General features: G+C 36.8%; 4 protein-coding genes and 2 long non-coding RNA genes across 9 annotated transcripts; all 6 read left to right on the plus strand.

Moving 5' to 3' along the window:
* Positions 1-6974: 6974 nt before the first annotated feature.
* Positions 6975-9404, plus strand: LOC112567612 (deleted in malignant brain tumors 1 protein-like). The gene is made up of 4 exons (XM_025244306.1): positions 6975-7144; positions 8034-8184; positions 8692-8861; positions 9259-9404. Exons 1-4 carry the CDS (start codon positions 7087-7089, stop codon positions 9402-9404), a joined length of 525 nt encoding a protein of 174 aa, XP_025100091.1. The 5' UTR covers positions 6975-7086.
* Positions 9405-19617: 10213 nt separating this feature from the next.
* LOC112567613 (deleted in malignant brain tumors 1 protein-like) lies at positions 19618-25951 on the plus strand. The gene is made up of 7 exons (XM_025244307.1): positions 19618-20033; positions 22738-22888; positions 23403-23572; positions 23928-24069; positions 24597-24745; positions 25439-25505; positions 25948-25951. Exons 1-7 carry the CDS (start codon positions 19838-19840, stop codon positions 25949-25951), a joined length of 879 nt encoding a protein of 292 aa, XP_025100092.1. The 5' UTR covers positions 19618-19837.
* Positions 25952-27975: 2024 nt separating this feature from the next.
* Positions 27976-29950, plus strand: LOC112569384. Of its 4 annotated transcripts, none has more exons than XR_003100382.1 (4): positions 27976-28177; positions 28379-28415; positions 28936-29250; positions 29830-29950. It is a non-coding gene; the product is annotated as an uncharacterized LOC112569384 (long non-coding RNA). The 4 variants fall into 4 exon arrangements; XR_003100384.1 differs by having other exon boundaries at positions 27986-28177; positions 29086-29250; XR_003100383.1 differs by lacking the exons at positions 27976-28177; positions 28379-28415 and adding an exon at positions 28510-28524.
* A 10342-nt stretch (positions 29951-40292) lies between these two features.
* Positions 40293-43573, plus strand: LOC112567614 (deleted in malignant brain tumors 1 protein-like). Its single transcript, XM_025244308.1, has 4 exons — positions 40293-40386; positions 40586-40736; positions 41284-41453; positions 43419-43573. The coding sequence occupies exons 1-4, from the start codon at positions 40326-40328 to the stop codon at positions 43571-43573; spliced, it is 537 nt and encodes a 178-aa protein (XP_025100093.1). The 5' UTR covers positions 40293-40325.
* Positions 43574-43981: 408 nt separating this feature from the next.
* Positions 43982-48350, plus strand: LOC112569332 (neurotrypsin-like). The gene is made up of 4 exons (XM_025247108.1): positions 43982-44034; positions 47089-47178; positions 47470-47620; positions 48094-48350. The coding sequence occupies exons 1-4, from the start codon at positions 43992-43994 to the stop codon at positions 48320-48322; spliced, it is 513 nt and encodes a 170-aa protein (XP_025102893.1). The 5' UTR covers positions 43982-43991; the 3' UTR covers positions 48323-48350.
* Positions 48351-58072: 9722 nt separating this feature from the next.
* Positions 58073-60091, plus strand: LOC112569402. Its single transcript, XR_003100403.1, has 3 exons — positions 58073-58148; positions 59231-59488; positions 59870-60091. It is a non-coding gene; the product is annotated as an uncharacterized LOC112569402 (long non-coding RNA).
* Positions 60092-72089: the final 11998 nt, after the last annotated feature.

Genomic DNA, 72089 nt, shown 5'->3' on the forward strand with positions numbered 1-72089 from the left:
CCATCTGCACCTTAAATCGTTTCAGATAGTTAGAAAGTAAACTTTCTATGTCCTGTGTAAATGTAACACGATAGTTATTTCTCATCTATCTCTTACAGTCTGCTTCTTTATTATTTAAACGTCCTTCGAGCTAGGACTCAAAGCGTCTTTATAATGTGTCTTGGCTACTCATAAGTGTTAGTATATTTCATGTCAACAGCTTTTTTGTTAATTGTTTTGCCAGCATTCAGGAAAGTTAATCTGTGTTTTCTCGAAGACCTTGCTTCAGAGTTTTGTTTGGGTTGTTTTCATTTTAAACGTTACAACAAGACCTAAATTAGAAAATTTTCAATCTTTGGAATCTTAATGAGGTTATATTTATGTTCAACCGACTAATATTTATCTTTTTGGATTTGTTTGTTACGCGTGTAGGTGAAGCGGGAGCGCTTGTTTAGGTCAGCGGATACTGCTGACAGTGCATAGTCCCTCCACCCCACATCCCCTTCCACCCCATGCGAGGTCGTGCGCGGCGCGAGACGGACAGCAACAGCGGGTGACGTAGTACACAAACTTAGCGGTACAAATAGCGGGCAAAGAGCAGCGCTCGCACCTTTTTCTCGGCACAGAAACTGGTCCTGCTGGGTATAGCAGTAAGTAAAGCTTTGAGACTGAGTTAGCGAGAAGTACCTTTGTACCGCGAGGCATCTGGTCCGCTGGAAATAGCGACTCGTGCCACTCAGTCTCTTGTCCCCACCCCAGGGAATTAGGTGCTAGAATTTGACAGGCTAGGTAGGTAGTACAGGATAGATAAGGTAGTTGTTTATGTAAATTATATAAATAAATCCATGTCTTTGAACCTGAAATACCTGTGTGAGCGTGTCAGTGACAAAGGATGCTACTGTGTCGTACGTACGTCTCCACCGTGTGAACGAGCATCAATAGCGCGAGTGAGGTTTGTGTTGTCCATGGTGTAGGTGTGACACAGCAGCAGAGAGAGAGAACGCAAGAGAAAATCCGTGGAATTGATGCACCGAAGAAAAGACACTTTAGTCAGAGAGAAAGTAAAGCAGGGTCTTTTGTGGACTCCAAGGTCGGGTGCGTGTAATGGATAAGTGAAAAAAAGAACACGTGAGGATTAGACAACGCACCCGACTAACGAAAGCTGGAATTTTTTGTGGAAAATTGTCATTGGGAACTTCCGTCCTCTCCCCTGGAACAACAAAGAGGAACTGACTGATTTGGCGCTAAGCTAAGGTATAAGGTGTTAGCGAGGGTCAGTCAGTCCGGCTACAGTAGGTATTCATTGTACAGGTAGTCCTCGAGTTACGTCGTTTCGTGGTTACGACGCTCATTCCGACTTACGAGGTTTAGCGAAAGGTAGACTCATCTGATAACAGTGCATCAAAGAAAAGGAAGGCCATCACCATGGAGGTGAAAGTGGATATCATAAGCCAATCTGAGAAGGGGAAACAGCAACAGAAATTAGCAGGTCATTAGGACTTAGTCGTTCGACTGTCGCTACGATTATCAAGGATAAAGATCGCATCCTTGAACACGTGACAGGATCTGCTCCTATGAAAGCGACAGTGATAACAAAGCGTACTGAACTGCACAATACTTTATTGTACTTATGTTTATTGATAATTATGTAGGGTACTGTGCTAGGATAGGTGTTTGGATAGACTAAGTGTTTGCAGCACTGTACTGTTATTATGGTACAGTACTGTACCCGACTTACGTCGAAATTCGGTTTACGACGCCGCGTAAGAACGGATCAACGTCGTAAGTCGAGGACTACCTGCATATGCTTATCTTCATTGTATGTCCTTTTCTATCTCAATTTAAAGTTTCTTTGTTGGACATTTGCTGCCATCGTTTATATCCTTGAGAATGATTTCAGTCTTTTTTTTTTTAATGGAAGTTTTTCTTTCCCTTTTCCTGAGTTTATTTTGCTAAGACTCTAGATGGTACGATGCCAGGATTCTGCGGAGAACAACAACAACAGCAACAAAAATAAAACTATACGCCAAGCATACACGGTAATTATTAGTATGTAAAATGAACCCCATATTGTGTTTGGAGACTTTTTCTTACACCAAAATTTGCCCATGCTAATTTTTGTGATATGTGATTTAGACTTCCCTGTATGCGATACAGAATTGCTAAACTTTTCAAGAGGCTAGGATGGATTTTCCCCCCAAAAGTGCCCCGTCTATCGTCACCTTCATCTGGAAACGGGGCTTCGTTAGCAGGAAGAAGCACGGGCACGTCGATATTACTTTCCTTCTCTCTAAGTGTGTAGACAAAGCGTCTCTCATTACTCTTTGTTCCTGTCAACGATCGGAGTCGACTTGACCTTTGCTGAAAGTCAGTCTATTGACTAGGACGGAACTGCTGAGGGAGACTTGCGCGCGCACACACACGGAACTATTACTTTTATCTAAGCACGTTCACTCAAATATACGAAGCCTGTTAATCGAGACCTTTCTCTTGTCAGTGATGGCTGTCGACATCATCAGTTCATTGTTGCTGCCTGTCACTAGGTAAATGTCGTCTAAAAAAATGCACACTGTATGAGAAGAAGTAATTTGCATTAGAAAACTTATGTTTATATTTGCATTATTGTTTATTTATATTATACTGTATTTTGTATATTTATATTTCAGAAAATTTACTCTTTCGTTCTTACCAGGTTGCCATCACTAACTTCATGGAAAAGGCAATAAAGCAAATTTTACGGTCCTAAATTGCAGAAAAGAAACCGAATGTGGAATTGATCTCACTGTCACTTAGGCCCAAGTATCTGCCACGTGAGTTTGGCCAGGTGTGTATCACTGTTGTGTATGCGCACCCGAAAGCGAACTTGTCACGCGCCGCCACGGAGATCGCCGAAGTTGTCCGATCGCTACAGTCACTTAGCCCAGATGCTCCTAACTTTGTACTTGGTGATTTTAATAACTGTGATTTACGATCTGCTCTGCCTGCTTTCAAACAATATGTAACTTGTAATGCCCGTCTTGATTGTAAACCCGATCGTTGCTACGGCAACATACCCAATGCATTCAAATCCATCCAGCTCCCTAAAATCGGTCAGTCCGATCACAACGCTGTACGTCTTATTCCTGCCTACAAACCGATAGCTCAAACTAACCCCATTGTTACGCGTACTGTTCAAATCTGGTCTCACGATTCTGTTGAGCAGTTGCAGGGTTGCTTTGAATGCACCGACTGGAATGTTTTTCTGGATTCTGCTGATGATGTCCATACTGCCACCGATGTTATTTCTGATTATATTGGTTTTTGTAAAGACATGATTATCCCAAGGAAAGAAGTGAAAATTTACCCAAACAACAAACCCTGGATTACTAGGCAACTGAAAAACACTATAAACGCTAAGAAGGTTGCATTTCAGACAGGCGATAGAATAGAAAGAAAGCGAGTACAGAAAAAGCTGAGGGAAGAAATTAGAAAAGCCAAGTTGGATTATAAAGGAAAGGTAGAGAAGCAGTTTAAGGGTGGGAACATGAGGGATGCATGGAAAGGCCTGAAAATATTGACGGGTCAAAACCAACCGCTGACCAGTGTCCTCTCCATGTCACTGGAAGAAAGAGTAGATTATGCAAACAAACTGAATGAATTTTATTTCGCTTTGAGAGGGATGATGTTGGGGAGGAGTTATTTAATGTGATTTCTGAACTGGAGGAGAGAGTAGGGGAGGAGCAGCATGGGAGCGAATTGGATGACTTTGTGATTCAGGAAAATGCTGTTTTATCCCTTTTTAGACGTGTGAATGTGAGGAAAGCATGTGGCCCTGATAATATTTGTGGAAGAGTGTTGAAATACTGTGCGACTCAGCTGTCTGGTGTTTTTGCTCAGTTGTTCTCTTGGTCTGTAAAAGTGAGTACTGTACCAAACATCTGGAAAAAATCCATCATTTGTCCTGTTCCTAAAACCAGAAACCCGATTGAACTAAATGATTACAGGCCCGTGGCATTGACCTCTATTGTTATGAAATGCTTCGAACGCATCATCCTCTCACACTTCTCTCACAGACACAACAACACCTCGATCCCTTTCAATTTGCATACAAACAGCACAGATCCACTGACGATGCCACACTCACTCTTCTGCACAATGCGTACTCTCACTTAGACAGGTCTGGCTCCTATGTACACATTCTTTTTCTTGATTTTTCTTCTGCATTTAATACTATACAGCCCCATCTGTTAGCTCTGAAACTTCTGAAACTTGATGTAAGCCCTAAACTCATCCTATGGATTGTTAACTTTCTGGTAAAACGTTCCCAGACAGTCTGTTTCCAGCATGCACTCTCCTCTTCCAGAAATACATCTGTTGGGAGCCCTCAGGGTACATGTCTCTCGCCTGTAATCTTCACCCTCTATACCAATGACTGTCGTGGCACTGATTCATCTCTCTTGATAAAATACTCTGATGATACTGCTCTCCTAGACCTCTCCAACTCACACTCTGCCTATGTTGATGCAGTAGATAAATTAAATAAATAGTGCAAAGAAAACTATCTTGATCTAAATGTAAAGAAAACAAAAGAGCTGGTGATTGATTTCAGACGCAAGAGCACTGTTATCCCTGACCTATACATTGATGGTGCCAAGGTTGAAGGTGTTGATCAGTACAAATATTTAGGAACTGTGATTGACGACAAACTCACTTTTAACACCAATACTGAGGTTATTCATAAGAAATGTCAATCTAGATTGTACTGTTTACAAAAACTCCGTTCCCTGAATGTCAACAAAAAGGTTTTAAGTTCTTTTTATAGATGTTTTCTTGAGTCTGTGTTGACATTTGGATTTTTATGTTGGTATGGAGGATTGAGAGCTAGTAATAGGAATGTGTTAGATAGAGTTGTGAGTGTGAGTGGGAAGGTGATTGGGGAGAAGCAGGAGTGTCTGAGTGAGTTGTATGAAAGACGAGTAGTACGGAAAGCGAGAGTGATTGCGAAAGATAGAACACATGTTTTAGCTCAATATTATAACCTTCTTCCGTCCAAGAGACGTTTTATTGTTCCCAGAGCTTCCACTGCCCGTTCTAGGAATAGTTTTATACACCAGTCTGTTGTCTTACTGAACAAGTGTTGTAAGGATTTGTGAGTGTGTGCATGTGGGTGTGTGGTTTTGGAATATAGTTTTAGTGATGTTTCTTATTTAGTTGGGTTATTTACATGGACTGTAGGTGTTTGTGTGAGATGATAGTTTGAGTGGAATTAAGTTGTTATTAAGTTTTTATTATAAGCCAGTTGTTTTACAACGTCTTGTAATTTCTCCTAGTGAGATAATAAAGTTAAATTGAATTGAATTGAATTGAATTGAATCCCAGTCTCAGCAACAGAAATATTAACAGTAACCACATGGAAACTGAAACCATAAAGACAATGCTGGCACTCAAGCTGGTGGACGGAGGCAAAGAATGAAAGATCGTCCCACTCGACCCTGAGAGAAAAGTTTGTCAAGTTTGCGTTTAAGCCCAAGGAAGCTTAACCCAGGCTGTTTGACCAAAGTGGGACACAACCGACTTCCCTTAACTGACCCAACTATGGAGTGGACACCTGCCAACTTGGAGACTTGTTGAAATTATGACAATAAACGAGAGGGGTCATGTTTGTGGCTCAGTTATATGTGATAAGTAAACGCACTTTCTCGAAGTATTTGACAGTTCTAAGGTTCACAGTTTCCGAATTTATATGTGGTTTTGTTACAAAAATGGTACAAAATGGTTTTTGTGGCGAAGATATGTTCTTAAAGGCCTTCTTGCTTATAGATAATGAAACAAATATGAAACGTACTTCATTAGGGTTTAGAAAGCTAAAAGGCTTGCTAGTGTTTGAACATTTTGCTTCTATGAGTACTCTCGATGGAGTCTCAAGGATTTGTTGTAAGTGATCCTCTGTAACCATCATCAGTGTGTCTGGGTGTTAATATGATTACACTATTGGGACGTTCTTAGGAAAAGTGCTTTTAGTCTTGAGACATAAGATTAGAAGATTAGCTTGGTCACAGGAAAAATAAGCCCTACAGAATTTAAATTAAGTCCTGGATCTTTGTGAAATGCCATAGATTATTTAATTATTAAAGATACCCCGAAACCCCCTGCAAATAAAATTATTTTTTTTAAAAATAAAGACATTAAAATTCTAATGTGTAATCTGGCTGTGATGATTTCCAATCAACAAAGGTCTTCTGAGTTTATTCGTACTGTGAATGGAAACATCATCATTTTCGTTGAAATGGTCACAGCTATTTCATCCTGAAAGATTGACATTGTCCTACGAATTTAATTAGAGCCCCATACATTTCAGCAGGAACGTTGTCAGTAGAAGGGGGATATGTATTCATTATGATGTAATCGATTTGATTTCTAGTCAATAGAAATGATCCATGGCTGCTGATGGTCTTATGTGAAAACAATATATGAGTAGTATATGACTCGTCGCTGATGTTAATTATGCATTCTATACAGTGTAACCTTACCTTCTGGGTTTGAGATTAATTTCTGAGTTTGATCTTCCACATCAGCTGGTCTTGTGGATTGTGGATTTTTTTACCTACAGGCAACATTGGGTGTATGTAAATAGTCATTATTCTGACATTGTTGTTACAGTCACTGGGGCCCACAAGATAAACGAAAGTGAATATCCTCATTCATATGTCCGGGAGATATTAGGGGGATGGAAAAGTACACCTGCACCTATAACCCTGGCAGGATACGAAACAAGTGCTTAGACTACAAATTGAGAACCGATCAGACAGCTGCTTTCATTAGTTACTTAGCCTTATCTTTAAACTGTGTAATTGACAGCAAATGACCAAATTTTACGACAAAGATTAAGTACATTTGTGTTGTTTTTAAGGAAATCCGCTAGTGTCTGTATGTGAGCCCACACATAGATGCGTAGGTAATGTTGACAATTTAACTATTACACAATTTGATAAGAAAAATATTTTCCCTTTATTAACATCCTTGTTGTCTGACTTAAAGCATCCACACTGCGGTCTGTGCTCAGTGTCAGCTTTCCAGCCAGACTCTCCTCACATCCTCGTCTTCCTGCAAGACATCGCAGCTAACATCATGATGCGCTCAGTCCTCAGTGTCTGTGTGATGTTTGCTCTTCTACTACAAGGTTTGAGTAAGTACTCAATTACACTTTGTCTTAATATCGTTATGCTATGATGCTACAAGAAGACCATGCCAGCCCCTGTAGTACTCGTGTGATGACAGACCTTTACAGCATCAGTAAAGTCAGCGACATGACTGTAGTATCACGTGACCCTGACTAGGCTCGTAACAAGCTCGAATGCAACATTCAGGCCAGTTTAATGTTTTAGATTACTTCTGTGCATCCAACGAGCTGTGTAAGGAAGAGATATTCCTGTCCTTCAAAGTCAAAAATAGTGTAGTCTGACCATCTGCCAGTCACACTGACAGTGAGCATGAAACGAACAGACCAGGAGAACCCACGTGGAAATGGAAAATAGACCGAAAAAGTAGTGTGGAATGGTGACAGGGTAAATAAAGCACTATAAACAAGGAAAATCCAGTGACGAACCTAAAGTGTGTCCTCCGAAAAAGAACAAAATGTCAATGAAGTGGTTGATCTGTTCGTGAACTGCCTACAGTAGCGGCGACATGTAGGATGAAACAGGTTTTTACAGGTAACCGCAGAAAGCAACCAGACTGGTTTGACCAAGAATGTACACAGGCATAAAAATCGGAAAAATCTTGTTTACGTAAATACAGATGTCAAAGGTCGGACCAGTCTTTATCAATCTGTAGAACCAAGGCAACAGTACTGGAGGCTAGAGAAGTAGAAAAAGAGAAGATATAAAAAGGTCAAAGCAGTGAATTTGACAAAGCCAATCAGTTACCCAGAACTGTTTTGTACAGTTGTTTTCATAAATTAGACATGATAGTGTTTTACGTAAATCAACAAAGGAACACAAATGTTTTGATTTTCCAGTCTGTAGGTAATAAGATTTACTGTAGCTCGTTACGAATTCACTTTCATGGTTGATTAGATGCACAGTATAAAGTCCGGCTTGTGAATGGAACTGCCCCGTGGAATGGCCGCCTTGAGGTGTTGTACAACGGAACATGGCGCAGAGTATGTAGCTATGGGATTAGGAAACAAGAGACACAGGTGGTCTGCAGGATGCTGGGCTTCAACACGTGTGTAATGTTTTGTGATCTTATGTGCAGTACAATTATATTTGTTTTATCATGTAATATTCACGATAAACAGATAATATACTACAGTTTCTTAAGTGTTCATTTTACTTTCGTCTTATTCTAACCACTGAACTGCATACCCATTCGAATAATCTTTGTATATAAGATAACAAACAAATGTTGATGCTGAGTGTAAGTGTGTGATTTGTATACAAACATTAAAAGGAACAATTAAGTAATATCAAAAGCAAGTACACATAAAATAATGAAACAATTTTATAAATATGTCATTTGTACTGATTAAAAAATATTGACTTAGTCTATATTTAACGACAGATAATAAAAGCAATGCCCATGCATGTTTATGCAAATTGTTTTCTGAAAAATAGTGTTTATTTTTATTTCGACTTGTGTGTATATATATATTAAAATATCTTTTTGCTAAGTCAGTGCATTTAATAGCAAATAAAACCAGACAAATGCTAATATATACCTTTTGTCAAACAGGTCGCAAGTTTATAACGTGTCCCTATATAAGTACAGTATGAGATACAATGGGTTTCTGTTTGACAACCTGAGGTGTACAGGCGAGGAGACCAGCTTAGAGAAGTGTAATCATACAAGGATTATTACGGGCCTCTGGTGTCGCTATGCCACTGCTATCACCTGCAACTCACGTAAGAATCTGTTGTTTCTATTCTGTTGTTTGCTGTGTCGCATTATGTATCCTCAAATGGAGAAAAAGAAACATTGACACATTTACCGTTTTTATGCAAGAATTCATTACAAAAGAGATATCAAGCATGCAAGAATATCTAGGTAAGAATATTAGGTAAAACACATGATGTATTTTCACAACAATTAAAATGTTAAGACTTAAAGTTTTTGCAACGCATCTTAATTGAATAAATAATTTTTGTCTTTTTTGTTGTTGTTGTCGTCGTTGTTGTTGTTGTTGTTGTTGTTGTTGTTGTTGTTGATTTAGAAACTCGTTTGTCTGACAGATACTGAAGTGGCAATGCACATATCGGCAAACTTATAAATATTTAGTAAATATCTGACGGCTTGTTACAGAAAACATACAGGTGAGATTGAACGTCATCTCACCTAACAGACGTCAGGTACAGACAGACATCGAAGTTGGTCATTGGCGGACTGTGTGCGTGGAGTCTGACGTCACTGCCAGGGTCGTCTGTAGACAGCTCGGCTTACCATGGTAAGTTCTTTTCTCCTGTTAGTGAACGAGTCTGTGAAAGAATAATGAATGCTGATTCACCTGAAATTACACAGTTTAAGGGAATGAACTATCAACCTTGATAATCATTAAATGCTGAATTTGAAACTTTACATTTTTCACACACAGCTAAACACATGTCTAAACATGTTCACCTGTTACTCCGTCCATCCATTCATTCTTTACTTACAATCTATCCCTATCTCTTTAAAACAAAAATCCTTTACATGAGTTACTTCAGATGTAACAAAATAGATCTTATATATATAAATAATAAATAAATGCCTGTAATATAGTTGTTATGTTCTCATTACGAGTATATCTATCTACATAAATACTGATCTGTAAATGCGAACTGTTGTCGTCTGAATTATACCATCATCTATTCATTTATCGAACTTTGCACGATACGAATGCATAGCATAAAAGTTCTTCTGAAATAATAACAGCTGAAGCATTTTAATTAAGCATTAATAATTATCAGAACAATTGTTTTAAGCAAAATGTATTCTGCAATGTTTAGGCTTGGAGCGAGGGCGTTTGTATACAGAGAGGGTTGGATCCGTGGTGATTTCTTATCTTGCCTTGGGAATGAGACTAGCATCGCTGAGTGTCAGTATGAGGCGTCTAGTTACGGACTCTGCCATGATTACAACATCACTTGCAGTAACTGTAAGAACTTCAATTTTATGAAAGTAAAACTCATCAACATGTGTATAATTTGTTTGTTATGTTTAACGAATGAAACTACCTGTTGTGCATATGGAAAATAAAATACTGTAGCTGTTTCCAGTCTCATATTCGGCTAAATGTGTAAATCTTTTCCACAAACGCAGCCAACTAAAGGGATGCACCGTTCTGTTTGAAAAAGACTGCTACTACTGACTCTTGAACAATACATGTTTTACTTTATTTAGTCTATTTTAATTTGAAATTATTTTCATAATCTAAATATTTTGCAAAAATGCTCTCGGTGATAGGTCTTATCTATATACTATCCTTCTACCTTTTTTATACATGTTTCTTACCCTTACTTGGTTTGTTTTCTGTAACTTCAATCAATAATGTTAAAGTTTATTTTCGGTGACACCTTATATCATTTTAGGAAGCTAACGAAAAGTAATAATTAATATAGTTTATGTTAAATAAAGAAAATATGATAACTGATTAGAAAAAAAAAACTAAAAACTTTAAGATTTTGATGCCGTGAGGAAGAAATGGGGGAATCGATGCAATATTTAGCTCTGAAATATTTGAGTTTTTTAGTTAAGATATATATATAATCACATATTTTGTTGAAGAAAATGTTGTAAGGAGCGGTAGACATGACGTGGTTAGCTACATCCTTCTGCGTGAACAAATTAATTTTTAGTTTAATGTCGCTAACAGTTTCAATTGTTTTTTGCTTTTTTTTACAGATCTTGTGTACATCCACACAACCAGTAGCAGATATCCTTTAATGCAGGAAACAAATGCTACTTTAACCTGTGCGAGCAATGAACGGTCTGGTGTAATAAATTACACGTGGCCAGAAAATGCAGGCGGGTTATCTGATGGCAGTAGCCTGATCATCACTAGAGTGACCAGGGGACATCATGGAAGGGGAGTGAGGTGTGAGGCGATGTACAGTAAAGGTGGAGTTGTCTCCAGTGACACACTGCAATTACAGGTTTACTGTGAGTATATTTATCCGACAACAAGGAATGTCATGAATAAAGATACTTAGTGATCGATTGCATTTAGTCTTCTTTAGTAAATGAGTTTTAAGTTTAAAAGCACTTTTACTTAAGGGAAGATTAAACACGTGACTAGACGACGGTAGAAAGGGTTTTAAGTACAAACTGTCATTAGTGGGTTTGACCTCACTTATTCTGTGCGTGTGCGTGTGTGTGTAAATTATTTATGTCAACGAAAATAGTTACTTCTGTACCAGACACCTGTCTGATTCGATAGATTAGATCTGCAACGAATGTTCTATCGGCTTGTGTACAGATCGCCCGGTTATCAGGATAACACGGAGTGATAATCAGGGTCAGCCACTGTCCACCTACTCTGAGGTCATCAAGGGTCACAGTGTGACGTTTGTGTGTGACGCTGACAGCAACCCGCCTCCTGCTTCCATCACGTGGTCAGGGAAAGTAAACAGCACTACTGGGGAGCTACACATCATAGCAGCACAGCAGACGACACACGACGGTAACTACACCTGTACCGTGGTCACTGAGACAGTTGATGATGATGATCGTCTACCACTGATGGCATCTTACCAGCTTGCTATTATCGTTAAAGGTATCCTTATCCTTACATCTATACTTTTCTTTCTTTTACTCTCTCTGTGTCACGAAAGAGTAGTGATATATATAGTGATATATAACGTGCTATAGTTATGCCTATGATGTCTGATTGGTTGTAACGGTAGATCACGTGGTATGACTGACCAATCGAATGCATTTACGGCCACAAGTCTGCGTTTTAATATTGGGGTTTGACCCCTATACGACGCTTTTCGCTACGGATCCTTGTAGAGTAAGCATCGAAGAGGACTTCTCAACTCAAGTCTTCGCTACCCCGGGTGTCAGCTATCACCAGTCACACAGAAGACGTGGGGTTAGGGTCACGGACCAAGAAGGTCAAAGCCTACTTATCAAACTGACTGTAAAAGAAGAGTGATTTTTGTCCATGCGAACTCCCGACCAACTCTTGGTATCGTAGAACCATTGTGCGAAATCGCAAATGACAGTTGTGTGTGTCCATCAGAGACTAACATTCCACACAGCGAGGACACTCGGGTCAAGATGACTGAAATGTGTATGAGAATTGTACGGAATGAGTGAGCGTGTAGTGGTACGAGTCTAATAGGTAATAATAGATAAATTGACTCACTAGATAACTGGATTAGTATGACGGAGAATAATTAGTATTAACGAGACACCATAGATAACTATACAACATAGGGAACTACTTCATTTGCATATGTGCATTTTTTTTATACCTTGATCATTTTGTAATTTATAAAATACTCTTGATGATTAAAAACTTTCTTTAATACACTAAACTGCCCTGAATTATTTATTAGAGTTATGCGTGCTCGGGGGCCCGAGCTAATTATAATGTAGCGTGAGTTGGTAAATAGGGGGATCGAAAGTGTGATAAGCCGAGGTGATGGAAATCACGACCTCTGACCATGTCCACGTGCTCATTCCCCTGAGTCACTGACACTCTACTGTTTGCATTAATAACACATTTTATAAAATTAATTTTTATCTGTTCATACATTTTGACTTATCTTAAAGAACTTAAGTGTAGATGTCAAATATATGTAACAAGTATAGGTAGTATACATTTGTTTGCTTGGATCGTTTTAAATGCAGCAGTCAGACATAACTTGTTGGCTTTTAGTAGCTGCTCAGGCAAATTTCATTGAATATTGCTAACAATTTCACGTTTTTGTAACAGTTACTGTCAACATCCACACAAACAGTAGCAGATATCCTTTAATGGAGGAAACAAATGCTACTTTAAAGTGTGCGAGCAATGAGTGGTCTGATGTAATAAAGTACACGTGGCCAGAAAATGCAGGCGGGTTCCCTGATGGCAGTAGCCTGATCATCACTAGAGTGACCAGGGAACATAATGGAAGCCGAGTGAGGTGTGAGGTGATGTACAGTGATGGTGGAGTTGTCTCCAGTCACAGACTGCAATTACAGGTTTACTGTGAGTATATTTATCCGACAACAAGGAATGTCATGAATAAAGATACTTAGTGATCGATAACACTTAGTCCTCTTAAGTAAATGAGTTTCACGTTCAATAGCGCTATTACTTGAGTGAAGACTAAACACGTGACTATACTACGGTAGAAAGGGTTTTAAGTACAAACTGTCATTAGTGGGTTTTATCTTGCTTTTTTTTGTGTGTGTGTGTGTGTGTAAATTATCTATGTCAACAAAAATAACAACTCCTGGACCAGACACCTTCCTGATTTAATAGATGATATGTGCGACGATTGCTCTATCGGCTTGTTTACAGATCGCCCGGTTATCAGGATAACACGGAGTGATAATCAGGGTCAGCCACTGTCCACCTTCTCTGAGGTCATCAAGGGTCACAATGTGACGTTTGTGTGTGACGCTGATAGCAACCCGCCTCCTGCTTCCATCACGTGGTCAGGGAAAGTGAGCAGCACTACTGGGGAGCTACACATCATAGCAGCACAGCAGACGACACACGAAGATATCTACACCTGCACCGTGGTCACTGAGACAGATAATGATGATGATCGTCTACCACTGTCGAGAACTTATCAACTTGGTTTAATCATTAAAGGTATTTTTAAGTATGCCGCTCTCTCTCTTTCTCACTCACACACATATAAACACAGAATATTCTGTCTGCCAGGTTCGGAAAACACCTCCAGACATAGCACGAGCCACGGTCGTTTTTTCGCTTTTTGATTTGAAGCCTTATAATACAGGAACAATTTATTCCTTCTCTCAGTGGTTGTCGTGAAGGCTAGATGTGACATCATGACAAAATGCTGAGGTAAGTTAAAGATCAGCAGGTAAAGACTAGTGTTCACTTGGAAGTCACTCTAAGGTCACTTGGTGCAGGTATTGTACCATTTCTGTATCCATGTTTACTGATTTATATAGAACCAATAATTACTTATCTGCTGATGTCTTTGTCTTTGTTGACCTATAAACCGACCTAATATACAGTCATGAGTGTGTTTTTGGTAAATAACATCAGATGAATGTGAGTATGTCCTATCATGTGTTTAGTCTTGTATTGAAATTATAAAGCGTTTAGTGAGCAAGCATGTTAATAGCCACACGTTATATAAATTACACAGAAAGGCTAGTAAATAAGTTTTGTTCAATTGTTATCTTTCATAACAAGCAAATTTAAACCAATACTTTATTAACAACGTTGCCATTGTCTCCCTAGTCATTAAGATTTGTGTGAACGTCTAGTACTAGAGCAAGATATTGCATCCTGATCTGTGAAAAACATTTTGCAGGTTACAACGTGTTGTGGAGACCCGAAGAGATTTCATCAGAACAGCATTTATTTTTTTTATTTTTTTTTTATTTTTTATTTTTTGTTATTGTTGTTGTTGCTTTTCTACTTTTCTAAATTGCCTGCAAGAATTTAGACTTTTATTTTTAGGACACAGGGAGATAACTTTGGATAAATTACAAAAATCGAACCATTCACACAGTCAGTACTAACACCCCTTATAAATTAAATACTACACCTTCTTTATACTTTATATAAATTTAACAGCAAGATATTATTATACAGTAAATATTTGTCATAAGTGTTATTCAATGTACTCGTGCTTCTGTTGCTTAAAATAAAGACTAGCATTAGTAAAAAAAGTAAATAAAATAAAATCGATAGATGCAGAAGTGATAGAAATACTGTACATTGCATGTAATCGTGCATGTGATCAGACCATACTACTAAGCTTTATAAGTCAACCGCACTGGAGAAACATCAAGTTTCTTTTTTACTGTCTGTGTTTCATCTCTTGGTGGATGATGACTGTGACCGCTTCCTCAGTCTTCTTGGTCCGTGGTTGGAAACACCAGTTTCTTACTCAAGGTAACAATCTTTCTTATTTGAATGCCACTTATTACATAAAGGTAAGGTGAACAGAGACAAATAAAAATATTATAAAGATTCTAAAACTATTCTTTTCAAAACACAATTTAGCTGTTTATTAAGTCAAGGGAGGTAAACGGGAATGAGGGTTAAAAGGCTATTTTTTAAGCTTTCTGCAAAACATTTATACAGTAAATTTTTCTTTTTTCCTAGACTTACCAGATACTAGATCATAAGAGTTAAAGGGTTACATTAGGACTTGAAATAAATAAATGAATATTAATTGCTTTAGCATAATAACTTTCTTGTTTTTTGTGTAATCAAAACGTATTTTTCCCAAAACTAGGTGTTTTCTGTTTAAGATGCTGGGGCCACGCGAGGTTAAAGGAGAAGAGAAAGAATTTAATAAACTTTGAAGCTAATGTTTGTTTTGATTTGCTCATTTCACATGTTTAGTTCCCGAGAACCTTTTAATGAAATTTTAACAGCCAACACTTAGCTGGAGTAATGTGTACAATTTCAGACTACATAATAGTAACAAGACAATACAACTATCAATCACAACACGTTAACAATATTTCGGTTTTACTGTAAACACACTGAAATACAAGTGAATGAATAACACATATATGACACTTGACCCCTAGGGCATTCTAACGACTACCTAAAAGAGTAATTGTAGGATGGTGGTGTTTGCTGCTTTGGTCTGCCCACATCGCGACTTCGCTTGATATGTATGGAGACTACAATTTGATATATACGTTGACTTAATAAACAAAGTGTTGAGAAAAGCAAGACTACACCTTTCTGTTCTGTCATCTCGTTCATGAAAACTCTCTAAAAGTGATTACTCTAGCACGCTCCATTGAAGAACCTGTACTAAGCTATACGTATCAATAATATGAAACAAATAATTATTAAGATTTATATAGCTCTTTTTCCCATCGTTCAAGGTGGGCTCAAAACTTTTTATTAAAAAACAAACAAAAATACACAAACATAATAGGAACGTGTGTCGATACGCAGATCTCACATATAAGTAAAGACAATATGGCGCAGATGTGACAGTAGAAATAAAACGACAGAAGAAAAGATGAAAAGTGGCGAGACACATTCATCCATTTAGGAAAGTAGCAAATATTGTAACAGATGTACTGATAAACATTGTCAGAAAACTTCACGCAGATCAACTGACAAATACGAAAGTGAGGGAGAGTAGTCACCCTCAAGCGAGTGAGGCGACGGGAGATCACTCTTATCCAAATAAGCTTTAAGACAGTCTGTGTCCACCTACATGGAATAACAAAGATATGAGCACTAGCTATTGTCATAGTTCAAAAACAGTGGTGAAAAACAACAGACAATATTAACAACAGAGTGGTCGACAAAACTAGTTTTTCGCTGGTCTCATTCACAGCAGTGATTTAATACAGCTGACGCCCTCTATCTTTGACTACAGAAAGACAGGGACAAAATAAACAATGATGAATAATGATTACTACTATTTAATTATTGCTAATAAAATTAATATTATAGAGACAAAGGCATATATATGGTATTATATATAATATATTGAAAAAAGACACTGAGTAGCGATATTTGTAAGAATGAATACAAGAGGGAGTGTGTGTATGTGTGCGTGCGTGTGTATATGTGTGTGTGTGTATAATAATAATAATAATAATAATAATAATAATAATAATAATAATAATAATAATAATAATAATAATAATAATAATAATAATAATAATAATAATAATAAGTTATGTATGTGTGTCTATGCGTGCGCGTGTGTGTGTTTCGTGTATGTGTGTGTAAATGTTAATCGGTTAATGCGAGTGTACGTGCCTGCATGCATAAAAGGAATATTCCTGTCCTGTGTGTGTGTGTGTGTGTCCAAAGAGCAAAGGTCAGTATTATCGACGTGTTCGATCGTGAGTCTTCCTGTTAAAGAAGCCTCGCTTTCCGCAACGGCCGAGAAAAAAAGATGGAAGTGACGATACAAAGTTTATTCCGGAAATTTCGACTTTGGCAGTTGATTATTTTTCACTATCAACATCGAATCGCATAAAGTAAAAAAAAAAAAAAAAAAACTCAGAACATTAAAGCAAGGATAAACATTATTTTAACTAAAAGCTTACAATTAACAAAAAATATTTAATGTAACTTTCCAGTTTTCACCTTAAGTGCTACACTTGTATTCTATTTGTTGTTCTCATGAATGGACTCCACGGAAGCCTGGTCATAGCATCTAGTCTGTTGGAAATCAAAATTAATAAAAAAGAAAGGTACACTTCCATACAAGAACTCTTAAACACTGAAATAATTCCCAAGGGGACAATTGTTGGCGACAAACGCCCCCAAAAAACTCAGACATAAAAAGCGAGATAGAAAAAGGACATATGGATACGATAAACAGATACAATGAATACATAGATATATAGCAGGAATGATATCGATTTATTTATTTATTAATTAAAGAGCCCTTCCCTCTTTTTAAAGGGGAATCCAAACAGTACAAAGTACAATATAAAACAATGCAATAGAACATACCTCATAAGCTACACAAACAGTATCATGAATTGAAAAGTCAGCTATTAGTTAAATTTGTACTTCCCATATTACAGGAATATTCAAAAGAAATATAAGCCGGTTTGACATCAGTTCGACCACAACAGTCTCCCGAAGTTTATTAATTGAACAATTAAAGTCTTGCTGTCAAGTTAAGATTACAGTATAAGCAGATCACTAACCCATGCTTGTCGACTAAAACAAAATACATTTAATACGTAGTGCTATGTCTTGATGAAAGTTTTGACTAATTGTTAATATGTTGGCGTGTTCTACAACTTTTTAGAATTGTTTTTATTTCAATTATACAACTATTTTTTTCTTGAAATAGCTTAGAGCAAATGGGTTGAAATTCGGGTGAACCTGATCCGTCTCTTATCGTACTATACCAAAGTCTATGTTGAGTGTCATTTCCCTCACCTGCCTCCTGTTGTTTATGTTTTCTAACCGTGTAGGTATTTAGATATTACCTAGTGATCTGGGAAAGGTTGGCCTCGCTATACGAATATCAAACCTCAAAGTGTGACTACCATTGAACTCAGACCTCACTCATGTTCGTGGCTCAACCATGTGTGATGAGTGAGCGCCCCATCGTCGAAGTACTTGAGCATGAGATGGCAGTATCCGGCTCTTGTTGGGCCCAGTTCTACGACACGAAGACTAAAGATGGATTTTGTGATAAAAATTTGTCCAAATAATGAAGAGTCTTCTTGCTCGGAAGTTGAAAATCAGATTAAAATACTCAAGAAATTCACTCTTCAAGATGAAGCGTAGGTCTTAACGTTTAGAAGTGTGGGAACCTGTTAGTCGTTGCACATCTGTTTATCTGCTGGTACACTCGTTTGAGCCTCAAGGGTTTGTGGGAAGTGGACACTTGTGTTCTTCATCAGTGTGTCTGGGCGTGTTTAAGATCGCAGTATCCGGACCTTTTAGGTCCAGTGCCATTAGTGCTCTGACAATAAGATGACAAGATTATGTTGGGCGCAGGAACACACTCAGAAAAACAATTAAAGGTTCTGGGCAAAAGGAAGTTCATCTCAGATTAAGGAAGTACTCAAGATGGTTTTTAGTGTGTACTAATTAAATACTTATTGTCTAAAAAGAATAGCAATAACAAATTCTGGAAAAAAAACACTGACGAATTTGAATTCATTTTGCGTGTCGTTTTTTAAGATTGTAAAATGACATTACATGGATTATTATAGAAACTCCTCCTCTCAGAAAAAGATAAAATTTACTATATTTCCATAATAAAGAAAAGTGAAAAGTCTTTCGAAATGATTCATAATGTGAAAAGAAAAGGGGCACTGCTATTAAATCATGAAAGTGTCTCCCTCGCTCACTTCCTTTCAAACTCACTGGGCCAGCGTATGGCTGTTCTTTAACAAAACTAAGAAAATGTTGTGCCTGAACTTTTTTACTACTCTTCTGTCTACTAAAAATTACATATAAAAAAGTCCTAACTACGATCTATAACCTTTCTTGAAACAGATATTCCAGTATAGACAATCCTTTTGGTCCAACATTAGAGGATGACCAGGGACACTACCAGGAAGGGGGGAGGAAGGAACAAGGTGGCCTCTGAGTAAGAAAAGACTAACAACTTTCCCGAATGGCATGCTAGCGAGAGGAGATGTTAAGTCCAGACTGTGGTACATGGGAGAAAACCAAACCTTGTTGGAACATTACTAGTTTAGACTAAGCTGATGTGATCCCAGCGACTTGTGAAATATATATATATATGATAAATTTGAGACAAAAAGAAGCGAATTCTTTTCTTAGCTTTAAATTCTGCGGCATAAACAATGACGCGGCTTGTTTGGAGATTTATTCTGATTTTTTAAATTTTGATTGATATTGGGATGAGTTCCATGTTGAAATTTTATCCGGTGCTAACTGTTCACATCTCAAAATCCAAGCCACAGACAGCTGAAGCAAGGTCAGGAGATGGAACACACACTCTCATCATGACCAAAACTACACGAAATGTCTACGATGCAGCTTTCAAGTTTAAGGGGATCGACCTGGCCATTGACAAAGTTGTATATATTCGCGGCTTATAAACCTGCGTGGATTGATTGTTAATAAACTAGAGAGTTTACAAAATTATTGGTTGTGTATTACATACAGATGGTTGAATGTGAGCTAGAAAATTGATGCATAGCGGATGTACATAGACGGACTATCCACACAGATTTATGAGTTTTCATTCGATCACATAAACATTGGGAGACAATCATAATGAGAAGCTTTTCTCAGTTATTTACATCCTTGTTGTCTGACTTAAAGCATCCACACTGCGGTCTGTGCTCAGTGTCAGCTTTCCAGCCAGACTCTCCTCACATCCTCGTCTTCCTGCAAGACATCGCAGCTAACATCATGATGCGCTCGGTCCTCAGTGTCTGTGTGATGTTTACTCTTCTACTACAAGGTTTGAGTAAGTACTCAATAATGGTTTTTCTTAATATCGTTATGCTATGATGCTGCAAGAAGACCATGCCACCCGCTGTAGTACCCGTGTGATGACCGACCTTTACAGCATCAGTAAAGTCAGCGGCATGACTGTAGTATCACGTTACCCTGACTAGTCTCCCCACTAGCTCGCTTGCAACATCCTGCGACATACAGGCCAGACATGGTTCATCTATTTCGATACTTGCATAACGGTTGCTGGTCATCATTAAACCGTATATAGTGACACTTGTTCTATGTACTCGGAAACAGATGCACTGAATGTATGACAGCAAATAGCGGCCACATTTTTAGTGTCCTGCCAGACTGACAAAACACACTGACATTTCCTGACGTCAACACAAACAAAGAAAAGACAACCTCTTATTTCTGATAACATGTCTACCAACCAGCAAGTGTCAGTCAACAAACACAAGAAACTCAGTAAATAGGACGTCAGCCACTGTCATCTCACTGAAAATATCGACAAGAACAGTGACAGAAGCAACTCCATCAGCAAGGGGAATAATGCAACCTAGGACGATATTTGAATTCTTAACTGGAATGTTGATGGAGTTTTACCAAAACTAGGTATCACGGACTTAGTTGAATACCTATAGTATTTCGATGTGCTATGCATAACTGACAGTATATTGAGACCAGCCTCTAGTTACACCACTTTACCGACTACTGTTTGTATTTTGCTCCGGTTACGAAACTGTTATTTTGATGTAATCAGGACAAGGATGTCGTTCAATCTGTTTTATGCTTTAGATTACATCTGTGCATCCAACGAGCTGTGTAAGGAAGAGATATTCCAGTCTTTAAAAGTCGAAAATAGTAGTGAGACCATCTGCCAGCCACTGACAGTGCGCATGACACGAACAGACCGCGAGAACCCACGTGGAAATTGAAAATAGACCGAAAAAGTAGTTTGGCACGGTGACAGAGTAAATCCTTTTTAAGCAACACTGGACACGGGAAAAGCCAGAGACGAACTTGCAAATGCGTCCTGTGAAATAGGGCAAAATGTGAATAAATCTATTGGTCTGTTCGTGAGCTGCCTACAGGTAACCCAAGAAAGCAATCAGACTGGTTTGACCAAGAATGTACACAGGCATAAAAATCGGCTAAACCTTGTTTACATAAATACAGATGTCAAAGGTCGGACCAGTCTTTATCAATCTGTAGAGGCAAGGCAACAGTGCTGGAGGTTAGTGAAGGAAAAAAATAGAATATATAAAAAGGTAAAAGCAGAGAATTTGACAAAGCCAATCAGTTACCCAAAACTGTTTTGGGAAGTAATAAAATTATGTTTGGGTAACACAGGGTGACAGGCTCGTTCTTAGCCCCCGCGGGGCCCGAGGCAAAGGGCATGTGCGGGGCCCTAACGCCACGATCACACGGTTTTAGTTGGGATCTAAAGTCACTTTTTTCCTCAGGGATATCTCGTCTTTTATCATTGACAACACGCTGCATACAAATTACAACATAAGCCTACGATTAATTTATTTGTAACGTTCGTCAATAGGTTACATTAGCCTAGTTACCATATCAGTCAAAAGCGCGGGGCCCTAGGCAGATGCCTCGTCCGCCTGCCCCTAAGCACGGCCCTGCAGGGTGAAAGTATTACAAAAGATGAGTGGATGAATCACTTTAAAGAAGTTTTCAAAGATAATAACCTTCATATACCTGATGTTGATTGCACAGATTTTGATAATCTGCCTGGAATAGAGGAACTCAATGAGACCATTAGAGAGAGCGAGGTACATACCGCAATACGAAACCTCAAGTTGCAAAGTGTGTGGCACAGATAAAGTGTTAGTATTAGCCGATGAACTGGCAGTTGGCTTTTCAACTAAATATTTTTAGCCAATTTTTCCTATCTTGAAATGTATATGTACATAACAGGAATCTATAATTGTAACCATCTATAAGAAAGGCGATCACGAGTGCCTGTAACGACAGAGTTATCTCCCTTCTAAGCGTGGTCTCATGCGTCGGTGTCCTTTATTACTTTTATGTTTGACATAGTTACAATGTAATATAGAGAGGTTTATATAAAGCAAGGAAGGTGCTTTCTCTGTAATGTCTAATACAGTGATGCCCAACCTTTTTCGGCCTGCGGGCCATATCCATTTCGGACAGCCGTGTCGCGGGCCACTTCACCGCAAAAATACTAAAAGGAAAAAAAAATAGAGCAGATACCATTTTTTATTAGAAACAAGTTGTACTTACCATTAATTATGTAGTAATTAGTGGGATATTTGAAGTTGTTTTCCCGAAACGAACTTCTGAATGTCCGGCCTAATCGTAGAGACACCAAGTCGGAGAACTGAATCGAAATGTTCGTCCATCGAAAAAAAAGATTGAGAGACGCCCCTACGTGGGGATAAATACTTCTTCTTCCTTTTTTTTTTTTCGTTTTTTAAGGAATTCTTTTATTACTAACATGCCGATTTGCTGCACTGTGGGCAGAAGTTTCGCGGGCCGTAGGTTGTGCATCCCTGGTCTAATACATTTACTTATTCATTCTAGAATTTTTACTGTTAGGTACAGTAGTTTTTATAAATTGGACATGAGAGTGTCTTACTTTAATCAACAGAGGAACACAAATGTTTTGATGTTCAAGTCTGTAGGTAATAATATTTGCTGTAACTCTTTACAAATTCACTTTCATGGTTGATTAGATGCACAGAGTGAAGTCCGGCTTGTGAATGGAACTGCCCCATGGAATGGTGTCCTTGAGGTGTTGTTCGAAAGAACGGTGTGCACAGTGTGTGACCAGAGGTTTAGGAAACAAGATGCACAGGTGGTCTGCAGGATGCTGGGCTTCAACACGTGTGTAATGTTTTGTGATCTTATGTGTAGTGCAATTATATTTGTTTTTTCATGTTATATTCACGATAAACAGATAATATACTACAGTTTCTTAATAAGTCATTTTACTTTCGTCTTATTCTAATTAATGAGCTGCATACCCATTCCAGATAATCTTTTTATATAAGATATAATAAGATAAAAATTTTGATGCAGAGGCACTTGTGTGTGTGTGTACGTGTGTGATTTGTTTACAAACATTAAAAAGGGACAATTAAGTAATATCAAAAGCAAGTAGACATAAAATAATGAAACAAGTTCATAAATATGTCGTTTGTACTGATTAAAAATTATTGACTTACTTAGTCTATAATTAACGACAGATAATAAAAGCAATCCGTCTCCATGTATATGCAAATTGCTTTATAAAAAAAAGTGTTGATTTTGACTGCATCTAGTGTGTATCTATTAAAATAAGTCGGTACAGTCTATAGATAAAAACAGACAAATGCACAAACATACCTTTGTCAAACAGGTCGCAAGTTTATACAGCGTCGCTATTTGTAGACATTCGGAGCTACAACCATATCAGGTTTGACGAACTGAGTTGTACAGGCGAGGAGACCAGCTTAGAGATGTGTAGTGGTAGATGGATTAGCTTTCTCCCCCGGTGCTCCTATGTCATTGGTATCACATGCAACTCACGTAAGAATCTGCTGTTTATATTCTGTTTTTTGCTGTGTCTTATTATATATCCTGAATGAAGAACAAGAAACATTGACGCCTTTAGTATTTTTTATGCAAGAATTCCTTATAAAAGAGATATCACGCATGCAAGACTATCTAGAGATTAGGTAGATGCTTCTGAAATTAAGAAAGGATGTATTTTCACAACAAATAAAATGTTAGACTTACCAATATTGCAACGCTTCTTAATTCTATAAATGATTATTGTCTTTTTGTTGATATAGAAGTCTTTTGTCTGCTCAGATACTGAAGTGACAATGCACATGTAGGCAAACTTATAAAAATTTAGTAAATATCTGACGGCTTGTTACAGAAAACATACAAATAAGATTGATCGTCATGCCACCTAACAGACGACAGGTAGAGATAGACATCGGAGTTGGTCATTGGAGGCCAGTGTGTGTGTCGACTAACAACATTGCCAGGGTCGTCTGTAGACAGCTCGGCTTACCATGGTAAGTTCTTTTCTCCTGTTAGTGAACGAGTCTGTGGAAAGAGGATGAATACATTCTACTGAAATTACACAGTTTAAGGGAATGAACTATGAACCTTGCTAATCATTAAATGCTAATTTTGAAACTTTACATTTTACACACACAGCTAAACACATGTCTAAACATGTTCACATGTTACTCCATCCATCCATTCATTCTTTACTTCCAATCTATCCCTATCACTTTAAAAAGAAAATGCTTGACATTAGCTACTTCAGGTGTAAAAAAATAAATCTTATATATTTATATAGTGGAATAAATAAACGCCTGTAATATAGTTATGTTCTCATTAACAGTATATCTATCTACATAAATACTGGTCTATGAATGCTGACTGTCGTCTGAATTATACCATGATCTATTTATTTATTTAACCTTGCACAATACAGATACATAAGTTCTTCTGGATTAAGAACACCTGAAGCATTTTAATTAAGCATTAATAATTATTGGAACAATTGTTGCAAAAGGTATTCTGCAATGTTTAGGCTTGGTGCCAGGACGTTTTTATATGAAGACTTTTCGATGCCTGGTCATTTTTCATCTTGCCATGGGAATGAGACTAGCATCGCTGAGTGTCAGCATGAGATATCTAGTGACAGAAATTGCCAGGAATACACCATCATTTGCAGTAACTGTAAGAACTTCTATTTTATAAAAGTAAAACTCATCAACGTGTGTACAATTTGTATGTTAGGTTTAACACCTGAAACTACCTGTTTTGCATATGAAATAAAGAAATAAAATACTGTAATTATTTCCAGTCTCATATTAGGCTAAATGTTTAAATGGTTTCCACAAATGCAACCAACTAAAGGGATGCAACTTTGTATTAATAAAAACCGCTTCGATTGCCTCTTTAACAGTATATGTTTTACTCTATTATTCTAGTTTCATTTGAAATTCTTTTTATAATCTAAATTTTTTAAAATGCAACCGGTGATAAGTCTTATCTATATACTCTCCTACCTTTTCATTCATGTTATGATAAACCTATCTAACCCTTACTGTTTTTTCCCCCGTCACTTCATTCAATAATGTTAAGTTTCAGTCTAAGTCTGATATAATTTTAGGAACCTGACGATATGATAAAGATCGTTTATGTGAAATAAAGAAAAATAGATGATTGTTCAGAAAAAAAAAAACTAATAGCTTTAATTTTTTAATGCCATGAGGAAACAAAGGGGGCATCGTTGCAATATTTAACTGTGGTAAAGAGGCGTTTGTTCATTATTAAATATTTAGTTACCAAACAGTTACATCTTTCTGCGGAGGCGACTTAATTGTTAGTTTAATGTCGCTAACAGTTTCAAGTGTTTTTATTTTACAGATCTTCTGAACATCCATACAAACAGTAGCAGATATCCCTTAATGCAGGAAACAAATGCTACTTTAAAGTGTGAGAGCAATGAGCGGTCTGATGTAATAAAGTACACGTGGCCAGAAAATGCAGGCGGGTTCCCTGATGGCAGTAGCCTGATCATCACTAGAGTGACCAGGGAACATCATGGAAGCCGAGTGAGGTGTGAAGCGATGTACAGTGATGGTGAAGTTGTCTCCAGTGACAGACTGCAATTACAGGTTTACTGTGAGTATTGCGATCCAACGACAATAAATGTTATGAATAAGGCCACTTAGTCATCGACAGCATATAGTATCTTTACGCAAATGAGTTTCAAGTTTATCATCTCACAGAAATAAAGTGCTTCATTTACAAGCTGCATACCTTGATCTTCTCTCTATTTTTTTTCTAACCTACATGCAAGGTTAACTGTGTTTGTATGTTTATATGTGTAGCCGTGTACATGTTTCGACAGAAACTGCTACTTTTGGTTTCAGATAGATGTTATTAAGTAAAACCTAAGACATTGCCTGATGTATAGATGATACTGGAGTGGAATCACGTTCTATCGGCATGTTTACAGATCGCCCTGTTATCAGGATAACACGGAGTGATAATCAGAGTCAGCCACTGTCCACCTACTCTGAGGTCATCAAGGGTCACAATGTGACGTTTGTGTGTGACGCTGACAGCAACCCGCCTCCTGCTTCCATCACGTGGTCAGGGAAAGTAAACAGCACTACTGGGGAGCTACACATCATAGCAGCACAGCAGACGACACATGACGGTAACTACACCTGTACCGTGGTGACTGAGACAGTTGATGATGATCGTCTACCACTGATGACATCTTACCATTCTGCAATCATCGTTAAAGGTATTGTTATCTTTCCCTTTTGTTTTTCTCTCTCTTCTCTTTGCGTTATTTACACTTTAAACATTTTTTTGTGTATTTGTCTATACAGCTTAATAAATTTGGAAAACAAATTAAGTGTATGTGCGAAATATCCAGAAAAGTCTACCTTTTACGCTTTAAACATTTTGTAAAGAGCAAAAAGACATAAGTTAAACAGATACTTTTTCCTGATCAGGCTAGCTTGTTTTATTAAATGTCAGTAAGAATTGCATGTATTTTTACAGTTTTTGTCAACATCCATATAACCAGTAGCAGATATCCTTTAATGGAGGAAACAAATGCTACTTTAAAGTGTGCAAGCGATGAGCGGTCTGATGTAATAAAGTACACGTGGCCAGAAAATGCAGGCGGGTTCCCTGATGGCAGTAGCCTGATCATCACTAGAGTGACCAGGGAACATCATGGAAGGCGAGTGAGGTGTGAGGCGATGTCTAATGATGGTGAAGTTGTCTCCAGTGACACACTGCAATTACAGGTTTACTGTGAGTATTGGGATCCGACGACAATGAATGTTATGAATAAAGCCACTTAGTCATTGACAACATTTAGTCTTCAAGCAAATGAGTTTGCGGCCCTATGCTCGACTGGGGGTGACTAGGATCAAGAGAGATTACTTGAGTTAAGAAAAAAAAGACATCTGATTCACTGTCAAAAAACTTTATATTTGAGCTGCCACTATTAGTGAGTCTAACCTCTTTCTTTGTGTGTGCGTGTGTATTTGCGTGCAAGTGTCAACAGAAACACTTCAGGTTCATACACTTGTCGAATTCGATAAATGAGATGTGCGACCAATCACGTGCTATCGGCTTGTTTACAGATCACCCGGTTATCAGGATAACACGGAGTGACAATCAGGGTCAGCCACTGTCCACCTACTCTGAGGTCATCAAGGGTCACAATGTGACGTTTGTGTGTGACGCTGACAGCAACCCGCCTTCTGCTTCCATCACGTGGTCAGGGAAAGTAAGCAGCACTACTGGGGAGCTACACATCATAGCAGCACAGCAGACGACACACGACGGTATTTACATCTGTACCGTGGTCACTGGAACAAACGGTGATGATGAACGTCTGCCACTGAGGGCATCCTATCTAATTACACTGATCGTTAAAGGTATATTACACACACACACAACAACAACAACAACAACAACAACAACAACAACAACAACAACAACGACACATTGTTCGTCATGAACCAGCTTTTCACCAACAACAGTCCTCTTTCACTACAAGCCTTATTACCAGAAACATTTCAAGCCTTACCGCCGTATTTGCCCGTTTTGTATCGAAGACCGAAATCAACTTTATTAAGAGAGAGCTGAGGTAAGTAAAGTTGTATGTAATCACATTGTCGGCGGCCTTTATAGACACCTTAAAGTCACGTGGGATGTTGATTTGAGGTTATTGGTTCTATATACATGTAGACTGATTTTTATTGCATAGTATAATACAATTTAACTTTATTCATTTCCAGAGGCAATTATCTTTAGAGCTGTTAAGATTTAAGAGTATGGTCCTTGTTCACCTAGTAGTGGAGCAAATTAAACATCTTTTACCTGAAATTTTACAAAATCTTTACAGGTTATCACGTATGGTTCTTCGAGAAATATAAAAAGACCTGGAATATTTAACATATCAGTTTGTTGTATCTATAGTTGACATGGCTACAGGTGGCTACTTATTTCTAGAGCACACCAAATAAGCGACACGGACATTGAGTAAAAGATGTTTTCAGTGGAAATTGAACATCAGCAACATGTTTCCAGAATTGTTCCTAGCATTTCAAGAAATAGAAAATTAGTGAAAAGGTAAGTCTTTGCTCCATTTTGCGTTTGCCTTGCTACAATACTTTTCTTTCATTTAGTTTACGTGTTCCAAGCGCTACTCCATACACACACAAAGGAACATGTGAGAGTGTACAGCAACAGCAACATACATGTTTGTGGTAATGTGTGTTTATTTAAATTTTTCCTTCTATTCCCACTGTGACGATGGTTTCGGAAAAGAAGAGGCACGGATGACCTGCAAGATGTTGGTCTTCGACAGGTGAGAAATATTTGATGGTCAAACTACAGGTTGCAAGTCTTGATGTTGGAATCGTTCACGTACAGAGAAGGCTCGGGCCTCATCGTCCTTGACGACCTGAGGTACACAGGTGAGGAGTCCAGGTTAGAGGAGTGTGACTATGAAGGATTTTACAAACATGATTGCAGTCACATTGAGGACGTTGGTAACATCTGTAACACCCCTTAGAACGACCTATTCCTATCTGTTGGTTTCCTGTATGACATGTTTTTGTAACTTTGCTGAGAGAAACAAAAGGAGTAAAAGAGATATTAATTAAACTAAAATTAACGTATTTCAGATGTATAAAGACCCTTTATTTACCTACAAAAATGTATAAATGGAACAGGTATTTTCATAGCAAATAAATCTGTGAGTTTTCTTTAAAACATATTTAAGACTTCAGACAAGAGTGCACATGAGGATTAATATTTTTGCGATATATTATTATCTTGATATATTGATTTCTACGTTTTGTGACTAATGCTGTTTGTCTGTACAGGATAATACGGTCACAGGAGGTTATACAGGATAATACGGTCACAGGAGGTTACATAAAAAGGAAGAAAATAAGATACTATGAAGCAAGTTTCTGGTTTGATATGCTTATTTCACATGTTTATGTCCTGAGAGCCTATTAATTAATCAACAGGAAGATATAAGAGCCGTGTGACAAGAGAAACACATTCAGGGAGGAAACAGTCGGCAGGAGTGCGTCTGGAAGAAATACCAGCTGGAGGTGTGATGAACGTGTATCATGAAGAGAAAACTGACCATCGTGGAAAGAAGACCCGAAATGAAGACAAAGTTGATTCTTGTGAGGCTCTAAAAATAGTCACATGCTCTTTTAATAATAAAGTGCTTAGACGGGTAATTTGTACCTAGATATAAAATTGTATTTAAAAAGGCGTAAATACATCTTGAATTTGTATATATTGTTGAAATATTTCATATATTTGCATAGAACTTGACAAAAATGTCTTCATACATCCTACTTCAAAGTGTTGGTACACCCTGCATTTGAAATAATATTTGTATTACCAGTTTTGGAGTAAAAATAGAGTACACAACGTTTCATTTTTTTGGTAACCTGAGGAATAAAAAGGATTTGATTGTAGGTATTTGTTCACAACACTTTAATGGTAGGGATACTGGTAGAAAATAAATCCTTTATCCAATTTTTTAAAGATACAAATTGGTGATCTTACGTTAAAAAGATGTAAAACAAAGAAATGTTTATCTTTCCCTATTTTTCTGTGCGAAGTTCTATTTTGTTCATCCGGTCACCAAGTGCAAAGGTCACAATGTTTGATTTGTTATCGCTTAAGACCACCCGATAATTGAAAGATTGGTTGTAGATGCTTTATTTCGTTACATTGATATTTCTCTGCTACAGACCCAATCTATGTCAACACTACCGAGCTTGCCGAAGAAAAAGAACACATCTACAGCAATGTTTGAAGTGTCTGCAAGTGGAAAGGCAAAGGAGTAAATAACACCAGAACTGATTTGAAAATGGCAAAAAAAAAAAACCCCAAAAAACAAACACAACAAGACAAAGCATGTACTACAGAATAAAATGCATATTGCATTGTGCGAATGATGTGTCAAGACATTATAATTTATAGTTTAGAAGAGATATGGATATATCTAACTAGAAAAAAACAGTAACCTTAAGGAAAATGAAAATTTTCTTTTAATCTTGTTATTGCACACCGAAAGAAAACGAAGATCTGTTTAATGTTATAATTATGTAGTTATCAGTAGTTAAGATAGTAAATGTAAATTAAAACTGTTAGTTAATCTAAGTTTTAGAATATTTTAAACACTTTTTAACCCTCTATGTAAATAAATAATTATCCTTTAGTCAAACGTTTTGGCTTCTTGTTAATGCCTTCTGTATTTTGAACGTTTTTTTCATATTAACTCTTTCTTTACGCGAGGCTAAAGGCGGTCAAACCCCCTGTACACATGAATTTACCCTTTTTTAAAAATTATTAAAAACTAACTAAACAAGATAGAAGAACAATTTAAACTGATTATGACAGATCAAAATGTGTAGAAGTGGAACAGTTTACCTTAATGTTGCTTGAGAACTCACTTTTATGATAATCCAACCAAAATTAGGTATATGAAATGAAGTTTTGAAAAAGTTTATTCCACATTTTAAACATGGCGGCGCCCGAAATTCGGGAGCAAAAGAAAACCATTTTTACTCCATTCGTGGTCAAATTCTCTTTCATCTGAAGCAGGAATCTCTGGAATGTTCTTTCTGTTCTTATTTGACGTTTTAGATGGATGAAGTTCACGATCGTGTACAATCGTAAAGTACAGGTAGTGTAGAATATCGGCGAGACTTCCGTTCAAACGTACGTCCTTCGTCATGTAAGGGAGATAATTGTGTTCAGAAATGCTTAAACTATCTTATTTATCAAGTTTTTCTTTTAAACCACGAGCTATATAGGCCTTTAAAAATTACAACAATTCATCAGCGCAATGTGTATACTCCGTAGACAAGGAGCGTGGCAAGATCAGCCACCCGTGTTGAGTGAGTAAAGAAAGACTTAATAAACCTGTTTCAAATTATGTACAAGTATGCTATTTAATATATCATCTGTAAAACCTTTTTCGATCTCCTGTTTGCTGGCATATATGCATGGAAATGCTTGTTATTTTCATGCTTAAAAGTTATCAGTAGACGTCTAGAAACAGTCCGAAAGTGTTTGAAAGGGTTGAAAGATAAAAAGTAGAAACGGATGGACAATGCATGTCTCTGTGATATTAGTATCAGTATTTATACATGTACATTAAGTCATGTACTAGGATGTTTAAGAACTGCACATAATAAACAATTTTCTTCTTATCACCATTCTATGTGTTTTTAAACTGGAATACATGAACGACAAAAATTAGTGTGTTAAAATTATTTAAGGGAAGATAAGGCATTTTGCCTTGAGACTGATTTGCTTATCACTTTTGTCTAACTAGGGATTTTTACTTCCCTTTAAGTAAAACAGAAATCTTTCTCCTACTTTGCCCTTGTCTCCTGCTTCGTACGGTCACTGGTACAAAGACAAAATTTACTTCAGTCAAAGATGCCTCCTTTATACAAGTTGTGCTACCACCTGTTGGGTATTTTTTTCTGTTAAGCGATTTCAGTTATCTCAAAGATTTAAATGGGTAATACTAAAAGTGGTTCATATTTTGTAAAAGAAAAAAACGTGTGTTCATACATGAATAGAAAGGTTTTTAGGGTGTGTATAAGCGCCATTCTCATTTTGTTGGTGGTGCTGCAAGCGGCGGTGTGCTTTATATGTATCTGTGTGTCTGTGTATATAAAAGGTCTGGAAGAATTCTATTACTGCGCTATGTATTGCACGAAGAAGAGTTTAATATCAAGACAACAAAACTAACATGGTACACCATTAAACAGTATACAGTCAAATCTCCCTACTATGCCACCTACCGGGACCGAGAAAAAGTGGCATAGTAGAGAGGGTTCGTAAAAATGGCTTTATTTGTTCAAGTTACCCGTCAGTCCAAAGCAGGGGTGGGCAATTAATTTTCCCAAGGGGCCGCATGAGAAATTGGGATGGTTTTAGAGGGCCGGACTAATATAGTTAACTCAGTTTTACCTAATACTGTATCTATAGTATATATACTTGCGGGCGGTCCGGTCAGAGACAGGAGGCCTTTGCCCAGGTCTGGTCCAAAGCTCTCAAGAATCGTCGGCTTCGCTAGCTGTCTCCTCTCATTTTCCCCCTCACCTCTTCATCCTCCACCCCTTCCAACCACATCCTCGCACCTACATCCTGTCGCTAGTCGACCCCCTCACACCTTCCCTCTGTCACGTGGCTGTCACCCGGCCAGCGACCACCACCCCCCCACATTGCCAGCCTCCACCCTCCCTGTGTGCGTGCTATTTTCCATCCCACCCCACCTAACTGCGATGTCCCACACTACCGTACAGTATAATAATCGAGCACTGCGCGGAATTTCACAACTTGTGTCTTTTAACAGTCACAAAAAAGTGCATATGTAGCGAGAGTCTGGGTGGCATAAGTAATTTTTTTTTTACATTGAATTTATAGTCGGGACCGAGCAAAAGTGGCATAATACCGAGAGTGGCATAGTAGCGGGGTGGCATAGTAGGGAGATTTGACTGTATATGTATATTCGGAAACGGGAATGCCAGAACTAGCTTTCTATTGTTTTCAATGCTTTCTGATAAAAAAAAACAAAAAACAAACAAAAACAAAAACAAAGATTGAAGACAAAGGACACATTCTAACTGATGTAATCTTTTGTGCCATGCAAGGCAGTGTGCTTCGTTTAGCTTTGTTCATACTCTTTATTGAAACTCGGCTGAATAATTGCCATTTAACAAAGCAAGTTTCAGTTCGCGGAACTCTGTGCTCTTCTCTCAGGCAAACAATGATGAGCGGATGTGTCAGAAGTCTTCCTCACACTTTTCTAGTCACTCGTTCAAGTGGGTGGTACTGGTGAGCTGAGGAGATATAATAGTTTCATGGACTATACACTTTTGAAAAGCTTTTATCTCAGGCAAACAAGCTGACTAGCGGATGTATAAGAAGTCTTCCTCTTTCACGTGATGCTTTTTCTGCTGTCCACGTAGATGGTACTGTCGAGGAGAGACAAGAAGCTTGAAGGAATACACAAACTCACATGGCAGTATGGGTAGAGCTACGAGAGTGAACTGTGCAGTAGTAACTGTGTAAAGGTAAAATAGAGATGACTCATGAATACAAGTCAAAGAACTTACGAGAGCAGTCGCATTTAAACTACTAGTTTAACAGCTCCACAACTGGTTTGGCCAGCTCTCTGTTGACCTCATCTACAGTAGCGATGATAAGATGCCACTGAAGTCATCTGTCTTTGAGTAAAGAAAGACTGAAGGAGAACTTTCGGTAATTAGAGAGAGAGAAGGCAATCATTTAGTTGACTTAAATAGAAATTAAAAAATTGATCTAGAAAAATAACTTTGTATCTATATTGCTTCAAACACTAAGGGCAAAGGACTGTTTTCAACGCATCAGCACTCTTCCTTGTAAAGAATCTTCCTTTTCTGGAGTCGGCAACAGAAAAATATAAAAAAGATGATACAAAACTATATTTCTGAAATTTGTCCTAACCGCCAAAGACTCAGAAATACGAACTGTAATCAAATCGAAACTGAAATATTAAAGACAAAGCTAGTACTCAAGTTGGGGATGAGGGTGAAGAGTTGAAAGAAGGTCGCAAGGTAGTCCCACTCGACCCCGAGTGAAAAGTTTGTCAAACATATCAGAGGGGTTAACCGGTCATTCCTGGTTACCAGGAACACTTTCACTATCAGCACTGAATCCAGTAAAGTCAAAAACCAACCACCTCCAATCTGTTGAAAAACTAAATTAATAGAAAAGAAAGGAAAACTTCCTTACATATATTTTTTCTATGCATAAGATAATCATGTACAATGGCTACCTACACTTATAATAAGAACACCCAAAAGAGAAATATAAGCAGGTTCGATATAGTTTCGACCACAACAGCCTGCCAAAATTGAATAACAATTAAAGTCTTTCTTTCACATTAAGAATACAATGTAAGTAGATCACTGACCCAAACTATCGGACGAAATACAGATTATCTGTCCTCTATCCTAGAAAAAAGATTAACAAAGCTCTTGACATAAAATACAATAAATTATTTTACACAAACACATATGAGTCCTGATGAAAGACTATTAAGTCACATCGGTTCTTAGATTCACAGGCATTTAGAGAAATGAAAAGCAAACAAGTCAAATGGGAAAGCTTGGAATTTAGTGACACGAGAAATTACAGTTGTGTTGTATATCAGTGCTAACTGATAATTACTTCAAAGGTGCAGGATATAGATCTTAAAATGGCTTATTGTGATTTTCTGACGTTGAAAGAACCAGACGACTGAACACGTGACGTAAAACAAACTGATAAACATCACAAGACCGCCAAGATTTTGCCACCACGAATTCCGACTACAGGAATGTACACTACGTGTACCACACCTTAAGTTTTCTTTCTTGAGCAGAAAGTTGATTCAAATTTTAGTGACATGCTAAAACTTCACAAACTCCGCACTTCGATACGATTGAAGCGCTACAAGAACACAAAGCTGTCACCTGGATGACTTTTTCAAGAAAACTACACAAACAACACAAAAGGTAAGAATTTGACTGTACAGCATCTATCTTATCAGTTGCTAATTTTTAGAATTATTGTCGATTATTCGTAATTGTCACGAAACAGTAGGTAGGGCTGTAGTGTGGTTTGCACGTCTGCTTGTACTTTAGGAATGACGTCACTTCTCTCTAGGAATTGCGTCATTTACGCGGGAGCGGATTGGAGCTTAGACTTGTGGTGGCTGTGAGGTGTGATTGGCTGTAGTGTGTCATGTGGCTTGATTGACGAATGGAAGCTTGTTGACAGAAAGATCTAGATGCCAGCTCAGCGTTTTTGGCTAGAAACTTCTGGGGAGTGACGTCAGCGTCTCAGTCTTTCGCATGTGGCTCTTGTGGAGTAAAGTTGTCGGAGGTCGGCTGAAGGCTGTCGAAGTACCAGCAGCTGTTTGATGAAACCAGTCAGGGATGGGGAGTAGCTGTAGCTAGGCTACAGCTACTGTAGCTGGCTACAAATTTTGTAGCTTGTAGCTTAGCCGGCTACAAATTTAAAAAAAAGTAGCTTGTAGCCGTAGCTACATTTTAGAAAGTAGCTGTAGCTTGGCTACATGTTGGCTACTTTCACGACCATTCGTCGACAGCGTGTCAGCAAGACGACGACAGACGTACACTGCTCTCACTGCTCGGTGTCTTGACAGCCAGACACCCACGTTTCTCGAACGCTCAGTAACCGGAAGTACTGTGTCGTCCAAGTGGCGGGAGCGGTATTTTGTTTCATTTGAAAAACGAAGATGGACGTACCCATTAATTTCCAGCCTTATTTGAATTTTTTTACATTTTGCGAAGCCACAAAATGTGGGTATAGTTTCAAATGCAAGAATTGTTGAGAGATTGTTCAGTCTGGCAGGACTTATCATGACAAAGCTGCGCACTAGGGTGACAGACAGCAACTTCGAGGACAAAGTTCTGGTCAAATTCAATTCCATGAAGGACTAAAAGAATGTAGATTTGTTTTAAGGTTACCGGTACACTCCAAAAATTAAAATCCATATTTTAAATATCTTTAGGGGTTTTTAAATATAGAGTAACAAAATAACATAAATATAGCACTTTAAAACTGTTTTTGAGTACCTAAAGTGAAAATTGTGACTTTAATCAACGATTTTGTTTCAAAACGTACAAGCATTTAAAAAACAAATTTACACAATACCATAAGTCATATACCAAAGGTTTTGGGTTTTTTGTAAACTAGAGGCACTGATAAGAAAACTGATGCATACGGCGTTTTGATATCTCAAGATTTCTAGGAGATATAAAAAATCAGACATGGTACCCCCCCCCCGACTCAGTGTGAATGTGGCAATTAATATTTAGAAAATATTTAGAAAAATGTTAATTTTATCAAAAGTAATGTTTAATACCATATTCTCAAATGCATCACTTTGTAGCTTATGCATTTCTAAACAAAATTGCAAAATTGTACTGCTGTAGCACAAGCCAGTCTTGAGAAATATGTTTTTTATAGTTTAGGACTGGATGTCAAAAACGACAAACAGAGAAATTCAAGCTTAAAGATTTAAAATAAATATATCTTGTATCAGATCATTTTTGAAAAATATATTTCAGTGTTTATATGCTACATTTGACATCCTACTATATAATTAAAGCCTATTCTAGTATGCCAGGACTATACTTTTCACCCTATCAGCTTTTGGAAACAATTAGTTTGTGTTCCTTTCTTTGTTTTCAGTGTCAGTGTTAGAAAAAAATGCCTTATGATCTGCTTGCCTAAATTAGATTAAGCAGTGTTTTACTTATATTCCATGCAAACTCATTTATTTCAATGGTCTGTTGTTCATTGTCACAGTATTGATAAGAGGTTGACATTTTTCATCACCACATAACCTAACTTATTGAAAATTCCACCAGGTACCTGATACTTAAGCATCTGTTTAGTTTTCATTTCTAAGTAATAGGGAACAAATAGTTATAGAAAACAAATGTTTATCGGAAAACGTATATAATTTCTTTTGTCACTAAAACAGGATGAGGAAAAAGATCCAGAAATGTTTAATATAATCGTAAAATACGTGTACTTATTGTGTGAAAAAGGCCGGGGGAGGAAGGGTGCAAGGAATGAATGAAAGCATTTATGGATTCACTAAATAAAATTGTCGGTATATCGCAGTTCTCCGTTTCATTATTATAATAAAAACTTTGTAAAGCAAGTAATAGTGTTTTGTGTGTATGTTTGATGTTTGTGTATGTTGCTACAGCCAGCTGGCTACAGCTAACTTGTTATAACATCACGCTTTTAAAAGTAGCCAAAAGAAGCTGGCTACATTTTAAAAGTAGCCCAAAGTAGCTGGCTACTTTTTGCAAAATTGTAGCTGTAGTGTAGCCGGCTACATTTTGAACAAAAGTAGCTGTAGCCTAGCCGGCTACAAATTAAAAGTAGCTTGCCCATCCCTGAAACCAGTAAAATCTGAATCTGGTGAATGAGTGTCGGTCTCTGAGAATTGCTGCAGTCGAGTCGACGCCCAAGCAACAAAGACATTTGAACACAGCTAAGTGGTGTGTGCATGAGGAGTGTACGGGGAGAGTCTGTGTAGTATTGTGTGTACAGTGTTGTGTGTACAGTATTGTGTGTACAGTGTTGTGTGTACAGTCAGTTAAGGTTAGATCTGGCTCACGAGTTATCTGGATTAGTAGTAGGAGTGTAGGTAGGTAAACTGGAGGACCTTAGAGAACGAGCTAAGATACGGAAACAACTTATTTGCAAAGTAACTTATTCTTGTGTATTCCCTTTTATATTTTTGGGAAATTATAGTAATCTCTAAAACGTACTAAATTGCCTCAAGTTGTGTTTTCATTGGGGTGATGCATGCTGGGGGCTCGAAAAGCTAATCCTAGAGTGTAAAGCAGCAATTTAGTATAAGTGACATGTCGACGTAACTTGTTGGGGTGTCGACGGTGTGAACAGCCAGGGTGGCAGAAATCACACCTCTACCTGATCTACTTACTCCGCCCCAGAGTTTACGACAGTAATTTTTTATTATGCGGATGACGGGCGCAGCCATTAAAACGGATAAGTAAGGTTCTGCTGTGTGTGTCGCTTGGGACTGCATGAAGTAGTCTTAATTTTTGCACCAAAATCTATATTTTGAACCGAGATTTACCCAGCTTTTGATAATATCTCTTTCGTAAAACTTTAATGTAGTAAAGGGATTTTTTTCAGTATAAAGGAGTGGAAGTGTTTCCCGTGCAGAAAGAGACTTTCATACAGGCAGATTCCCTTATTTGGTCTTAAACACAGATTCATGACCTTTTGTGTCAACTGTACGATTATATTGTCCCGTATTTGGTCCATCCAAGAAAACCGAACAATACTATCTTTAGGAAAGACTCCAAAAGCCAGCTTCTTCCTCTCTGTTTCTTCTAATCTCTGTGACACTTTCGTAGACTTAGGAAAAAGCTTCAGTGCTCGGAACTCTGTGCTCTTATCTCAAGCAAATAATATCAAGTAGATGTCAGAAGTCTTCCCCTCTCTAGATGGTACTAACGAGCTGAGGACATACAAGAAGTTTGATGGAACACACACGCACACATGATAGTATGGGTAGGGTTACAAGAGTGAACTGTGGAGTGAGTGTGTAAAGGTTTCGCGCATGGATGTCTCATGAATACAAGTCAATGAGCTAACAAGTTCAGTCAAATTTTTAACAATTATAATGGAAAAAAGAGATAAGAGAAAAAAGTACTGACTGTGCATGGACAAACCTGAAAATACGTAGATCACAGACATCACGGAAGAGCTCAGGAGAAACAAAAATATGTCTTTCCTGGTTTCCAAAAGGAAACTGAAAGCGAGAAATCCGCCTAGCGTGTGTTATAGCATAAAAATATAGTGTAAATAGTACATTAAAGTAGAGTATAGTAAATGCTCCAAAATATAATATCTTCACAAATATTATTGGTCGATTCACTGTTGACCTCACCTACAGGAGCGATGATAAGATGCCACTGAAGTCATATTCGTTAGCTAAAGATAGATTGAAGGATAGATGATGTTAGATAATAAAGAGCTAGCAGATTTACTAAAAAATAAAAGTAAAATATAAGTATTACAATTGAGCACTTTGCTCGAAAGATAAAATTGTTTTAGTGTAGTGACTGACTACTCAGTCTGTCATAGCAGATTGCAGGTTCTATAATTCGCTTGTCTTACATACAGATGCTTTTTGTTATTATTATTACTAACAATTGAAAAAGACAACAGTAGAAAGTTGCCCCAGAAAAAAAGTATTTATATTTGCATTATTAAATCGTAATTCATATTCTAGAAAATGTATCCCGTCTTTCTAATAGACAACTTCACAGATATAAAATATCGAAGAATGAAAACTCGAATCGAAAAGGAACTTACAATCCCTGCACCCTAATATTCACAGAAATAGAAATAAATTTTATGAAAAAAAATATCCACCTCTTTTGCACGGAAACAAATTAGTTAAGGCTAAATAAACAAAATAAAATGTTTAATCACCAAATAAATATAACAGACAATTTACAACACGATGTAAATACTCTTCGGTTTGACTAAATGTATGCTACAAACACCTTATAGCTTAATTAATCAAACTAATAAAGTCTTACTGAAACGCTTGAAATGAAAATATATCACTGACTACTCCTACCCCCACCACCACCACCACCACCACCACCATTTTTCTTTTAAATACGTCTATCTATAACATTCGAACAATTCATCAACCCCTCCTCCAACCAAAAAAAAAAAAAAAAGAAGAAAAAGACTCCGTCCCTCTCTCACACGCTTGTGTTCCTTCTATTGACCACACAAAAACGGACAGACACACCCCAAAGATGCTTTTTGATCTGATTTCTCTCCCCTTTGCCTTTCTTGAAGCAGTCACAATACAGTTTCTGTCCATATACCCACCATCCTCTCCCATAGAAAAAATGAGCCCAGTACCGACCGAGGGACGAATGATCGCCTGACACTCGTGCCGTGCTAAACGCCGGCATTACAAGGAAAGGACCTCTTCCCTAAATTCGTTCTTTGGTGTTTACAGAGATTATTGCTGCTCATCCTTGTCCTCAGTCGTGTCAGGAGTGACTTCCGGCCAAGGGGTTATATATGCGCAGTACACTGGAATACAGGACAGCGAGTCGCATGGTGTATTCTTCTTTAAGGCGTGCTGTGAGTATATTAGTCTTTATGTATTAAGAACATTCTAATTACTAACGAAAACTGACAGTAAAAATAACAATAGTAATAGAAAAGTAATTAAAAATCTCGCGATTAATTATCATGCTCGTGAAAGAGGATGGTGTCAGCATTCGAGACCAAGAAAAAAAAAAAAAAAAAAAAAATCAAAATTAAAAAAAAAACACACGCGAAATGAGCGTTAACTTTCAGTATACTAAGTCATATGTCAATGTTCAAACATTTAAGCTGTAAAAGTAATATATTGCATCACCTAGGGAAAGCCTATACTTTGTTAGGTGAAATTACTTGTGGGCTTTGTGTTACACTGAGCCTGATGTTGAGCTTAGTTCAGTGTGCTGTGTAGTTTTAATACAAACAAAGGCGCATGTACACTACACGTACACAACAGGGCATCGTAGTCAAACAGAAACCGGTATTCACCATTATTCGTCTCTTTCTTTAGATTTTTTATGTACCATCGCATCTGGGACAACAAACAAACATGAAGATGTTCGTGGTAGCATCCGCTTTTGCAGCTTTTCTTCTCGTAATCCCATGTGTCGGTAAGGTGTCCTTTAAAATAATCATCACTTATGACAGTTTAATATAGAGAGTTTCATATAAAGCAATAAACACATTTTCTTTTTTTAGTGTAGACTGTCTCGAACAATCACTTATTTAATCTAAAATAACTAAAAAAATTTTTCATGATTAGATCCCTTTGCCGTAGGTCGTTACTAATTAACTTTCATGATTGATCAGATGCACAGGTTTATGGCCGGCTTATGAATGGAACTGCCCCGTGGAATGGCCGCCTGGAGATGTTCTACAAAAGTAGTTGGCGAAAAGTCTGTGGCTATGGGTTTAGGAAACAAGAGGCGCAGGTGGCCTGCAGGATGATGGGCTTCAACACGTGTGTAACTTGATGTAGTCTTATCTTGATGTGCAGTGTAATTATATTTGTTTTGCATGTCATATTCAAGAAGTGCGGATAATAAATATAAATCTTTCAAAGAATTTTCTTTAGTAATGATATGGGTTTTGCTTTATTCTAACGACTGAGCTCCATACTATTTTAAAATTACCTTGTTCATAACGTTAAAATACTTTATACGTGTGTATATATGTATATAAGCATGGCTCTCTGTGTGTATGTGTGTTTTAGTTATTTGTTTCGAACAGAAAAAGGAAACATTAAATGGCTTTAAAAGAATGAAATCTATTAAAACAATAAAATAAGTTACGTTCATAAATATCCGCTTGGCAGATTAAAAAATATATTGGGTGGCTAAATAATAAAATAATAATAATAAAATAGCATATAATAAAAGCAGTATGTATAACCTGATTCCGAAATAAAGTGTTAATTTCGACTTCAAATTGTGTGTATATTGAAATGTCTCTTTTGTATGTCGGTACATTGAATAGGTCAATAGACAAACATTTTGACTGACAAACAGGTCGCAAGTTTTCGCCGTGGATACAAAGAGTTTCGAGTTCAAGGAAATCTATTTATACCTTGATGGCCTGAGGTGCACAGGCGAGGAGACCAGCTTAGAAAATTGTTACCATTTATGGTTTTCCGTGGACACCTACTGCTCAGGTGTCGCTGGTATCACCTGCAACACAGGTAAGAACATGCTGTTTCTATTTTCTTGTCTCCATTCGAAAAAAAGAAGATAATTTAAAGAATAAATTCATCGCATTTGGCATTTTCTATGCAAAAGCCCTTAGAAAAGAGATATCAAGCTTGCAAGAATGTTTAGAGATGGAGGTGATACACTTGATGTACTTTTTACAATAAACAACATTTTAACACCTAACAATATTGCTTTTAAATGAGTTTAGGACTTAGTGCGAGAATACATGTGACGGATATATACATATCTTTTGCTTTGTATATTGATTATATATGGATATTTGGATTCTGTTTTTTTGTATGTATATAGGTATTCTTTTGTGTGCACAAATACAAACATGACCATGTACGACACCATTTAAAAGTAACCTTTATCTGGAGTACAGTCAACTGCATGTCTCAGTCTGTCTGTTTGCAGAGAGACCATTGGATGCTTGTGTTTTAAAATACTCTATTTTCTGTTTAATTTATGTTAAAAGTTCTTAAGCTGTTATTAAGCTATATTGCAGAGCAACGTTGATTGCTAAAAATGAGAAACAATTGACAATAATAAATGAAACCATTTCACAGACCCCGACTGACTTAGTATGTCAGTTATTTAATTTTAAAAACTGCAGTTGTAATCTCTACTGTATTCTGCATCATATGTACTATACAGTGGAACCTCGGATAGCGAACGCCTCGGATAGCGAATATTTCGGTTAACGAACAAAAATTTCGTTAAAAGTTTGTCTCAGATAGCGAACAAAATTTCGGATAACGAACAGCCACGTGAACCACACGTGACCGACCAGCATGTCATCATTCGCGCTCGAGACACAGTTACGATCAGTCGTTCCTTATCTGTGCGCATCCTTCTTATTTAGCGATTGTTGTGCTTTATTTTAATAAGATAATCCTCAATCATGGCTCCAAAGAAGATTAAAAGCAATATCAGTGAGGTAATGACATGGAAGCGGCCAACAAATGAAATGAAAAAGGAAATGATTTCAAAGTATGAAGGTGGCATGCGTCTGTCGGATATGTGATGTCGTATTACCGAAGACTTTTACAAAAAAGGCAGAAGGAACAGACACTGGACAAGTTTTTTCCTTTAACCTCAAAGCTACAGAAAAAGGAAGTCTCCCCCGATTTTATAATGTCACGTGTGCTCATGGAGGGGGAATCCAAGCAGTAATTCCATCCCTTCCTCCCCACACCTGCTTCCAACCACGCCGTCAAAACGGCAAGTTTTCCGATGTTTAAATGCTTTCGTTAATGTTTTTATGTTTATTTAACTCCATTTATATTGTATTATAACTGTTCTCATTTAACAAACACATATATAGCCTGTAACTTTCAAATATTAGCGAGTCAACAGGGGCTGGGAACCAATTAAATCTATTGCCTTTATTTCTTATGGAAAAAATTGTTTCGGATAACGAACAGCTTTCCAGAACGGATTAAGTTTGTTAACCGAGGTTCCACTGTATTTTCCACATATAATCAAATCTAACATAAAATGAGTTATTAAATTACTAGATTTGAGAAGATAATTATATTACTACAATATTAGAAATGTTATTTTTTTGTGTAATCTGCTGTCATGGCAATTATTTTAACATACCATATAAATATGTAGCATATTCTTCAGAACCAAAAGAACACACATGAATGTGAACAACTAGGAACTGTGGAAATAATTCAATGCTAATAATTGTAATTATTGTAATTATTGTAATTATTGTAATTATTGTAATTATTGTTATTATTGTTATTATTGTTATTATTGTTATTATTATTATTATTATTATTATTTTTATTTGAATGTATATGTGTTGTTATCTTGATAAAATACAGGTTAGTTTACGCCAGGTCTTATGCTATTACCTATTTGCTTTGAGAAGATTAATTACTATCATCTACTTTCACGAAAGCTAAATAAATCTCTGATGGATTACTTTAAAAAATATCCAGAACACACAGGACTTCGGTTTAAGGATATCCAAGACATGACACCTAACAGAGGTCTTGTACAGGTAGACATCGGAGATGGTCATTGGGAGACACTGTGTGTGTCATCTAACATCACTGCCAGTGTCGTCTGTAGACACCTCGGCTTACCATCGTGAGTTCTCTTCTCTCTGTTAGGGTTAGATTCTGTGTAAAGATGACTAATACACATTCTACTGAAATTACAAAACTCGAAGCACGAGTCGTTAAGTTTTCTATTTTTAACATAAAATATCGCTCAATAAAAGAAGAATGTTTTCCACTGAAGGACACGCTAATCTATTTATTTATCTAACCTCGCATGCTAAAGATGCTTAACACTAAAGTTCGTATGACTTAAGAACCCATGCAACATTTTAATAAAAATTTAATAATAATCGTGACAATATTTCAAGAAAAGGGCATTTTGCAATGTTTAGGCAAGCGGCGATTGTGAGACAACTACCTGATGAGAGATACTATGAAATGGTTGGAAGAGCAACCAATTTGATATTTTGCCTGGGGAATGAGACAAGCATTTTTGAGTGTCAGCTTGAGATGAGTTGTGACGTATGCCAGGATTACATCCTTTGCACTAACTGTAAGAACTTTTCTTTTACAAATACAAAACTCATCAATGTGTTTACCATTTATATGTTAGACTTAAAGACAGAAAACTACACGTTTGCATGTTAAATACAGAAAGAAAATATTTTCTTCCATGTTACATATCTGGGTTCATGTGAAAATTTTACAACACTTTTCTGAAAATGTAGCTAAGTAAATAGGAGCTCCTTTTTTTGAAAAAAAAATTAACCCCTTCTACTGCCTCTTACTTATTATATGCTTTGTTAACTTGATTCTTTTTTTCACTAAAATTTATTTTTATAATCGATTTATTTTTTTAAAGTTCTCTCGGCGATAAGTGTTGCATAATTACTTTCCTTTTACATTTTCATACATGCTTATGTTAAATCTGTCTTACCCTCACCTGTCTTACCCTCACCTGTACAGAGATCTGACTGCACTTATTTAACGGAAAGTTGTGTATACAGGAATACCAGTTTAAAGATAGGATATAGATCGTAGCTAGGATTTGTTTTTAATATACGTTATTTTGTTTTGTTTAGTAAAAAATAGCCAGACTTCTTCAGGCAAATCATTTTGTTTATTAGTGTGTAAGAACCGACGAACGGATGAATGATAGCCAAGATTGTGTATCGTCGGTACGGACCTTTATTCGGTGAATTATATCCAAACGAATCCCAAGTCGGTTATGTCTGAACGTGTCCAAACAGGCGAAACGTTAATGGTGGAAATTAAAAATGTTCGGCAGAGGATGGCGACTCAGAAATACCCTTCGGTAGGTGCAGCGTTAGCGACTGTTAAGTACAAGATGCCGGTACTAGCATCCATTATTAACGCGTTGCTAATACAGTGGAAGGTCCGTCCTCATAGACGGATTTCCACTGCATGACTCGCAGAAGTAAAGTCTACAGCGGATCGCAGTGAATGTCTGCCGCCTCCATGAAGTACTTACTGTTCACTTGGATGTCTCACCGCTGAATACACCGACCGTTACACCCAAGAGACCAGTGAGTCGGAGGTCTGTCACCTCAAGCAGCTCGGCTCTGGCTGTTCTGGGAGACGTTAATTTACCTAACTTAACTGTCCCCCTCTACTATTTCGGCCAATCAGGCCATTAGCGACCAGGTAGCCAAGATGATTGCTTAGAGACTACTTGTAGGGTCCACGCCGACCAATCATAATCTTTGTACCGTGTAGTCGGCATGGTTCCCACCTGGATTCATGTAGTCTCCATGGTTACCCCTCGCCACCTTTTCTTACGTAAAAAAAAAACCTCATTGAATGACGTCATAATATTCACGTGGAGATTGCGTCGTCAGACGCGTGACTGTTCTCCCATGGTACCCAGCTCAGACCTATGACCTGACACAACAAACAAGTAAAATAACCAGAAACAATATTGGCATTGAATCGCGACTCGTTACACGGTGTTATACATTCGTTTGTCATACAATGTTACAATAATACAATACTGTATATGAAACAGTAAGAGATTAAGTAATTGAGCAATGTTTCAAGTTAAGCAATAACAGGAAGTTTAATACAAAATGGCAGTTGTAAATCAAACAGTATTTAGCTAATGTAGGACGGTAGTAACCAAGTAATTGTCAAATAAATAAATGTTCATAATCTGCCCATATATGTTAATTAATGTGTAATGAATTCTAAGTATAGATGTAAAATATATGTAAAATGTATTCTTCTTCTTTAAACTCTTCGTTCATCAGGTGGCACATAAAGCCTCGACCAGAGTCCGCCACCGATGTCGATCGGCTGAAACCCGCTCTAGGGGACCCCATGTCCAGCCCTTTCCTTTCATCTCCCTTTCCACTGTTCTTCTCCAAGTTTCCTTTGGGCGGCCTCGTTTTCTTTGGCCTTCTGGAGTCCATCGTAGGGCGACTGTGGAAAGGTCTGCTGTCTGCTGGCGGAGCACATGTCCAATCCATCGCCAACGCCTTGAACCTGCGTGGTGATTGGCTCGGTTTCAGTTCTTCGGTGGAGTTCTTCGTTGGTGATGGTATTTGGCCAAAAGATGTTAAGTATGCGCCTGAGGCATCTGTTTTGGAAGATGTCAAATCTGTTACTGATGATTTTGGTCATCTTCCATGATTCTGATCCGTAAAGGAGGGTGGTGATCACAGTTGACTGGAAGATTCTCAGCTTGATCTTCTTACTGATGTTTGTTGCCTTCCATGTGCTCCTGAGTGAGGCGAAGGCCTGGCTGGCTTTCGCCAGTCGGGCTCGAATCTCCACCTCCGCACCCCCGGTGTTTGACATTTTGGACCCAAGATAGGTGAAACTGTCAACTTCCTCAATCTCTTCTCCATTTAGTTTGATGCTGTCTTGGACTCTGTCATTCACTCTCATACTTTTCGTTTTCCTTGCACTGACCTTCAAGCCAAGGTTTCCAGCTGTTTCTGAGAAGGCATTGGATTTTTCCTGCGTGTCTTGGTGGCGATGCGACAACAGGGCAATGTCATCAGCAAAGTCCAAGTCATCCAGCGTTGTTGTTGCTGACATAGTCATGGTCCATCTGATCCCTCTCTTCTCACTTTCGGTGGAAGTCTTCATGATCCAGTCCATGGCCAGGATGAAGAGGAAAGGCAACAAAAGGCAGCCCTGCTTCACCCCAGTACTGAGGTTGAAGGGGTTTGTGAGCTCCGTGTCACAGACAATCTGGGATTCGAAACCGCTGTACAGCAGTGCAATGATCTGAACATGTTTTTGCAGGGACTTCGTAATGCCTCAGGATCTTCCACAAAGACTCTCTGTGAATGCTGTCAAAAGCCTTCTCCAGGTCGATGAAATTGATGTACAGCGGTGTGTTTCACTCGCTGCCCTGCTCACAGAAATAGGTTTATTTCGTAGAACATATTGTAAGGAGCAATATGAGATAAGGTCGTTGGCTACAATTTTCTCTAAAGGTATTTTGGTTTTGCCATAGCAATCGTAGTGTACTATGGTTTTGATTAGAACATATTGTTAGCAGCAATAAGACAAGGTAGTTGAAGAGTCTTTCTCTCAATTTTAGTTGAATGTCAAAAAGAAACATTATGTTTTTTAACAGCTCCTGTCAACGTCCTTACAAACAGTAGCAGATGTCCACTAATGGAAGAAACAGATGCTACTTTACAGTGTGTGAGCAATTATAGTGTCGGTAAGGTGTCCTTTGAAATAATTATCACTTATGACAGTTTAATATAGAGAGTTTCATATAAAGCAATAAAGACATTTTCTTTTTTTAGTGTAAACTGTCTCGCACATTCACTTATTTATTCTAAAATAACCAAAATAATGTTCTCATAATCAGATCCCTTCACTTTTTAAAGATTTAACACAATAGTGTCTGACAGAAATTAACAGAAGAACACGAAGGTTTGGATGTACAAATCTGTCGGTAATAAAGTTTGCTGTAGGTCGTTGCTAATTAACTTTCATGACTGATCAGATGCACAGTCTCTTGGCCGGCTTATGAATGGAACTGCCCCGTGGAATGGCCGCCTTGAGATGTTCTACAAAAGAAGATGGCGCAAAGTCTGTGCCAGAAGGTTTACGAAGCAAGAGGCGCAGGTGGTCTGCAGGATGCTGGGCTTCAACACGTGTGTAACTTGATGTAGTCATATGTTTATGTGCTGTGTAGTTATATTTGTTTTGCATGTCATATTCAAGAAGTGCAGTTAATAAATATAAAGCTTTCAAAGAATTTTCTTTAGTAATGATATGGGTTTTGCCTTATTCTAACGACTGAGCTCCATACTATTTTAAAATTACTTTGTTCATAACGTTAAAATACTTTCTACGTGTATGTATAGATAAACATGGCTCTGTGTGTGTATGTTTTAGTTATTTGTTTCGAAGAGAAAAAGGGAAGGTTAAGTGGTTTTAAAAGCATCAAATCTTTGAAAAATATATTGGCTTGCTAAGCCTTCATTAAATAATAAAAGCAATAGGTATAACCTGATTCCGAAATAAATGTTAATTTCGACTTCAAATTGCGTGTATATTGAAATGTCTCTTTTGTATGTCGGTACATTGAATAGGTCAATAGACAAATATTTTGACTGTCAAACAGGTCGCAAGTTTTCGCCGTGGATACAAATAGCTTCGACTACAAGCTACATTTGTACTATTTATTCCTTGATGGACTCTCGTGCACAGGCGAGGAGACCAGCTTACAAAATTGCAGCCATTCTCGGTTTTACGTGGACACCTACTGCTCAGCTGTCGTTGCTATCACCTGCAACACAGGTAAGAACCTGCTGTTTTTATTCTCTTGTCTCCATTCGAAAAAAGAAAGATAATTTAAAGAATAAATTCATCGCATTAGGCATTTTCTATGCAAAAGTCCTAGAATGGTAACTTCATTTTCCTTAGAAACGATATATCAAGCCTGCAAGAATGTTTAGAGATGTAGGTGATACATTTGATGTACTTTTTACAAGACATAACAGTTTAACACCTAACAACATTGCTTTTAAATTTGTTTAGGACTTAATGCGAGAATACATGTGACGGATATATAAATATATTTTGCTATGTGTATAGATTATATATGGATATTTGGATTCTGTTTGTGTGTTTGTATATATATATAGGAATTCCTTTCTCTGCACAAATACAAACATGACAATGTACGACCCCTTTTAAAAGAAACCTTAATTTGGAGTACAGTCACCTGCATGTCTCAATCTGTCTGTTTGCAGAGAGACTATTGGATGCTTGTGTTTTAAAATACTCTATTTTCTGTTTGTTTTATGTTAAAAGTTCTTAAGCTGTTATTAAGCTATATTGTAGAGCAACGTTGATCGCTAAAATTGCAGAAAAAAAATTGGCAATAATAAATGAAACCATTTCACAGACCCCGACTGACTTTGTGTGTCAGTTATTTAATTCGAAAAACTGCAGTTGTAATCTCTACTGCATTGTGCATCACACGTATCATAGTTTCCACATATAAGCAAAAATAAACATAAAATGAGTTATTAAATTACTAGATTTTAGAAAATAATTATATTACTACAATATTAGAAATTTTAATTTTGTTTGTGTAATCTGCTGTCATGGCAATTATTTTAACATACCATATAAATATGTAGCATATTCTTGAGAAGCAAAAGAACACACATGAGTTTAACAACTCGGAACTGTGGAAATAATTCAATACTACTACTACTACTAAATAACCCAGGTCTTTTTCTATTACCTCTTTGCTTTGAGAAGATTAATTACCACCATCTACGAAACCTAAATAAATCTCTGAGTGATTATTTAAAAAAATTCCCAGAACACACAGGACTGCGTTTTAAGGATATCCAGGACATGGGACCTAACAGAGGTCATCTAGAGATAGACATCGGAGATGGTCATTGGATGATGCTGTGCGTGTCGTCTAACATCACTGCCAGTGTCGTCTGTAGACACCTCGGCTTACCATCGTGAGTTCTTTTCTCTCTGTTAGGGTTAGATTCCGTGTAAAGACGACTAATACTCATTCTACTGAAATTACATAACTCGAAGGACGAGTCTTTAAGTTTTCTTATTATTAAATAGTGACTTTGAAATTTAACGTTCCACACACACACACACACACGGACGAACAGAGAGAGAGAGTTAAAAGACATGTCTAAAAATGTTCCCCAGCCAGTCCATCTATCCATTCTTATTTCATACATCCCTATCCTCTCCTAATGAAAACACTTCACACGAGTTTCTTCAGCGTTACAAAGCGATCTCACGTATAAGAATATAGCGGGAAAAAAATGAGAAAAAGGTTATGATACTTCCTTTGTTCCAGGAAGAGTGTATTTCTTTATACATAAAATATCGCTCTATAAAAGAAGAATGTTTTCTTCTGAAGGACACGCTAATCTATTTATTTATCTAACCTTGCACGCTACAGATGCTTAACACTAAAGTTCGTATGATTTAACAACCCTTGCAGCATTTTAATTAAAATTTATTAACAATCCTGACAATATTTCATGAAAAGGGCATTCTGCAATGTTTAGGCAAGCGGCGATTGTGAGAGAAATACCTTTGGAGAGACACCCTGAAATCCTTGGAGGAATAACCAATTTTGTATCTTGCCTCGGGAATGAGACAAGCATTTTTGAGTGTCAGCATGAGATGACTCATCACGCATGCCCGGATTACATCTTTTGCAGTAATAGTAAGAACTTTTATTTTATAAATACAAAACTCATCAATGTGTTCACCATTTATATGTTAGACTTAATGATAGAAAACTACATATTTGCATGTTGAATACAGAAAGAAAATATTTTTTAATTCTTTCATGTTACATATCTGGATAAATGTAGCTAATTACACAGAAACTCCTTTTTTTGAAAAAAAATTAATCACTCCTACTGCCTCTTACTTATTATAAGCTTGGTTAACTTGATTTTTTTTTTACTAAAATTCATTTCATTAATTTTATATATTTTTTTAAGTACAGTGGAACCTCGGTTAACGAACTTAATCCGTTCTGGAAAGCTGTTCGTTAACCGAAATGTTCGTTATCCGAAACAATTTTTTCCATAAGAAATAAAGGAAATAGATTTAATTGGTTCCCAGCCCCTGTTGACTCGCTAATATTTGAAAGTTACAGGCTATATATATATAGGTATTTGTTTAATGAGAACAGTTATAATGCAATATAAATGGAGTTAAATAAACATAAAAACATTAACGAAAGCATTTCAACATCAGAAAACTTGCCGTTTTGACGGCGTGGGTGGATGCAGGTGTGGGGAGGAAGGGGTGGAATTACTGCTTGGATTCCCCTCCATGAGCACACGTGACAGTATAAAATAGGGGGTGACTTCCCTTTTCTGTAGCTTTGAGGTTGAAGAAAAAAACTTGTCCAGTGTCTGCTTCTTCTGCCTTTTTTTGTAAAACTCTTCGGTAAGACGACATCACATATCCGACAGACGCATGCCACCTTCATACTTTGAAATCATTTCCTTTTTCAATTCATTTGTTGGCCGCTTCCTTGTCATTACCTCACTACTATTATAATTGCTCTTAATCTTCTTTGGAGCCATGATTGAGGATTATCTTATTAAAATAAAGCACAACAATCACTAAATAAGAAGAATGCGCATAGGTAAGGAACAACTGATCGTAACTGTCTCGAGCGCGAATGATGGCATGCTGGTCGGTCACGTGTGGTTCACGTGGCTGTTCGTTATCCGAAATTTTGTTCGCTATCGGAGACAAATTTTTAACGAAATTTTTGTTCGTTATCCGAAATTTTGTTCGCTATCCGAGACAAATTTTTAGCGAAATTTTTGTTCGTTAACCGAAAAATTCGCTATCCGAGGCGTTCGCTAACCGAGGTTCCACTGTACTCTTTTCGATAAGTGTTGTATTGTTATTTTACTTTTACATTTTCACACATGCCTATGTTATACAAAATGACAGTTGTAAATCAAACAGTATTTAGCTAACGTAGGACGGTAGTAACCAAATAATTATCAAATAAATAAATGTTCAGAATCTGCCCATATATGTTAATTAATGTGTAATGAAATCTTAGTATAGATGTGAAATATATGTAAAATGTATACATAGGTTTATTTCGTAGAACATGTTGTAAGGAGCAAGAGGACATAAGGTCGTTTGCTACAAATTTCTCTAAAGGGACTTTGGTTTTACTTTAGCAAACGTAATATACTATAGTTTTGTTTAGAAAATATTGTAAGCAGCAATACGACAAGGTAGTTGATAGTCTTTCTCTGAATTTTAGTTGAATGACAAAAAAAATGTTTTTTAACAGCTCCTGTACACATCCTTACAAACAGTAGCACATATCAGTCTCGTGTCCGGCTTGTGAATGGAACTGCCCCGTGGAATGGCCGCTTTGAGATGTTGTACAGAGGAAAATTGCGCAAAGTCTGTGCCAATAGGTTTGGGAAACAAGAGGCGCAGGTGGCCTGCAGGATGCTGGGGTTCAACACGTGTGTAACTTGATGTAGTCTTGTGTTTATGTGCAGTGTAATTATATTTGCTTTCCATGTCATATATAAGAAGTGCAGTTAATAAATATAAAGCTTTCAAAGAATATTCTTTAGTACATGTAATGATATGGGTTTTGCATTATTCTAACGACTGAGCTCCATACTATTTTAAAATCACCTTGATCATGACGTTAAAATATTTTATACGTGTGTGTGTATATATATATAAGCATGGCTCTGTGTTTGTGTTTTAGTTATTTGTTTTGAACAGAAAAAGGGAAGGTTAAGTGGTTTTAAAAGCAGGAAATCTGTTAAAGCAATAAAACAAGTTACGTTCATAAATATCCGCTTGGCAGATTGAAAAATATATTGGCTGCCTAAGCATTCATTAAATAATAAAAGCAATATGTATAACCTGATTCCGAAATAAAGTTTTAATTTCAACTTCAAATTGTGTGTATATTGAAATGTCTCTTTTGTATGTCGGTACATTGAATAGGTCAATAGACAAACATGTTGACTGTCAAACAGGTCGCAAGCTTTCGCGGTGTTTACAGATAGCTTAGAGTTCAAGGAAGTCTATTTATTCCTTGATGGGCTGAGGTGCACAGGCGAGGAGACCAGCTTAGAAAATTGTAGCCATTTATTTTTTTCCATCGACGTCTACTGCTCATCTGTCATTTCTATCACCTGCAACACACGTAAGGACCGGCTGTTTCTATTCTTGTCTCCATTGGAAAAAAAGAAGATAATTTAAAGAATAAATTCATTGCATTTGGCATTTTCTACGCAAAAATCCTATAATAGAAACCATTTCACAGACCCCGACTGACTTAGTGTGTCAGTAAAAATGATTCAGTAATTACAAATACAAAACTTATCAATGTGTTTACCATTCATATGTTAGAGTTTATGACAGAAAACTACAAGTTTGCATGTTAAATACAGAAAGAAAATATTTTAATTCTTCTATGTTACATATCTGGCTAAATATGAAAATCTTACAACACTTTTCTGAAAATGTAGCTAAGTAAATAGAAGCTCCTTTTTTGAAAAAAAAATTAACCACTACTACTGCCTCTTACTTATTATATGCTTGGTTAACTTGATTTTTTCTATATGCTAAAAGTCATTTTAATAATCTATTTATGTTTTTTTTAAATACACTCGAGGATAAGTGTTGCATAGTTACTTTCCTTTTACATTTTCATATATGCTTATGTTGTACAAAATGTAACGGTAGTAACAAAATAATAATCAAATTAAATAAATGTTCCTAATCTGCCCATATATGTTAATTAGTGTGAATTAAAATCTAAGTATAGATGTAAAATATATGTAAAATGTATACACAGATTTATTTCGTAGAACATGTTGTAAGGAGTAATAAGACAAGGTAGTTGACTAGTCTTTCTCTCAATTTTAGTTGAATGTCAAAAAGAAAAATTATGTTTTTTAACAGTTTCTGTCAACATCCACACAAACAGTAGCAGATATCCTTTAATGGAGGAAACAAATGCTACTTTAAAGTGTGCGAGCAATGAGCGCTCTGGTGTAATAAAGTACACGTGGCCAGAAAATGCAGGCGGGTTCCCTGATGGCAGTAGCCTGATCATCACTAGAGTGACCAGGGAACATCATGGAAGGCGAGTGAGGTGTGAGGCGATGTCTAGTGATGGTGAAGTTGTCTCCAGTGACTCACTGCAATTACAGATTTACTGTGAGTATTGCGATCTAGCGGCAATGAATGTTGTGAATAAGGCCACTTAGTCATTGAGAACATTTAGTCTTCAAGGAAATGAGCTTTACTTTTAAAATGTGGTATTATTTGAGTTTGCGGCCCTTTACTCCACTGGGGGCGACTAGGATCAAGACAGATTACTTGAGTTAAGGAAAAAAAAAATACATGTGATTAACTGACCAAAAAAAAAAAATCTTTATGTTTGAGCTGTCAATATTAGTGAGTCTAACCTCTTTTTTTCGCGTGTTTGTGTAGTTGCATGAAGTGTCAACAGAAATACTTCAGGTTCAAACACCTGTCGAATTCGATAGATAATATGTGCGAAGAATGACGGTCTACAGGCTTGTTTACAGATCGCCCGGTTGTCAGGATAACACGGAGTGACAATCAGGGTCAGCCACTGTCCACCTACTCTGAGGTCATCAAGGGTCACAATGTGACGTTTGTGTGTGACGCTGACAGCAACCCGCCTCCTGCTTCCATCACGTGGTCAGGGAAAGTGAGGAGCACTACTGGGGAGCTACACATCATAGCAGCACAGAAGACGATACACGAAGGTTTTTACACCTGTACCGTGACAAGCCAGAAATATTTTATTGTCTTGCTATTATTTGGACTCTAATTGTTTTGTATGAAATATTTACAATTTGTAGGTCAACGAATTTCAGTCTCCCACAGCGATTTTAGTGTTCGTCTAGGTTTCTTTTAATTTAATCCATTTTATGTCTCCTCATTAAGTGTGATCTTTTAAAAAGAGCGAGCGTTTTATGAGTTTGCAGGTGTTTGCTCGTGCGTGTGAAATCTTTTTAAGAAAAAGAAAAAGAAAGTAGTCTTTTTCTGCAAGTGGAACGGCAAGAGGGTTAATAACACAAGAAATGATATGGGTAACGTGGCTGTGGATAAGCTTCGAAATTTTGAAAATGCCAAAATAAACAAAGCATGTACTCTAGAATAAAATACATATTGCATTTTGCTTATGGTGTGTCAAGACATTATAATTTATAATTTTGAAGAGATATTGGATGAAGATAACCAAAAAAAGCAAGCAACACTAAGGAAAATAAAAGTTTTCTTTTAAGCTTGGTGTTACGCACCGAAAGATGTATTTAATATTACAATTAGGTAGTTAACAGTAGTAGAAATAGTTCTCCGTGTAAATTAAAATTGTTAGTTGATTCAAGTTTTAGAATATTTCGAACACATTTCTGCCCTCTATGTCCATATACAATTATCTTTAGTTAAATGTTCTGGCTTTTTGTTAATGCCTGCTGTATTTTGAATGTTTTCTTTTTCATATTAATACACCTGTCTGAAATTATGTAGTTTTATCTACTGAAGTATACTACTTGATTTATCATCTGTATGTCTCATATTAGTCTCCTGTTTGCTAGGATGTGTGCATGGAAGTGCCTTTCATTTCAAGGTTTACAAGTTACAATGGCGTCTAGGGTTAAGAAAAGACTAGACGTCGAGAAACAGTTAAAAAGTGTTTGAAGGGTTTTACAGATAAAAAGTAGAAATGGATGGAGAGTACATATATTTGTGACAGTATCAGTATTTATACACGTACATTATGTCGTGTACTAGGATGCTTAAGAACTGCACATACCAATATAATAATGCTCCTCTTATCACATGTTTTTGAACTGGAAAACATGAATGACAAAAATATTGTGTTAAAATTACTTAAGGGGAGATAAGGCATTTGCCTATTACTTATAACTGTCTTTTAGCTAATTAGGGTATTTTACCTATCTTATGAAAAAGAGAAAGCTTTCTCTTACTTTCCCCTTGTCTCCTGTTTCTTTCGGTCACTGGTACAAAGACAAAATTTACTTCAGTCAAAGATGCCTCCTTTATACGAATTGTACTAACACATGTTGACTATTTTTTTCTGTTAAGCGATTAAATTGTGTAAAAGATTTATATAGGTAATATTAAAATGTTTTAAAAGATAAAACGTTTGCTCGCAGATGAATAGAAAGGACTGTAGGTGTGTATGATGGCCATTGTCATTTTGTAGGTGGTGCGGCTAAAGGCGATGTGCTATGTATTGCACAAAGAAGAGTTTAATATCAAGACAACTAAACTAACCTGGGAATACCAGTAAACGATGTATATTCAAAAAGCGGGAATGCCAAGACTGGCAAGAATAACTACATAAGGTAGAAAACACTGGTTTCTTTAGGAATTGTTCCACTATGGATTACTTCCCATAGACCCCGCAAACGTTAACCAATCAGGTATTTCGTTGGGTTTGAAAGTAGGCGATGTTTAGTTTTCATGCGCTATGTCGAAGTCGGTGGCCCGTTACTCAATTCAACATGGATTTGTACTTAAACAACTGATAATGAGAAAAAAAATCAATAAGTAACATTTAAATTTTAATGTATATTCTAATAAAATATATGACTGTTTTGTACCGTTTATATGTGTGTATATATAGTATAATTTTTATTTTTTACTGTCGTACTTTTGATCTGCCTTCCGAGTTGTGAATTCTCTGTCGTACACAGTTGCAATCTTCAGTTGATTTTACTACAAGACAAAATGTATATTGCTGCAGAAGACACAAAGGAGTCCCGTGATTAAAGGACAGCAACACATTGACTACAAATATCATAGTAAGATACAACAGGACATTACAGTAGAACGATGGAATAATAATATACAATTTGAAAGATATCAGAAAAAGAACAATAAAATCCTTCAATTAAAAAAAACTTCTAATCCCTGCACCCTAAAAATAACAAAAAATCGAAACAACGCAAACAAAATAAGAACCGCAGCTTTTACATGGAAACTAATGAGTTCAGACCTAATGAACAAAATCAGATGTTCAACGACCATACATAACAGACGATAACAGCACACTGTAAACACTAGGTTGTGTAACACAATCTATAGTACAAAAATCTTTAAACTTAAATTCTATTGACCAATCAAGTAGTACTGAAACGTTTGAAATAGAAACAGATCATTGGCAAAACCTCTTCATGGAAAGATAGATAAACACTCTTGCATCTTGCCAGAAAGGCTCACAACTCTCTGGAAGTGATATACAGTCAAATCTCCCTACTATGCCACCTACCGGGACCGAGCAAAAGTGGCATAGTAGCGAGAGTGGCATAGTAGAGAGGGTTCGTAAAAATGGCTTTATTTGTTCAAGTTACCCGTCAGTCCAAAGCAGGGGTGGGCAATTAATTTTCCCAAGGGGCCGCATGAGAAATTGGGATGGTTTTAGAGGGCCGGACTAATATAGTTAACTCAGTTTTACCCAATACTGTATGTATAGTATATACTGGCGGGCGGGATGGTCAGAGACAGGAGGCCTTTGCCCAAGTCTGGTCCAAAGCTCTCAAGAATCGTCGGCTTCGCTCGCTGTCTCCTCTCATTCTCCCCCTCACCTCTTCATCCTCCACCCCTCCCAACCACATCCGCGCACCTGCATCCTGTCGCTAGTCGACCCCCTCACACCTTCCCTCCATCACGTGGATGTCACCCAGCCAGCGACCACTACTTTAATCTCTGATTAGAGAAAATTTAGTTATCACCGTCTTGTTTCACGTGATTTACATAACTGTACATAAAGGATTAGTGACAACGATTGTTGCAGAAGACAAACGAGTGCGGTTGAGAGATACTCAGGACATCGGACCTAACAGAGGTCATGTACAGATAGACACCGGGGGTGGCAATTGGATGACAGTGTGCCTGTCGTCTAACATCACTGCCACCGTCGTCTGTAGACAACTTGGCTTGTCATCATCGTAAGTACTCTTCTCCCTGTTGGTGGTGAGTCTGTGTGAAGGTTATGAATATTGATACTCCTGAAATTACACAGTTCAGAGGTATGAGTTATCAACCTGGCTAATCATTAAAAGGTGATTTTTAAACATTTTACACACACACTCACACACGCGTAGTAAACACATGTCTAAAATGTTCGCCCGTCTGTTTATCCCTTCATTCTTTTCTGTGCAATAAATCACTATCCTTTGCTAATGGAAACGCTTTAGTCTTTTCAAAATCGATGTAAGGTATAAAAATTTAGTGGAATAAGAAATGTCATATACTTGCAATGTTCTCCAAAAGAGTTTATCTACATAAATGATGATCTAGGAAAGCGGACTGGTGTCTGAAGTCCGCCCTGATCTTTTCATTTATTAATCATTGCATACTACGGATGCTTGACACACACGTACCTGTGGCATCTCTACACCTAGCCTTTTGATTAACCATCAGTAATACCCTTTACATTTGTTTTTAGGAAAAAGAATTCTGCAATGTTTATTTCGGAGGAAATACCTCGCAGAGAATTGACCATTTTTTCTGCTTGCCTTGGGACTGAGACTAGTATTTTTGAGTGTCAGCACGAGATATCTTTTACGAAGGACTGCTTGTATAAGCTCCTTTGCAGCGAGTGTAAGAACTTTTATTTATTAATGCAAAACCCATAAATGTAATTTCAATTTGTGTGTTTAGAAAATGAAAAAAAAAAACCTGCATGTTTCATGTAGACTAGAGTAATAAATTCTTTTGATACTCTCTAGTCACACATTGGGCTCTGTGCGAAAATAGTTTCAGAGTACTTTTTAGTACATCCAACTAAAGGGACGTAACTCTCTATTTTAACAAAGAAATTTTGCCGCTACTACTGTTTCTTCCACACTATGATATTTATTAACTTTATTCTATTTTAATTGAAATCCATTTTAGTAATCTACTTTTTAAAAAATTTTCTCGGCAATAAGTCTTATCTACATACCTTTAAAACTTTTTATATATTTTTCATCTATTTGCAATTAAAATTTATTTTACTCGTATTTTAATGTATTTTTTGAATGCCTTTGGCAAAAAAGTATCTGCATACTTTTTTGTTACCCTTCCATACATATTTACTATAAACATGCCTTACCTTCATTGTGTTTTGTTTCATCTCACCATTAAAATTTGTTAACACGCCCACGTTTATGATCTCGACAAAAAGCAATAATAAAAAATATGATAACTATTTGAAAAACTTATAGCTTTAGTGTTTGGATGGGGAAATTTGGTTTTAGGAGAAAGCCAATGGTAGCATTGCACTATTTAGTTGAACTGAAGAAATTTGTTGTTTGTTTATTTCAAAAGTTTAGTTACAAGAGAGACAGACATAGAAAGACACAGACAGACATAGAAAAAGATTTATTAATTGTGCCTTTTTAAAAGTTAATTGACATGTGCTACTTAAATATAGTATTAACCTTTTTAATTATTACTATAGTAGTAAATCAAACGATAAATAGGAATGTACGATCAAGTCACCAAGATTGATTGATGTGCCCTTGTTCTGTTAAATCAAAGATATTTTTATATCTGTGCAGACAATTTAATTCTTTTAAAATATAATCTAAGTGTAGATATGAAATGCATATAAGATATACATTATTTATATTCATTAAAAAATCTTTAATCAAGCAGTCTTTAATTCAACTTTAGAATATAAATTCATGTATTTTTAACAGATCTTCTCACCATCAGATCAGAAGTTAGCAGGTATCCTTTAATGGAGGAAACACATGCTACTTTAAAGTGTGTGAGCCATCAGAGGTCTGGTGTAATAAATTACACGTGGCCAGAAAATGCAGGCGGGTTCCCTGATGGCAGTAGCCTGATCATCACTAGAGTGACCAGGGAACATAATGGAAGTCGAGTGAGGTGTGAGGCGATGTACAGTGATGGTGAAGTTGTCTCCAGTGACTCACTGCAATTACAGGTTTACTGTGAGTATTGGGATCCAACGACAATGAATGTTATGAATAAGATTTCAAATTTGAGATGGGCTATTGTTTCAGTGAAGACTAAACATGTGACTAGACGACAGAAATTAGTTATTTTCGGGTTTGATCTATAGAGAAATAGTGTGTGTGTGTGTGTGTGTGTGTGTGTGTGTGTGTGTGTGTGTGTGTGTGTGTGTGTGTGTGTGTGTGTGTGTGTGTGTGTGTGTGTGTGTCCGTGAGTGCTTATATCTGCGTACAAGGGTCAAGAGAAATAGTTACTTTTGTTTAGAACAAAATGTAGAGAAATAAATTCAAGACTAAAACGCTTGTCTGATTGAATAGATGATATTTGCGACGAATCACATTCTATCGGCTTGTGTACAGATCGCCCGGTTATCAGGATAACACGGAGTGATAATCAGGGTCAGCTACTGTCCACCTTCCCTGAGGTCATTAAGGGTCACAATGTGACGTTTGTGTGTGACGCTGACAGCAACCCGCCTCCTGCTTCCATCACGTGGTCAGGGAAAGTAAACAGCACTACTGGGGAGCTACACATCATAGCAGCACAGCAGACGACACACGACGGTGTCTACACCTGTACCGTGGTCACTGAGAGAGATGATAATGATGCACGTTTACCACTGAGTGCATCTTTCCGTCTTGCTTTAATCATTAAAGGTATTCTGAGGTTGACTTATTTCTCTCCTTCGCGCGCACCCACACACACACACACTGTATATTTTCTGCCAGGTTCGGAAAACGACTCCAGACAGTGGGAGACACGGCCGTTTTTTCGCAGACTTTGAGTCTTAGAACCAGGAAGATTATGAGCGTTAATCAATGGTTGCCGTTATAGCTAGAGATGTGAGAAAAAAAACTGAGGTAAGTGAATGAGCAGTAAGTAATCAAAGTAAAAATTATTGATCACTGCAAAGTCACCTATGGTCAAATGGGACATATGCTTTTTTTTTTAATTGTCTCTGTGTAAACGTGTACTGATTAATATAGAGCTTTTAAACTAACGGTTACTTAACCGGTGATGTTTTTGTCTTTCCTAACCTTTAAACCCACCTGATATACAGTCCTATAAGTGTGTTTTGTTTTCTAAATGCCATAGAAAGACTGATAATTTATAGAAACCTTTGTTTATATTTTGCACTACTTATTAGATTTTCCTGAGTAAGCATAGTTAAACTACAAGGTATATAGATTACACATGGAGGTTTATAAATTATACTTTATATTATTTGTTGTAAAAACAACATATTTAAACCATTGTTCCCATAATAACAAGAGAATAACAATGAGTAAAGCGTTGATAACTGTACACGAAAAGAAAAAAAGAGTAGGACACAAAGTTGTTTAAATGCTTTGTTCAAATAGATTGTGGTAGAACTGGTGCGAGTGTAATTGACGGACACCCATGGCATCAGACGAGACGGAGGTCGGGTAGATGGAGGTTGAAGTTCCCACCACAACCATCACCGCCACCGCCACCGCCACCGCCACCGCACTCTTGGGGCCGTTTTTAAGGATTTTAAAATATCATAACTAAAGAATTTTTAGCTACTTAACATCGAACTGTTGAAGAGATACATTTTAATTGTAAGAAAGATTATCGTAGAGCAGGAACATTATTTTAGAAATTTTGTATTACGACAACACTTGATTCAATATTTGACTCTAAAGAAATTTGCAAACTATGAATAAAAACTTTATTTCTCTGTCACAGATCCCCACCGAGTAAAACAACGGGTCTATTTGCTGTAGTACTTGTGTCAATGCTGTCAAACACAAACCCCAATGATCCCTGAATATATTCTTTATTGCAAACAAAATAAGGAGTCGACATTCTTGATGCCGTGTGAATATGGATCTGTTTGAAGTTCTGCTGTACACCAGCCACTCTCAATCTTCTTCGACATCCTCTATTTGGCAGGAACTAGCACGTTAACCATTTCTTTCAAGATATAGATATCATGATTGCTGTACTTTGTATATATGAAGAGTGTAGTCCCTTCCCTGAGTCTCTTTAATGTGGTTTGGCGAAGTATTCTGCCGCTTCAGTTGTCTTGTAGGGGTAGTCACTCCGGAGAATCTTTCCTTTCACACAATTAAGGGCAATAGCCCTGATTTGTCAAAATAATTTAAGTTTCTACACGAGTCATTGTCAGAACTAAAGTCTGCATCAACATCTGCCAATATTTGAGCAACCTTTCAGTCATCTCTCTACATCAGCCGGTGGGAAACTGCCGGTAAAACCTGTTTGCAATCGCAGCTGAATTATTTCTACATGTGACCTGTGCTTGCGGCAAATGCTTGGCCATAACGTGTGTTGCCAGGAAATGGTTAAATGATAAGGAACGTTAATAAGTGTAGAGCTCTGAGAGCAAAGGTCAGTGTTATCGACGTGTTCGTGATTCTTCCTGTTTACGAAGCCTTGCTTTCCGCAACAGCCGAGAAAAAAAGATGGAAGTGACGATACAAAGTTTATTCCGGAAGTTTCGCCTTTGGCAGTTGATTATTTTTCACTATCAACAGCAAATCGAGTTAAGTTAAAAAAAAAAAAAAACCCAGAACATTAAAAGTGGAAAGGATAAACATTAGTTTAACGAAAAGCTTACACTTAACAAAAAAACTTTATAGTTCTCACCTTAAGTGCTACACTTGTATTTTATTTGTTGTTCTCATGAATGGACTCCACGGAAGCCTGGTTATAGCAGCTAGTCTGTTGAAAAACAAAATTAATAAAAAAGAAAGATACACTTCCATACAAGAACTCTTAAACACTGAAATAATTCCCAAGGGGACAATCGTTGGCGACAGACGCCCCCAGAAAACTCAGACATAAAAAGCGAGATAGAAAAGGACATATGGATACAATAAACAGGTATAATAACTGCATACATATATAGCAGGGATGATAAAGATTTATTTATTTATTAATTAAAGAGCCCTTCCCTCTTTTTAAAGGGGAATCCAAACAGTGCAAAGTACAATATAAAACAATGCAATAGAACATACCTCATAAGCTACACAAACAGTATGATGAATTCAAATGTCAGCTATTAGTTTAATTTCGTACTGCCCATATTACAGTAATATTTAAAAGAAATATAAGCCGGTTTGACATCAATTCGACCACAACAGTCTCCCAAAGTTTATTAACTGAACAATTAAAGTTTTGCTGTCAAGTTAAGATTACAGTATAAGCAGATCACTAACCCATGCTTGTCGAGAAAATACATATTTACTGTCCTCTATTCTAGAGAACAAAAATTACATGACGTAGACTAAGTTATCTTATAGTTATACAAACACATATAAGTGGCGATCAAATATTTTTAAGTCACTTCGTACTTAGCTTCACAGGCAATTTTTTAAAAGGAAATGTAAACAAGATAAATATGGAAGCTTTGAATACAGTGACATGAGAAAAAAACTGTTGTGTTTTATGACAACACAGGTTGTAACATTAGAGATAAATTCTACAAACTAGACATTGCTAATGTTCAGTCACAACATACGTGTCAGGGGCAAGTAGTTTTGTGGTTAGTGTGCTTCATCCAGACGATAAGGTTCGATACCAGTGTGACGCAGGCAATTTCCATTTATTGACCTAGCAGTGATGTGGTGGCCTGATATCTTTGAGAGTTAAAGTACGGTAGCAAGGCAAAAATATTCATCCTCCTAAAATGTAGATCGTAAGATAATCAAAGTAATTAACACGTAATGTCCTGGAGCTTTTTATACAGTCAACAACAGTGAGGGTCAATTTCTATCAAAAAATAGAAAACATTTAAACGTAATAGCATGTCTTGATGGAGGCTTTGACTAATGGTTTTCATGCTGGCGTTTTCTACAACTTTTTAGAATTTTTTTTTCAATTATACAACTATTTGTTTTCTTGAAATAGCTTAGAGAAAATGGATGGGAATACGGGTGACCCTGATGCGTCTCTTATCGTACTATACCAAAGTCTGTGTTGAGTGTCATTTCCCTCACCTGCCTCCTGTTGTTTTTGTTTTCTAACCGTGTAGGTATTTAGATATTACTTAGTGATCTGGGAAAGGTTCGCCTCGCTAAGCGAATATCAAACCTCCAAGTGTGACTACCATTGAACTCAGACCTCACTCGTGTTCGTGGCTCAACCATGTGTGATGAGTGAGCGCCCTATCATCGAAGTACTTGAGCATGAGATGGCAGTATCCGGCTCTTCTTGGGCCCAGTTCTACGACACAAAGACTAAAAATGGATTTTGTGACAAAAATATGTCCGGAAAATATTGAAGAGTCTTCATGCTCGGAAGTTAGAAATCAGATTAAAATACTCAAGTTCACTCTTCAAGATGAAGCGTAGTTCTTCACGGTTTAGAAGTGTGGGAACCTGTTAGTCGTTGCACATCTGTTTATCTGCTGGTACTCTCGTTTGAGCCTCAAGGGTTTGTGGTAAGTGGACACTTGTGTTCTTCGTCAGTGTGTCTGGGCGTGTTTAAGATCGCAGTATCCGGCCCTTTTAGGTGCAGTACCATTAGTTCTCTGACAATAAGATGACAAGATTAGGTTGGGCGCAGGATCACACTCAGAAAAACAATGAAGGGCTCTGGGCAAAAGGAAGTTCATCTCAGATTAAGGAAGTACTCAAGATGGTATTTAGTCGGTACTAATTAAATACTTATTGTCTAAAAAAGAATAGCAATAACAAATTCTGGAAAAAACCACTGACGAATTTGAATTCATTTTGCGTGTCGTTTTTAAAGATTGTAAAATGACATTACATGGATTATTATAGAAACTCCTCCTCTCAGAAAAGTAAAATTTACTATATTTCCATAATAAAGAAAAGTGAAAAGTCTTCAGAATGTATTCATAATGTGAAAAGAAAAGGGGCACTGCTATTAAATCATGAAAGTGTCTCCCTCGCTCACTTCCTTTCAAACTCACGGGGCCAGGCGTATGGCTGTTCCTTCACAAAACTAAGAAAATGTTGTGCCTGAACTTTTTTGCTACTCTTCTGTCTGCTAAAAATTACATATTAAAAAGTTTTGGTTTTTTTTTTTTGTTGTTGTTTTTTTGAGGGGGAGTGGGGTCTGAATAAAGGTCCAAAAACATAAAAAACATAAGATCATCACCCAGGGCAAAATATGGTGACTATTTTATGTCACCTTCCCTTACCTTTCCTTTGTGCTTGTTTGTTTATTTTTTGTTCATATTTTTTGCTATGTTTTTGTGCTTTTTGTCTGAGTTCTTGTCAAAGCTGGTTTTTTGTCGTGCCTGGGCTTGCCCCACATTTATGGTATGCTTTTTTATATAAGTTTACTCACTAATATTCATATTTCATCCTTGTTGCATTATATGCTGTCACTTCTGCTAAATATATTTAGCACTGCTGTATACTGTATTATTTTATACCTTCTAATCATAATATGAATTTTAGAGCAGGTTTGAAGAAACAGTTAGTAGAGGGCAGAACAAAAAGCACAAAAAGGGAGCTTATATTGGTTAAGTACCTATTAGTTTTAGCTGCTGTTAATTACCTTTCTATTCACTCCAATATGAGTACATACTTACACTCACTTTTGCATCAATGAATTGTCAGGGACTAGGGGACATGCGAAAAGGAGAGATGTGTTTCATTACTTACGGAATAAGTCTTATTCAATCTACCTGTTACAGGACACACATTTCAAACATAAACAGGAAAAAAATGATTGCCGCAGAATGGGTCACTCCTGCATATTTGCTTCATATACTCTTCCTCCAGGGGGTAGCAATTCTATTAATAATAACTTTGAATTTTCAATTAAACAAGGTTTATAAAGATAATGGAGGAAATTATGTGATGCAGTGATAAAAACATTAGAGAAGAGTTTTTAATTGGTAGTGTTTAGTGGCCAAATAAAGACGACCCAAATTCTATTCTCAGTTAGAAGATATGTTAAACAGATAGGTAGAAAATATTGTTATTGGAGGAGATTGGAACATTGTTTTGAACTTTCAACTTGACTGTCGTAATTACAAATATAACAATTACAAATATAACAATAATATTAAAGGGCAAGAACAAATTGATAAGATGATGACAAACATGGATCTAGTAGACATATGGCGTGAACTAAACCCAGAAGCACTAAGATATACTTGGCGTAGGAAAAGACCATTCCAACAGAGTAGATTACATTTTTTCCTTATGTCAGATTCGCTCTCAAATTTGGTTATGGATGCAAATATTACTCCGGGCTACCGTACGGACCATTCACTGATTACTTTGTCACTAGCTACAGAACAAGAGGAAAAGAGATTTAATCTATGGAAGCTAAACTCTTCACATCTGAAGGACAAAGACTATCTAACCCAATATAAACACTGTCATTAAAGAAGTGACAGAAGAGTACTCAGTGTTTCCCATATGACAGGGAAATTTAGCAAATATTCACCCAATGGAAATACAGTTTGTAGTGTCTGATCAAACATTTCTAGATACTATTGCTAATGAAAATTAGAATGAAAACATAACCTACTCTAGCAAGAAAAAAGAAAAGAAATAATGATAAAGAAAAAAATATTAGAAAAGAAATTACACGGTTAGAAATTAAAGACAAGTTAAAAGAAGAAGAAGTCCTTGAACTTGAAAAGAATAAAAGTGAACTCATTAGTTTAAGAGAAAAAAGAATGGAGGGTGTACTGATTCGCTCCAGGGCAAAGTGGATAGCAGAAGGAGAGAAAGTAAGTAATTATTTCTGTTCACTGGAAAAACGTAATTATGTAAGTAAGCAAATTCGGAAATTACAGAAGAAAATGGGGAAAGTATTAGAAAAACTGAAGAAATAAGAGCAGAAGTGCGAGAATTCTTTTCCAACCTGTACTCAGAGAGAGCTGTTCAGGACTTTAGCTTTACTAATATCCAAGAAGATATACCAAAACTTGCACAACTTGAACTCAATTTGTTGGATGGAAATATCACTTTAGAAGAAGCGAGCCAGGCAGTTAAAAATATGGGTAATGGGAAAAGCCCAGGAGTGATGGATTCACTGTGGAATTTTTTAAGGTCTTTTGGAAACAACTTGGACCTTTCATTGTTTAGATCTCTAAATGAAGGTTTTAGTAAGGGTGAATTATCCTCTACACAAAAAGAAGGTGTAATCATATGCATTCCCAAAGTAGATAAACCTAGAGACCAAATTAAAAACTGGAGACCAATCACTTTACTAAATGTGGTATATAAGATTGGCTCAACATGCATTGCAAACAGAATGAAAAAAGTTTTATCATCCCTAATTCATGAAGACCAATCTGGTTTTGTTCGTGGGAGATACTTAGGGATAATGTTAGGCTGATATACGATTTGATTGAACATTTGGATAAAAATAAAGAACCTGGTTTGTTGTATGTCTTGATTTTGAAAAAGCGTTTCGATAGTATCAGCTGGAGCTTCATGCTGAAAGTTTTGAATTTTTTTGGTTTTAGTTCACAGTTTTGTAAGTGGATAAGCACTTTCTACACAAATATCAAGTCTAGTGTGTCAGTTAATGGCACATTGTCTGAATGGTTCTATGTTAGAAGAGGATGCCGTCAGGGGGACCCAATCTCGCTTTATATATTCATCTTATGTGTAGAAATTCTAGCTATTATGATTAGAAAAAATACACACATAAAAGGTATAAAAATCCAAAATAGCGAAACTAAAATTGTACAATATGCAGATGACACAGAATTGACTTTAGAGGGTGATAGACAGTCTTTTGAAGAATCAATGAATACATTAAAATTGTTTGAAAAAATATCTGGTTTAGTTCTGAACACTGAAAAATCAAGTGCAATATGGCTGAGAAGCAAAGCAAATTCATCAGCTAAGTATTTACCCCATTTACAGATGCAGTGGAACCCAGGAGAGTTCAAAATTCTTGGTATTTGGTTTACTAATAATCTATAAGCATGTATAAAGTTAAATTATGATAGTAAGCTAGCCGAAATTAGAACATTGTACAAGATTTGGCTGAAAAGACAGTTAACTCCATTAGGAAGAGTAGCAATACTCAAGTCCTTAATCTTGTCAAAGTTAACACACTTGTGGTTATTGCTGCCAAATCCCCCAGATCATGATGTTAACAACATTCAAAAATCTATATTTCAGTTTGTGTGGGGTGGAAAAAAGGATAAAATTAGCAGAAAAGTGTCTATTAAAAAAGTATATAATGGGGATTGACATACCTGATGTTAGAACTTATATGAATGCCTTAAAACTAACATGTTGCGGAACATAAAGAAAACCAGTCATAGTTGGAAAATGATTATATGTCCTCACATAAAATGTTAAATTACCTAGACAAACTTGGTCCAGCAGTTGGCTCTTTTGTAACTGTAAATAGTTTCTGGACGGATTTTTAAAAGCGTATGAGATATTTGGAGAAAAGTGTGTGTGTAAACATATTGAAGAGATTATATCAAGCCTATTTTTTGTAACAATAAAATTAAGATTGGGCATAAACCATTTCTGTATAGAAGTTGGGTAGACAAAGGGATATATTTAATTAAACACTTGCTGGATGGAAGGGGAAATTTTCTATCATGTCAAGATGTTAAAAGGATATATGATGTAAACATTAATTTTGTCTCTTTAAATGGTTGCATAGATGCCATAAAGGAATATATGCATCAAGACAGAGAGAATGCAACTGATCCATCACCGCTTGCCTATGATACAAATAAAACTCTTAGTGTAATTCAAAGGTGCAAGACTGTACTATGATAACATGGTAACTAATACACATGTGCCTAACTGTTGCTCAAAATGGGAAACAAGATTAAATAGAAATGTTGATTGGCACATTATCTTCAGGAAAGTAGCCAAGATTAAAGATATTAAATTAAAATGGCTCCAAATCAGAGTCTTGCATAGAATACTGGGGACAAAAATAGCTTTATTTAATATGGGTCTAGAAATTGATGATTTTTGTAACTATTGTAGATGTGAAAAAGAAAACATTCAACATACTTTTTGGAAATGTAAATGTGTTCAAGATTTCTGGCAACTTTCAAAATTATGTGTCAAACAAATGTGGGATTATGACAAGGATGATATTAAGTGAACACGTGGTTTTATTTGGATGCAGTAATAACTTTAAGACAGATGATGTACTGGATTTAATCTTACTAGTTGCTAAATTATACATATACTCTTGCAGATTCAAAAAAACCACACCTCAGCTGCAACCATTCATTCAGATACTGCAATATAGATATAAAATTGAAATTTTTAATGCACGCCTGGAAATGAAAGAAGAAAAAGTTGTACAACTTTGGCTACCTTATATGCAACTTGTTGACCAAAACTTAAGCAGTGACTAGACTTTCATACATGTTGATATACACTACCTTATATGTCTTTTATATTGTTATATATGGTATAGTGCAATGGAGTGAATGGCTTAAACATAGAATATGCCATATGATTAATAGGTAAATGAAGAATACATGTTTATATATTCAAAAATAAATAAATAAAATAATGTGCAAATAATAATAAGGAAAAAATAAATGTTTATATATGTTAAAAAGAAAGCTAGTTTAATTGTTAGATACTAGATAGTATATTGAAATTACTTTAAATCAGAGTCCTGCACAAAAATGTTGGGGACAAAAATGTCTGGCACTATTTAATGTTTGTGATATTGTTATGTATGCTCGTTATAATTCAAGGAATATGATTTGGATGATTTTGTCATGTAATGTAATGTGTTAATGGAAAATAAATGCTATAAAAAAAAAAAAAAAAAAAAAAAAAAAAACCCATAAAAAAACCCAAAAAAAACACACTATACCACAAACATGAATGTTTCTGTAGGAGACTGTGTGTAAGCTCTTGCATGTTTCTGTGCGTGTGTGTGTGTGCAATAGCGCTTGAAACACTTAAAATAAATGTAAGACAAGTATTGTAGCAAGGCAAATGCAAAATGAAGCACATCCTTACATTTTTACTCATTTTCCATTTCTTGAAATGCTAGGAACTATTCATGTCAGCTGGACGGGATGGGAGAGGAGAAAGTGAAATTTAATTCACAGGCTTGAAGCCCAGTAACCAGGAGAATAAGGAGCCTCCCCACGTGAACCAAAGACTATTAAGTTCAAAGGGAACTGAAAGCATATGGACACTTACATGTGACATACAAGTTACACACAGTTCACACAGTTGACATTATTATTAAAGTCTGGAAAAATGTTGCTGATGTTCACTTTCCACTGAAAACATCTTTTACTCAATGTCCTTGTCGCTTATTTGGTGTGCTCTAGAAATAAGCAGCCATCTGGAGCCATGTGAACTATAGATACAACAAAATGATATGATAAACATTCCACGTCTTCTTTTATTTCTCGAAGAACCATACAACGCGATATCCTGTTAAGATTTTGTAGAATTTCAGGTAAAAGATTTTAACTTGCTCCACTACTAGGTGAACAAGGACCATACTCTTGAATCTTAACAGCTCTAAAGATAATTGCCTCTCTAAATGAAAAAAGTAAAATTGCATTTTAAAATGCTATAAAAATCAGTCTACATATATTCAGAGTCAATAACCTCAACTCAACATCCCACGTTACCTTAAGGCGACTTTAAAGAGACCGCCGACAGGTCGAGAATAGTCCAATGTGATAACATATAACTTTACTTACCTCAGCTCTCTCTTAATAAAGTTAAATTCGGTCTTCGGTACAAAACGGGCAAATACGGCGGGTAGGTTATAAGGCTTGTAGTGAAAGAGGACCGTTGTTTGCCCGACATTGCAAGTGGATGGACAATGTGCGTGTGTGTGTGATAATACCTTTAACAATAAGTGTAATGTCAGAAGATGTCCTCAGTGGGAGACGTTTATCATTATCATCTGTCTCAGTGACCACGGTACAGGTGTAAATATTTTCGTGTGTCGTCTGCTGTGCTGCTATGATGTGTAGCTCCCAGTAGTGCTGTTACTTCCCTGACCACGTGATGGAAGCAGGAGGCGGGTTGCTGTCAGCGTCACACACAAACGTCACATTGTGACCCTTGATGACCTCAGAGTAGGTGGACAGTGGCTGACCCTGATTATCACTCCGTGTTATCCTGATAACCGGGCGATCTGTAAACAAGCCGATAGCTCGTGATTCGTCGCACATGTCATCTACACAATCAGACAAGTGTGCGACAGCTTTCCCTTCAGCCAACAATAATCGCTTATGTTGCCACTTTTTTTCAAACACACAGAGAGAAAAAGAAAGGTTAGACCCACTAATGGCAGCTCGTACATAAAGTGTTTTCTTTTTGAGTCTACTTACGTGTTCAGTCTTCACTCAAGTAATAGTGCATCTAAAACATTTGCTTACTAAGACTACATACTGCCGATGACAGTAGTCTCATTCATTGCATTGATTGTCACTGGATCCTAATACTCACAGTAAACCTGCAATCGCAGTCTGTCACTAGAGACAACTTCACCATCACTGTACATCGCCTCACACCTCACTCGCCTTCCATGATGTTCCCTGGTCACTCTAGTGATGATCAGGCTACTGCCATCAGGGAACCCGCCTGCATTTTCTGGCCACGTGTAATTTATTACATCAGACCGCTCATTGCTCGCACACTTTAAAGTAGCATTTGTTTCCTCAATGAAAGGATATCTGCTACTGTTTGTATGGATGCTGACAGGAGCTGTTAAAATACATGAGAATTCTTTATAACACTTAAAAAATTTCAGAGAAATACTAGATAACTACTTGTCTTTTTGCTTCTTACATTATGGACAAAACAAAACCATAAGACATGACGATCGCTAAAGTAAAACCAAAATGCCTTTGGGGAAATTTTTAGCCATCTACCTTATGTCTTAATGCTCCTTACAACATGTTCTATAAAATAAGCTTAGGGGTACATTTTACAAATGTTTCATATCTACACTTTGATTTTATTTCAGATTAATTAAAATATACGGGCAGATACTTAACATTTTGTTAAATGTGAGATTAATGAAAACTATCCATTAGTGACAATTATTTGGTGACTACCATCGTACATAAGCCAAATACTGTTTGATTTATAACCGTCATTTTGTATTAAACTTCATGGAGTTTGTTTTTTTGGGGGGGGGGTTTTGTTGTTTTTTTTGTACTTGAAACATTTCTCAATTAATGAATCTCTTACTTTTTATATATTGTATAACTGTAACATTGTATAATAAATAAATGCCTCTTTTATTAAGCTAAGCTTTGCACTGCTATCATCGACTATTTCTTGAAAAAAAATCACCAAAAAACACTAAAGATATGAGTTTTTTTAACAGTTATCATTTTTAAGAACGATAAAAGGTATGATTCTAACTGAACCTTAACAAGTTTGAATAAAGAGACAAAAAGAAGGAAAGTGAGGGTTAGACAGGTTTATCATAAACATTTATGAAAAGGTAAAAGTAAAGTAAGTAAATAACGCTTGTCACCGAGAGCATTTTAAACAAGAAATAGACTAATAAAATAAATAAATAAAATGAATTTGTGGTGTAAGAATAATAATAAAGCATATACATGTATAAGAGGTAGTAGTAGTGGTTAATTTTTTTTCAAAAACGTTGCGT

This window comes from Pomacea canaliculata, linkage group LG7, assembly GCF_003073045.1.
Source record: "Pomacea canaliculata isolate SZHN2017 linkage group LG7, ASM307304v1, whole genome shotgun sequence".
NCBI classification, from domain to species: Eukaryota; Metazoa; Mollusca; class Gastropoda; order Architaenioglossa; family Ampullariidae; genus Pomacea; species Pomacea canaliculata.

Excerpts from the sequence above, each read along its gene's own strand:
- LOC112567612 (XM_025244306.1), top strand. The coding sequence starts at position 7,087 with ATGATGCGCTCAGTCCTCAGTGTCTGTGTGATGTTTGCTCTTCTACTA. Across the intron at positions 8,185-8,691 it reads AGGATGCTGGGCTTCAACAC|GTCGCAAGTTTATAACGTGT; the intron begins GTGTGTAATGTT and ends TTTGTCAAACAG. Across the intron at positions 8,862-9,258 it reads TGCTATCACCTGCAACTCAC|AAAACATACAGGTGAGATTG; the intron begins GTAAGAATCTGT and ends GGCTTGTTACAG.
- LOC112567613 (XM_025244307.1), top strand. The coding sequence starts at position 19,838 with ATGAGAAGCTTTTCTCAGTTATTTACATCCTTGTTGTCTGACTTAAAG. Across the intron at positions 20,034-22,737 it reads TCTTCTACTACAAGGTTTGA|ATGCACAGAGTGAAGTCCGG; the intron begins GTAAGTACTCAA and ends ATGGTTGATTAG. Across the intron at positions 22,889-23,402 it reads AGGATGCTGGGCTTCAACAC|GTCGCAAGTTTATACAGCGT; the intron begins GTGTGTAATGTT and ends TTTGTCAAACAG.
- LOC112569332 (XM_025247108.1), top strand. The coding sequence starts at position 43,992 with ATGAGTTGTGACGTATGCCAGGATTACATCCTTTGCACTAACT. Across the intron at positions 47,179-47,469 it reads TGTGAGCAATTATAGTGTCG|ATGCACAGTCTCTTGGCCGG; the intron begins GTAAGGTGTCCT and ends ATGACTGATCAG. Across the intron at positions 47,621-48,093 it reads AGGATGCTGGGCTTCAACAC|GTCGCAAGTTTTCGCCGTGG; the intron begins GTGTGTAACTTG and ends ACTGTCAAACAG.
- LOC112567614 (XM_025244308.1), top strand. The coding sequence starts at position 40,326 with ATGAAGATGTTCGTGGTAGCATCCGCTTTTGCAGCTTTTCTTCTCGTA. Across the intron at positions 40,737-41,283 it reads AGGATGATGGGCTTCAACAC|GTCGCAAGTTTTCGCCGTGG; the intron begins GTGTGTAACTTG and ends ACTGACAAACAG. Across the intron at positions 41,454-43,418 it reads TGGTATCACCTGCAACACAG|AACACACAGGACTTCGGTTT; the intron begins GTAAGAACATGC and ends AAAAATATCCAG.